This window comes from Phaenicophaeus curvirostris, chromosome 23 (assembly GCF_032191515.1).
Source record: "Phaenicophaeus curvirostris isolate KB17595 chromosome 23, BPBGC_Pcur_1.0, whole genome shotgun sequence".
In the NCBI taxonomy this organism is placed as follows: domain Eukaryota; kingdom Metazoa; phylum Chordata; class Aves; order Cuculiformes; family Cuculidae; genus Phaenicophaeus; species Phaenicophaeus curvirostris.
The window spans coordinates 1,003,447-1,064,394 of NC_091414.1; the positions used below are offsets into that span (position 1 = coordinate 1,003,447).

Consider the following 60,948-nt stretch of genomic DNA (forward strand, 5'->3'; position numbering starts at 1 on the left):
CCACCGACGGGGACAGACCCCGGCAGCAGCGGTTGGGGTGATGCTGCCGGTGGGCACCGTGGGGCTGGGGGTGCAAGCGCTGGCGTTGGAGCTCGGGGCAGGGTCCAGCTGCCCCTGACGCTGTCCCCACAGGCAGGTGTTCCCCCGCGGGCTGCCCCCCGCCTTCACCCTCGTCCTCACCTTGCTGATGAAGAAGAACAGCACCGGGGAGCACTGGTACCTCTTCCAGGTCACCGACCGGCAAGGCTACCCCCAGGTATGGCCCTGGGGTTGCGGGATGTGCCAGCGGCGAGGGCACAGCCAGCAGCCGTCCCCGAGCGCGGTGCCGTCCCCTCTCTGCCCAGCTCTCCCTGGCCGTGCACGGCCCCGAGAAGAGCCTGGAGCTTCAGGCCAGGGCGCCAGGAGCCGCCTTCGTCAGCGCCGTCTTCGCGGGGAAGGCGGTGGCGTCCCTCTTCGACGGGCAGTGGCACAAGGTGGTGGTGGCTGTGCAGAGCCACTCGGTCTCTGTCCACCTGGACTGCGCCTCCATCTCCTCCAAGCCGCTGGCGCCGCGGCGGGCGCTGGTCCCAGAGGGCAATGCCTTCCTGGGGCTGGACGCCGTGCGCGGCAGCCCGGTCCGGGTGAGTCCTGGGGGGCTCGGGGTCACCCAGCCTGCAGGGCAGGATTCATCCCTGCCTGCTCCTGACCCGCTGCCCGGTTCCGCTGCAGTTTGACATCCAGCAGGCTCAGATCTACTGCGACGCCGAGCTGGCCAGGCAGGAGGGGTGCTGTGAGATCTCGGCTGGCGGGGTGAGTCCCCCCGAGCCCCCCACCCCAGTCTCAACCAGGCCCTGGTGTTGCCCTGCAGTCAGAGGGGAAACTGAGGCACAGGGAGGGCAGGTCTTCTCTTGCAAAGCTGCCCTCTCTGTCACCTCCCGCTCGCGGTGGCCGGGATGCAGGGCAGGTCTTTGCCAGCGCTAGGATGCCTCTCGATGCCTGTTCCTATGGGACACGGTGCAGGATGCATCCCTCTCCTGCATCGCCCTGGGTGCTCGGGCAGGGCTGAGGCTCCTTGTTCTCCCTGCATTAACCCCCCCTGTGCCCCCCGCTCTCCTGCAGTGCCTCCCAGAAGCACCCAAGACCCGTCGGCAAGCGGAGCTGATGCAGAGCAGCAACCTGATCGAGATGTCGCCGCAGCCCGAGGGGCGGCTGTACACCCGCTGCTTCTGCCTGGAGGAGCCGCTGGGCGCGGTGAGACCCGGCACCGCAGCCTGGCACGGGCACCCAGCCTGGCACAGGGTGCTTAGGGCACGCTGCCACGCCGGCTGCCCGGGGCTGCCCTGGCCATGTTGATTCAGCCCCTGGAAGAGCCCTGTCTCAGATTTTCCAGCACGCCAGGCTCAGAGCGAGGGGAGGGAGGGAGATGGTGGTGGCCAGGAGCCAGGGAGCGAGGGAAGGGAGGGCTCCTGCAGCCCCACTGCCTGTCTGCACTGCTGAGCCGCCGGCGTGGGGCTCAGCCCGAGGCAGGCAGCACCCAGGGGTGCTCCAGGCAGGATAACCCAGGGGTGGAATCAGCTTGGGGTGCACAGGCAGCATCTATGGATGCTCCAGGCAGGATAACCCAAGGGATGCTTTGCTCTCTCCGCAGGAGCCAGCAAGGGCACCAGGGAGGACCAGCCTGAAGGCAGATCACGAGGAGAAGGTGCGGGGAGGTGGGAAAGGCTGTCCCAGCATGGTTGTACCCGTCCTTGCCCACCCAGCCCCATTCCCCTGCCTCATGCTGGTGCCGGTGCCACACCAGAGCCCGTCTGTGCCCCAGGCTGGGTCCGTCACTGCTCCCTTTGGGGACTTCATGGACGCCTGCGCTGCAGAGACGCCTGCAGAAGCGGCTGCTCCGCTCCCCCGCACAGGAATTGAGGCCCCATTTCTCTCCGCTGCTGCTGGAGCGATCCCAGCCGTGGCCAAGGGCCTCTTTGTTCCTTCCGAGCGTCTCCAAAGCGCTGCCGGATCTGGGAGTGTCTCTCGCACGCCCTGTTCCCCATCCCTGTGCCGTCCTGTGTCCCCAGGACCTTGCTGGGGTGCAGACGGGGTCTGGCACCGTGGGCTGTGCAGCTGCAGGGGTTACGAGCCCACCTGGCTTTTCTTCACACCCTCTGCTCCATGTGGCTGCCCCACAGGGCAATAGCACCCCCCAAGCAGCTGGAACACCCCAGAAGTCAAGGGGGTGAGGTGTGGGGCTGGCTGTGGCTGGGGGTGTTCAGCCCTGCTGGCTCTGGCACCTGGGGTGGAGCTTGGAGCCCCTGATCCAGCGGGAGGTGTCCCTGCCCATGGCAGGGGTTGGAACTGGATGGGCCTCGAGGTCCCTTCCAACCCAAACCGTTCCATGATTCCATGGAATGCTCTGCTTGCTTTTCCCTTCTCCACCCTGGCACCCCCAGCGCGGGGAGAGATGCTGCTGGGGTGCCCCATGGATTTGAGGTGCCCAGGAGCCGTGGCCATGGGTTTGTGGGGGATGTTGGGGTTTGGGTGCTGTGGGCAGCACGTGGAGCTGGTGCAAGCTGCCATCCCCATCTCATCTTGCAGTGCCCACCCTGCTCGCCGCAGACGGCCTCGGCAAACGTGAGTGTGTGCCAAGCAGCTCCAGGCTGTGCTGGGAGAGGAGCGGGGACTCCAGCCCTTCTGCTGGGGCTGGGAGAGGGGGTGGTGAAAGCCACCAGGGCGCCAGCCCAGCTATGTCACCTGCCACTTTGCCATCGCTCTCAGCCCCCTGTGACCCACGGGTCCTGCTGGCCCAGGAACATCTGGCTGTGGGGAAGGTCTCTGATCCCTTCCAGATGTGGCCCCATTCCTATGGAACAGAACCTCTGGCTGGAGGCGTGGGGCTGATGGTGGGGACGGTGGGTGTTTGGGAACCCATGGGGAGGATGGGGGCTGCCAGGGGCTCCAGTCTCTCTCCCACTGCCGTTCGGAGGCTGCGTGCCCTTGGCAGGAGTCTGGCCCTGTGGGACACCTCTCTCCTGTCTCCTAGGTCACCCTCGGTCCCCTGGGTCCAAAGGTAGGTTTGTCATCCCCCAGCTCCAGCAGAGATGTAGCCACGCAGACCCTCGTGTGCCTGGAGCATCCCCCCCAGGAGCCGTGGCTGCAGGCACAGGCGTGGATGTGGGGACCCCATGCCTGTCGCGTCACCCTCCCCTCTTTCGCAGGGTGTGCGGGGCGAGCGTGGGCTGCCTGGCACCAAGGGCGAGAAAGGCGACCGTGTGAGTGTCCCAGGCAGGGACCCCCATGCCCTGGGGATGCTCCCTACGGGGGTCCCTGGCTCCTGGATGTCCCCCTGCCCTGGGGAGCCCCCCGTAGGCCCCCAGCACGGGCAGACCCCCTGATCCACATCCCCCCTCCTGCAGGGCGCTGACTGCGTGCGCACCCACCCTGGTGGCCCCATACAGGTGAGCCCCTTCCCCACCATCCACCTACCCCCCTTCCCCGGCTCTGCCACCACCCCCCCCTCACCCCACTGCCTCCCCCTCCCCAGTGCGCTGAGGGGCCGCGGGGCGAGAAGGGGCAGCGCGGAGAGGTGGTAAGTGATGCTCAGCGGATGGGGCCGTGGCATGGGGACCCCGCGGGGCTCCCCACTGTGACTGGTGCGTACCCGGCGCTGGGGTGTGCGGGGGTCTGGCCCCGAGGAGGCAACTCAGGCCATGGTGGGGGGGTGGAAGGAGCCGCAGCGCAAGTGGGAGGAGGGAAAACCTGTATGAGTCCCCCCTTGGGCACCTGCAGTGCCCTCCCTGGGGCACCTGCACGAGCACCCTTGGGTGCCCTCCCCTGGGCACCCACATCTCCCTGCTGTTCCCATACAGGGGCTCCCGGGGGCAACTGGTGCTGATGGGCAGAAGGTAAGTCCAGCCCCAGCGCGTCCGTGGGTCCTGGCGTGGCTGCCTCGTGGGTGCAAGGATGCTGGGCAACCAACCCAGGTGGCACAGGAGGTGACGTGGGTGACGTCTGTCTGTCCTGCAGGGCCAGAAAGGAGAGAAGGGCGACGGGGGACTGCAGGGCAAGCCAGGGCGCCCGGGGCGTGATGTGAGTATCGTGGGGCACCCCCAGGGTGGCAGGTTCTGGGGACTGGACCAGCCTGCACGGTGTCGTGCACGGTGATGGATGTGTCTGAGCCTTCACACCTTGCTCCCTCCTGGCAGGGACGGCCTGGAGAGATCTGCGTGGTGGGACCCAAGGGCCAGAAGGTAGGTGGGGGCTCTGGAGAAGGAGAACGGGGGCTCTGAGAGAGGAGAATGGGGTTCTGGGGCAGGAGAGTGGGGGCACCCAGCAGCATCCCTGGTGCTGACATCCCACCCTTCCCTTCCAGGGTGACCCAGGCAGCGTGGGACCCGAGGGTCTGGCTGGCGAGCCGGGGCCCCCAGGGAAGCCGGGCTCTCCAGGAATCGGGCTGCCAGGGAAGCCGGTAAGGCCCCCGTGCCGTGCGTGGCGTTCCGGGCTTGGCACACAGCAGCTGCGGGTGGGCATCGCCACGGATTGGGGTCAGCGAGGGTGTCTGGGCAGGGCTGACGCCATCCTCTCTCTCCCTTCAGGGTGACCCTGGTGGCCCCCCGGGCCCAAAAGGAGAAAAGGTGAGTGGGGTGCAAAAAGGGGTCTTGGCTGCCCCCCCATCCTGCCCCAGGACAGCTCGGGATCGTGCTGGGGATCCCCAGCTGGAGCCAGCGTGGAGCTGGCAGTTCCAGCTATCGCTGCTGCCAGCCGGGCAAGCCCCGCTGGGTGCCAGGGCTCGGCCGGGGCCAGGAGACCCCCACGAGAGGGGGGATGGAGACCCCTGCAAGATGGGGAATGGAGCGTGGAGGGGCTGGGGGCCACGGCTTTCTCCCTCGCTGGGCTCAGGCTTTCCCATCTTTGGCTCCAGGGCAGCCCGGGAGCTGCTGGACCCGGAGGATCGCCTGGGACGCCCGTGAGTACCGCGAGCTGGAGCCAAAGCCTGGGGTCAGGGATGGTTTCTTGGCGCAGGGTTGGGGCTGCTTGGCTGGAGTGGGGGTGGAATCCGAGCCCAGGCGTGGAAAGGGGTTCGGGAGAGCCGGCGGCCTCGTTCAGGGCTGGAACCATCCTGTGCTGGGGCTGGTGGCGGGGATTTGGGGCTGCTGGGTGGCATTGCCAGCGCAAACCTTGGTCTCGGGACTCGCTGAAGCAGCCGTGTCCCCTTCCTTCATCCCACAGGGTCCCCCCGGCATCCTAGGGCCGAAAGGAGACAAGGTGGGTGCCGCAGGGTGGGCAGGTGAGGGGCTGTGCCAGTCCTCGCGGTGCCCCCGCCAGCACGGCTCCTCCGCGGTGCCTGGGCTCGGGGCTGCACAGGGCATCTTGGGGGCCACCCCGAGGACCCCCCCAGCCCAGGGCTGCATCTCGTTGTCCCCATGGGCAGGGGGAGCCGTGTGAGGTGTGTCCCACCGTCTCCGAGGGGCTGCTCGGTGCCACCGGGCTGCCTGGCAAGCCGGGACCCAGGGGAGTGCCCGGAGCACCCGGCAAGGACGGGGTCTCGGTGAGTCTGAACAGGGGGCTCACGGGCAGGTGTGTGGGGTGGGGGGCAGAGCGGGGTCCTGTCTCAGCATCCCTAAATCTCCCTCTGTTTCCCCCTCCCCAGGACAGACCCGGCCCTGCAGGACCCAAGGGGGACAGGGTAGGTGGCGTGGGGCGTGGGGGACACGCAGGTGCCATCCAGCCTGCGCTGGCAGCACCCAGCCCAGCGTCTCTCTCTTTCTCATCCGCAGGGAGATCGCGGCATCCAGGGGATGAAAGGAGAGAAGGTGAGTGGGTGTCTGTCCCTCCATCCCACCCGCTGGCTCCCTGGGCAGCCCCCCTGAGCCTTGCTCTCTCCCTGCCCTCGCAGGGCGACTCGTGCCTGTCGTGCGATGCCCGCGTCCTCGCGGCGCTGCTGCGGGCTCCGACCGAGGGGCTGGAGGGTGACCCGGGCGCGCTGGTGAGTAGCTGGGGCTGAGCCCCTTCTCCATGCTGGAGATGCCCCTGCCCCCTAGGGCTGCACGGGTGCCAGCGATGTAACCGCACGGGGCGTTTGGCAGGGCGAAGCGGGGCTCCCCGGGCTGGCAGGCATCAAGGGCGAGAAGGTGAGTGACCCCAACCCCTCCCTGCCTTCTCTGCACCCCCTGAGGGAGCAGGAGCAGCTGCATCGCCCCACGGGGCTGGGGCAGCCTCAGCTCCCTACGGGGCCCGATCCTGACCCTGAAGTCTTACAGGGGGATGGTGGCCAGGAGGGACCCATGGGCAGCCCGGTGAGTCGGGGCGCGGGGCTCGGCGTGGATGCTGGGAGTCCGGGAGGCAGAAGTGGGGGCTCTGGTCTCACCTCTGCTGTGACTTCTTGGTGTAGGGGCTCCCGGGAGAAAAGGGTGATGCGGGCGTGCGGGGGCTCAAAGGAGAGAAGGTGAGCGCTGTGACAGGGACCCTGCTCCCTCTCTGACACCTCCCCAGCTGAGACCCGTGCAATTCGTGGCATGGGACAGGCTGAGATGGGGAGGGCAGCGGGGCTGTGGGTCCCCAAAGCTGCGCTCAGGGATGTCCCTTCTGCAGGGCGAGCCGTGCGGGCAGTGCCCTCCGGTGCCACAGGCCCTCGAAGGGACAGCGACGATGCTGGCCGTGCCGGGGCCACCGGGACAGAAGGGGCAGGACGGGCCCCCGGGCACAGCGGTGAGTCCACCCGCACACCACGGTGCCCAGTTTGGGGGTGCCCTGGCCTGACCCGCTCCTGTTTCCCCAGGGCAGACCCGGGGTGGCTGGCCAGAAGGGACAGAAGGTGAGTGAGGCTGGGGAGGGGGCTCTGGGGGGGCTGGTGGTGGCAGAGGGGGCTGTGAACCCCCACCTGGGGCTGTGCTGTGCGCTCCCAGCCCGTGCCAGCCTTGTCCCCTCTCTTTGCCAGGGCGACGCAGGCAGTCCTGGGGACCCGGGCACCCCGGGCACGGCCGGGCTCCCAGGGCTGGCAGGAGAGCCTGGTGTTATGGGTCCAGCTGGCCCCAAAGGCGAGAAGGTGAGACTCCCATGTGGGTGTGGGAACCTGCACCCCATCACTGTGGTGTCCCTCTCCCATCCCTCCTTCTCTCGTCCCTCTCCCATCCCATCTCTCCTTCTCCCATCCCATCCCTCCTTCTCCCATCCCATCCCTCTCCCATCCCTCCTTCTCCCATCCCATCCCTCTCCCATCCCATCCCTCTCCCATCCCTCCTTCTCCCATCCCATCCCTCTTCCATCCCATCCCTCTTCCATCCCATCCCTCTCCCATCCCATCCCTCTCCCATCCCTCCCTCTCCCATCCCTCCCTCTCCCATCCCATCCCTCTCCCATCCCTCTCCCATCCCTCTCCCATCCCTCTCCTTCTCCCCTCCCTCTCCCCTCCCTCTCCCATCCCTCCTTCTCCCATCCCACCCTCTGTCCCCTCCATCCCTCTCCCCTCCCACCTCCTCTCCTCTGCAGGGCGATGCCTGTGAGCCCAGTCCCACTCCTCATCGGGACTTCTCGGACACGGTCAGCATCCCAGGACCACGCGGGGCCAAAGGGGACCAGGGTCCCCCTGGCATCGGCCAGCCGGGCAGAGCCGTGAGTGCCCCCTCCCCGCGGCGCTGCCGGTGCCCGTGGCCTCGCGCCTGCACGGCTGACCCCGCTCTTTGTAGGGGAAACCGGGACTGCCCGGAGTTCAGGGCCCCCCAGGACCAAAGGGGCTGCAGGTGAGTGGGGCGAGGGGTCTCGGAGCCATGGAGTGATGGGGGTCGGGGCAGGGAGCGAGGGGTTTCAGAGCCATGGGACGATGGGGGTCTCATGGCTGTGGGACAGTGGGTGCTGGGGGACTGTGAGGAGGGGTTTTGGGGGTGTCTTGGGGCTGCAGGGTGATGGGTGCTAGGGGGCTGTGGGGAGGGGGTTTGGAGGGTCTTGGGGCTCTGCAGGGTGATGGATTCGGGGCACTGGGGGTCTCAGGGTTGTGGGTGATGGACACTGGGGGACTCATGGCAGTGAATGCTGTGAGGCAGTGGGTGCTGGGGGGCTGTGAGGAGGAGGCTTGGGGGGTCTCGGGGCTGCAGGGCAATGGGGGATTTGGGGATGCAGGGTGATGGGTGCTGGGGGTCTGTGGGGAGGGGGTTTGGAGGTCTCGGGGCTCTGCAGGGTGATGGATTTGGGGCACTGGGGGTCTCAGGGTTGCAGGCAGTGGGTGCTGGGGGTCTCAGGGCTGTGGGCGATGGGCACTGGGGGACTCGGGGCAGTGAATGCTGGGGGGCAGTGGGCACCGGGGGCTCTCGGAGCTGTGAGGCGATGGGCCATGGGGGGTCTCAGGGCTGCTCACTGCCCCTCTGCCTCCCCAGGGTGAGCCAGGACAGCCAGGGATCGGTCATCCGGGACCGCAGGTGGGTGCGCGGGGTGCCCGTGCCGCGCTGTGCCGGGCAGCTGTACCGGCTCTCACACACCGTGTTTGTTCCAGGGAGAGCCTGGAAGCACTGGCCCACCCGGGACCCCCGTACGTAGCGTCCCGGTCTCCCCAGCCCTGCAGAGGGGGTGACCACCAGCCCCCCGATTCCTGCAAGCCGTGGCCTGACCCCCTGGCAGTGCCAGCTCCCCGGTGCGAGCGGTGGCAATGAGGTCCTGGCCAGACCGCCCTGGGGACAACGCTGCCACCGTGGCTCGCGGGGCGGGCAGGGGGCTGGCTGGGGGGCTGGGGGAAGCTGATGCCCTCTCCTGTCCCCAGGGCCCTCCCGGACCCCAGGGACCCCCCGGGATGACGGCAGAGAAAGGTGCCAAGGTAAGAGAGCGTCCCCCAGCCCTCCTTCTCCCCCCGTTCCCCCCACTCCTGCTGTCCTTCCTCTGCAGGGATCTCCGGGGTCCAAAGGTGCCACGGGACCCCCTGGGCCACCAGGGACCAGCATCACGGGGCCACCGGTGAGTCCAGGGTGGGCATCGCTGTCCTCCTCCTGCTAAAAGCCACCGTGCCGTGGGCTGAGAACAGAGCTCCCTCACCCTCTTCCTCACAGGGCCCCACAGGGCTCCCCGGGGCACCAGGGTCCAGCGGGCAGCCGGTACGTGTGGGGGCATCGCGGTGCCGTGGGTGGGGGGCGCGGGGGGCTGAGGATGATCTAACGCTAATGCGCACGTGTCCTTCCTCCTCGCAGGGGGAGAAGGGCGCGCGGGGAGAGAAGGTGAGTTGGGGTCCAGGTGGAGCCGAGCCCCCGTGCCGCCCCGCTGCCCACCCTGCCCTCACCCCCTCTCTCTGCAGGGAGACCCCGGGGACTGCGCCTGCCCGCTTGGCCCCCGCCAGGACCCCAGCTACACCGGGATGCCGGTAAGCACTGCGGGCACCCCCGGGCACCCCCAGCTCTGCTTCCCCCACCCCGAATGCTCTCCCCATTCTCTCGGCCGCAGGGAGCCCCAGGACTGTGGACCGGGATGTCCTGGCAGCCGCAGCCAGGACCACAGGTGGGTGCTGCCCCTGCCACGTGGTGCCCACCAACCCCCCCCTCACCTCACCCCCTGCCTCTCTCCAATCGTGTTTTGGGGTGTTGCAGGGTCCCCCCGGAGCCCCAGGTCCCCCTGGCCCCCCCGGTGCCCCCGGTCGCCAGGTGAGCGATGGGAGATGGGAGGAGCAGCGGGCAAGCGGGCACCAGTCGTGCCCGGCTTTCAGCCAAGGGTCTTGATATTCAAGCTCTGGCCTCGTCTTTAGGGGATGCCAGGACACAACGGTTTGCCAGGACTGCCAGGACCAGCAGGTGACCTGGTAGGTGGCGGCTGTGCCTGTTGTGCCTGTCCTGCTCCCCTGGCACGGGCACCGTCCCCTTCCCGCTGTCCCTATCCCAATCCCCTGGCACGGGCACCATCCCCTTCCCTCCTGCCTCTCTTCCAGGGCCCGCTGGCCGTCATGGCTGAGAGGAATATTGAGGTGTTGAAGGTGAGAGGGCAGGGACAGGGTGGTGCCTGGGGGATCCCCGAGCATCTCGGGGTGCTCCTGACTCCTCACCTCCTCGCAGAGCCTCTGCGGGGACTGCGTCCAGCTGCAGGCTGCCCTTGAAGCTCCCACAGTGGTCAAGGAGGAGAAAGGGGATGGGGGGATGCCAGGAGCCCCTGGCAACGAGGGCTGCACCCGTGTGAGTATTGCCTGCCTCCTGGTGCCCAAGCACCCCCGGTCCTAGGGGGTCTTCGGGGGAGCAGAGGAGCTCCCAAGCCCCCGGCATGCGTGGCAGTCGTGCTGAGCAGGTGCTTGCAGGGCTGGTTGTGCTCTGGGCACGTGCTGGACATGCTCTGGACATGCTGGTCCTGCCTGGATGGGATCCTCGGGGAGGGCGAAGGGCTTGTCCTGTGCCGGGGTCGGTGCTGAGCACCCTAGGGGTGTGGGATGTGGGGCTCTGTGCCCCACAGCTCCTCCAGTGCCTCCCTGCAGGAGATCCCCCAGTGACTCCTGGGTTTTCTTCCAGTGCTTTGCTCAGTTCCAGAGAGCGGAGGAGGCTCGGGTGAGTGAATCGTGCCCCCAGCCCCTCTTCCTGCCCCTGGGGCTGAGCGGCTGCCCTGGGCTGGCTCCCTGGGCCCCGCTGGGGCAGGACCCAGCACTGTCCCCTCGCTGTGGGAACACCGGGGGCTGTGGGAAGCAGAGGTTGCTCTGGGGGTCACTTTGCGGGGCTTGGCCATGGGCAGAGCTCCTGATGCATCCCCGCTCCCTGCAGGGTGACAGCCCCGACACGGACTGCGTGGGTGACCCCGGGCTGCCGGGCGCCCCGGGCATCCCCGGCGAGAGAGGCGAGCAGGTGGGTGCCCTCTGTCTGCACCTTTTCCCAGCTCCTCCACCCCGTCTCCGCTATCCCAGCCCTTCCCAGTGGGCACGGCTGGTCCTGTGGTGCCCTCGGAGCCCCCACCAGGGCTGCTTCTGACCCAGCCACCTCTCTGCAGGGCTCACCGGGACTGCGGGGACCCCCGGGGCCGCCTGGGCCCATCGTAAGTACCTCTGCAGGCATCGTGTTGGGGGAACTGAGGGGCTTGGAGCCCCCAACCGCAACTCGCCAAGGGAGCCCAGTGCCCTGCCCCGAGGCCCCGGTGATGGGCAGGGGCTGGAGCTGCGGCGAGGCAGCGGTGAGCGTGGCGAGGCTGGAGATGGAGGCGAAGGCGCTGCCAACCCGGAGCTGGAGCAGGAGGCTGGTGTGGTGGGAGCCACTCTGCGGCGCCCCACAGGCTCATTCCAGGCTCCCAGGTGCCATTTCCAGGCTGTGACCTCCCTGTTTCTCCCTTCAGGGCCCCCCAGGCTTTCCTGGAACGCCTGGCGCACCCGGACTGCCCGTAAGGACTCAGCACGGCTCTGCTCTGTGCTCTTTGTTGCTGCCGCTTGGTTTGGCTGTGTCCACTGTCCATGTCCCCCCTGGGAGCAGCCGCAGCCCCCCTCGCCTTCCACTCCATCTCCATCCTCCCATTTCCACCTCCTCCATCCCCACGCAGGGGGTCTCGGCAGACCCAGGGTCTGTAGGCTCAGGAATAATCAATCGATCCTGGGCTTGGGGACGCGGTGCTGACCCTTGCTGGCCCCGGTGCCCCGTGTTGGAGCCCTTCGCCGTGGGACCTGGGGGTGCTGGGGTGGCCGCAGACTCTAGGCTGGCTCGGATCAGCCACTCTCGAGTGTCAGGGAGCTTCTACCCTGGCTTGGTGCCCACGGTTCATCGTGGCTCCCACAGGGTGGGCTGGATGCAGCAGGTGGCACCCAGTGGCTGCCCCCACGGACTCCCCGCGAGGGGGACTGGAGGATTCTCCTGTGCAGCCAGCGCTGCTGCGGCTCATCCTCCTCTTCTCATGGTCCCTGGCTCCTCTGGGGTCAGCCAGCCTCCAACACCATCCCCATCTTGAGTCTTTATCCCCATCTTGAATCTTCATCCCCATCTTGAATCTCCATCCACATCTCGAATCTCCATCCACATCTCGAATCTCCATCCACATCTCGAATCTTCATCCACACCTGGAATCTTCATCCACACCTGGAATCTTCATCCACATCTGGAATCTTCATCCACATCTCGAATCTTCATCCACATCTCGAATCTCCATCCTCCCGCTCCCCCCATGCTCCCTCCTAGCACAAGGTGACGGTGGGGCTGCGCCGGTGATGGTTTTTGGAGGATCCTGCCCTCCCTCGCCCACGCCAGCTGTGTCCTGCTGCTGTCCCCTTGTCTGCTAATGTCACCGTAACCCCATGGTCTGTGTGGGTCAATGTGGGTCTGTGTGGGGCGCTGCTCTGCGGTGTGCCAGCCTGTCCTGTCCCGTCTCCATCGCCTCGACACCGTGTCACCCCACTAACCCATCCCAGCGGTCCTGTGCCACGGAGCCCGGCGTGTCACCTGCGGCAATCCTGGGAGGACGGAGAGGCCGCGGGTGGCACCAGACTGGAGCTGTGGCTGGATGTGTGTCCTGGGTACCGGGACACAGCATGGGGCACAGCCAGCAGTGACCCACGTCTGGATGGGGGCATCCCTGGCCACGCATGGGTTTGGAGCCCGGCGCACGTGGGTGGAGGGAGCCCAGCCGGGTGCCAAGCGGTGCCTGGAGGTGCAGAGCAGGCGGGGGCTGGCGGGGGTTGCAGACCCCATGGTCTGTGCCCGAGTCCTCGGCCCCCGCGCTCTGCCCAGCCATGCTGCCATGTGGGCACAGCCCCGGGCAGGGGCTGCGGGAGATCTCCTGCAACTCCTCTCTTCTCCCTCCAAGGGTCTCCAGGGGGAACGCGGCCCCGCTGGGCTCGCTGGAGCCAAAGGGGAGCCGGTGAGTGGTGTGGGATGAGGGGATGGGGACACACGGGTGCCCCACGGGCTCGGGGCTCCTGGCTGGGGTGCTGCTGGTGGCTTACTGTTGTCCTCGCACGCAGGGACCTCCAGGACAGCCTGGCTACCCCGGAGCGACGGGTCCTCCTGGCCTTCCCGTGAGTACCGTGGGGAGCCAGCAGCACATGGCTCTGGCCACCTCATGTGTCCCCATGTGCTCCCCGAGCCCCCTGTGCTGCCAGGGCAGGCGGCTGAGGGACCCCAGTGGGCACCAAGTGCTGCATCCCTGCAGAGCTCATCCCTGTCCCAACCATCCCATCCCACATTCCCAGTGCCCATCTGCTCAGCCGTGCCCCATCCATCTGTGCCCCATCTGTCCCCCCACCTCCCCTCCACGCCCCATCTTTCTCTATCCATCTCATGCCCCATCCCTGCCCCGTCTGTCCCCCCCGTCTCCCATCTGTGCCCCACAGCCCCCTCTCCTGCGCGGGGCTTTAATCTGCTTCTTCCCCAGGGCATCAAGGGCGAGCGAGGCTACGTGGGCCCCCCTGGGGAGAAAGGGGAGCTGGTGAGTCCCTCGGGGCCCTCGCTCCAGGGCAGAGGGGCTGGGGGCTCTCCCAGGTGCCCCCTCCACCCTGGGCAATGGGGATGGGGACCTCCCAGCTGCTTCCATCTGACCCTGTTCCTCCACTTCCCAGGGTCCCCCCGGTTTGGACGGTCTCCCCGGTCCCACGGGGCCAGCGGTAGGTGCCCACCCCGATGGGCTCCCGGGGGGCTGCGAGGAGGGAGGGAGGGTGGTTTGGGGGGTCAAAGAGCTGCTCCCCACCCACTTCAACCCCTCTTTCTGCAGGGACCGAGGGGCGAGCGTGGGCTCCCGGGCAGTGCTGGCGAGAAGGGCGACCAGGTGAGCGTCCCCGAGGGGCTGGTGGACGTCCCCGGGACCCCCATGGGGCAGGACGTGGCCTCGGGGGTCCGGCTCAGCTCTCATCTCTCCGCAGGGTTTCCAGGGTCAGCCCGGCTTCCCAGGGCCACCGGTGAGTATGTCCCGTCGGGGACCCTCCAGCACAGGGGGTGACCCCAGGAGATGGCTTTAAACTGGGGAGGGGAAGGTTTAGATGAGATGTTAGGAAGAAATTCTTCATGATGAGGGTGGGGAGGCTGCAGGGGTGGCTGCCCCATCCCTGGAGGGGTTCAAGGCCAGGTTGGATGGGGCTTGGAGCCCCTGATCCAGTGGGAGGTGTCCCTGCCCATGGCAGGGGGTGGGACTGGATGGGCTTGGAGGTCCCTTCTGGTCCAAAACTTTCTAAGATGCTATGAGATGATGCCCAGCCCCAACCGTCTGGGCCCAGGTAGCCAGCAGGGGATGGGGACAGGGGGTTCTGCCCAGGGACATGGGCACATCCCATGGGATAAGGCGCAGAGCGAACGCATTAAAATGAGTTTGGAGCCAGTGGGCTCTGTGGGGCTGGTCTCTCGTGCCACAATGCCGCTCTCCCCCTTCACTCAACACCCCTTTTCTCCGTAGGGACCCCCCGGCTTCCCAGGGAAGGTCGGTCCGGCTGGGCCACCGGGGCCCGTAGCTGAGAAGGTGAGTGCCAGCGGGATGTGGCTGCGTGTGGCACTGCTACCCCAGCAGGGTGGCCAAGGGGTGCCAGACACGGCACAATCCCAGCTGCTCCTGTGACCTCCTGTGGCTTTTGCAGGGCAGCGAGGGCATGCGTGGCCCCACGGGGATGCCAGGGCCCCCCGGACCTCCCGGACCCCCAGGCATCCAGGTAAGGGTCCCCTGTGCCACCCTTGGGGGCAGAGGGGATGGGACCAGTGGAGCTCCTGGGGAGCTCTGGCTGGAGCCATTCCTAGGACCTGTTCCCATGCCCAGAGCAGGTCCCTCGGGGAACCCCAAAACCCCTCAGTGCAAACCACCCTTTACCACCCCTACCTTGTTCCCACAGGGTCCTGCTGGCTTGGAGGGACTGGACGGCAAGGATGGCAAACCAGGGCTGCGGGTGAGGCTCTGGGGCATGGCCGGGGGCTGGTGAGGGGCAGCCACCCTGCAACCCCCTGGACACCCCCAATCCACGTCTCTTTCTCTTCAGGGTGACCCCGGCCCCCCCGGGCCACCAGGGATGATGGGTCCTCCGGTGAGTGACCACCCTCCTCCCTGACGCTCGGTGCCTGGCACATCCCAATAGCCAGGACATGGTGTCCCCTGAGCCAGGACTGTCCCACCCTGTGCTCCTGGGGATGCTGAGCCCGAGGGGTGGGCGAGCATCCCCCCGATGGGGTACTCAGCACAGACTGGGGTTGGGGTCGCCTGCTTCGGTCCGCTCGTGGGGACCGGGACCCCCATCCAGCTCTTTTCTCCCTGCAGGGCTTCAAGGGGAAGACGGGGCACCCGGGTCTCCCGGGACCGAAGGTGAGCCATGGTGGTGCTGGGGGGCACTCGGTGGTGACCTCTCCAACGTCTCCTTGTGCTGCGCTGCCCATCATGTCCCTTCCTCCCTTTAGGGTGACTGCGGGAAGCCTGGTCCCCCAGGGAGCACGGGCCGGCCGGGAGCGGAGGTGAGTGAGGGGCTTGGGTGGGCACAAGCTCCCTGAGCTGGATGAACCCCCTGACACCTCCTGTCACGCTGCCTTCTCCAGGGTGACCCCGGACCCATGGGACCCCAAGGCCGGCAAGGACCCCCAGGGCCCATCGTGAGTTGGAGCTGTGCCCCACAGTGCGCCAGCTTGGTGCCCATGATCGGGGAGCACGGTGGGGCCCCCCCGAAGCCGACACCCCTCTTTCTGCCCCCAGGGCCCTCCTGGCACCCCAGGGCAGCCGGGACCCGCTGGCCTCGCCGGAGTGGTGAGTGGTGCAGGGACCCTGCTTCCATCCCAGCCTTGGCTGTGGGGCGCCAGGGCTTGGTGGGTGCCGTGGAGAGGGGGTTTGGGGGTCACCATCCCTATCCCACGCTGACTCTGCTGCTCCCGGCTCCCTCCTGCACCCGGCAGGGGCTGAAAGGTGAGCGGGGCTCCACGGGAGAGCGAGGTCTGCCAGGAATGCCAGGACAGCCGGGACCCCCGGGCCACCCGGGACCGCCGGTGAGTGCAGCGGGGTGCTGGGACCCCTGCATCCCAGAGCGGTGGGTGCCCTGAGACCGGTGCCGTGGCAGCTGCCATCTCACACTGCCTAACTTTGTTTTTGCAGGGGGAGCAGGGACCAGATGGACCTGTTGGTAAAGAGGTAGGAGTTCTGAGGGGCATCTCCTGGGGCCAGAGCGTGGCACCCTCTGTCCTGGCCGTGGTGTCCCCAGGATGCCTGCACAAGGGACATCCCTGCCACCCTGCTCCTCTGTGTCTCCCCAGGGCCCACCAGGAAAACCTGGTTCTGCAGGGCCAGCTGGCCAGAAGGTGAGGACAGAGCCCGGCCGTGCCACCACGGCCATCCCACCCTCCCACAGCCCCACGGGGTGCAGGGGGCACCGGCACTGAGCCCTGTCTCTCCGTGTCTCCACAGGGCGAAGCTGGATCCCCCGGCGAGAGAGGATACCCTGGGGAGAAGGGCAGAGCCGGCATGCCTGGGGGGCCAGGGAAAAGCGGCTCCATGGGGCTCGTGGGGCCACGGGGCCCTGCGGGAGAGAGGGGTCCCCCCGGCTCACCGGGACCCGCGGGCAGCCCCGGGCTGCCGGGACCCCCGGGGATGATGGTAAGGAGAGGCGGCTGGGGCGCGGGACCCCAGCCCCACACAGCGCCTGGTGCCCATGGCCCCTCCTGTGTCCCCCCAGGGAGACGTGGTGAACTACGATGAGATCAAGAGATTCATCAGGCAGGAACTGAGCAAGATGTTCGATGGTAACGAGGCGGTGGGGATGAGGGCTGGTGGCACCCTGGCATCATCTCATCCACACTGGCACTGAGCACGGACACCTCTCCCTGCAGAGCGCATGGCGTACTACACCTCCCGGCTTCAATTCCCAGTGGAGATGGTGGCATCCCCAGGGAGACCTGGTCCCCCGGGGAAGGACGGGCTGCCCGGCCGGCCGGGACCCCCTGGCTCCCCAGGGCTGCCAGGGCAGATCGGCAGAGAGGGGCGGCAGGGTGTGCCGGGCATGCGGGGTAGGTGCTGCTCCCCAGGGTGTCCCTGAGCACCACAGTTGTGCTGAGGCCTCACCTCTCTCCATCTCACTCTTCTCTATCTCACCCCCTCTGTCTTGCCCTTCTCCATCTCTCCCCTCCATCTCATCTCTCTCCATCCCATCCCTCATCATCTTGCCCTTCTCCATCTCATCCCTTCTCCGTTTCGCCCCTCTCCATCTCACCCCCTCTCCATCTCGCCCCTTCTCCATCTCGCCCTCTTCCATCTCATCCCTTCTCCATCTCGTCCCTTCTCCATCTCACCCCCTCTCCATCTCATCCCCTCTCCACCTCATCTCCTCTCCATCTCGCCCCCTCTCCATCTCTCGCTTCTCCATCTCTCGCTTCTCCATCTCTCGCTTCTCCATCTCGCCCCCTCTCCATCTCTCGCTTCTCCATCTCTCGCTTCTCCATCTCTCGCTTCTCCATCTCACCCCTCTTCCAGGTGAGCCAGGTGCCAAAGGAGAGAAAGGCGAGAAAGGTGTGGGGATGATGGGGGACAGCGGCCCCCCAGGCCCCCCAGGTGAGCCCTCTCCCTCCCCATGGCCCCCAGCCCCACGCTGGAGCTCGCTGCCAGCCCCGCACCCTGCTGCCTCCCTTGTTCTCTCCATCTTTTCCAGGTCCCCAAGGGCCACCAGGCTACGGGAAGATGGGTCCCCCGGGCCCTGTGGGGCAGCAAGGCATCCCCGGCGTTCCTGGTCCCCCGGGAGCCACGGGGCAGCCGGGCAAGACGGGGCACTGCAGCCCCGCCGAGTGCCTGGGGGCCGTGCCCCTGGAGCAGCCCCTCTTCCAGCCCAAGAACGTCAAGGGCCCCTTCGGCTGAGGGGTCCTGGTGCCCCTGCGCCCCCGCCTCTGCTGTTGATATCGTTTCCCTGCGGTGCCGGGGCTGTGCCTGGCCTGGGCGTGTGGGTGCTCTGTGGCTCCATCGTGATGGAGCGTGAGGGCAGGTGGATCCTGCCCGGACAAATACACCCGTGCTGGTGCCCTAGTGCCTCCCGCCTCTTCGCTTGGCCGCGGGACAGATCCACGCCTCATCCCCATCCCTGTCCCCATTCCCATTCTCGTCCCTGTCCCCATTCTCATTCACGTCCCTGTCCCCGTTCCCATCCCTGTCCCCATTCTCATCCCTGTCCCTGTTCCCATTCCCATCCCTGTCCCCATTCCCATCCCTGTCCCCATTCCCATTCTCGTCCCTGTCCCCATTCCTATCCCTGTCCCCATTCTCATTCCCGTCCCTGTCCCTGTCCCCGTTCCCATCCCTGTCCCCGTTCCCATCCCTCCCCATTCTCATTCCCGTCCCTGTCCCCATTCTCATCCCTGTCCATGTTCCCATCCCTGTTCCCATCCCTGTCCCCGTCCGCATTCCCGTCCCTGTCCCCGTTCCCATCCCTGTCCCCATTCTCATCCCTGTCCTTGTCCCCATTCCCATCCCTGTCCCCGTTCTCATTCCCGTCCCTGTCCCCATTCCCATCCCTGTCCCCGTTCTCATTCCCGTCCCTGTCCCCATTCCCATCCTTGTCCCCATTCCCATTCCCGTCCCCGTCCCCATTCCCGTCCCTGTCCCCGTTCCCATGCCTGTCCCCGTTCCTATTCCCATTCTCATCCCTGTCCCTGTTCCCATTCCCATCCCTGTCCCCATTCCCATTCTTGTCCCTGTCCCCATTCCTGTCCCTGTCCCCATTCCTATCCCTGTCCCCATTCTCATTCCCGTCCCTGTCCCCATTCCTGTCCCTGTCCCCATTCTCATTCCCGTCCCTGTCCCCATTCTCATTCCCGTCCCTGTCCCCGTTCTCATCCCTGTCCTTGCCCCCGTTCCCATCCCTGTCCCCGTTCCCATCCCTGTCCCCATTCCCATCCTTGTCCCCGTCCCCATTCCCGTCCCTGTCCCCGTTCCCATGCCTGTCCCCGTTCCTATTCCCATTCTCATCCCTGTCCCTGTTCCCATTCCCATCCCTGTCCCCATTCCTGTCCCTGTCCCCATTCCTATCCCTGTCCCCATTCTCATTCCCGTCCCTGTCCCCATTTCTGTCCCTGTCCCCATTCCTATCCCTGTCCCCATTCTCATTCCCGTCCCTGTCCCCATTCTCATCCCTGTCCTTGCCCCCGTTCCCATCCCTGTCCCCGTTCCCATCCCTGTCCATGTTCCCATCCCTGTCCCCATTCCCATCCCTGTCCCCATTCTCATCCCTGTCCTTGTCCCCATTCCCATCCCTGTCCCCATTCTCATTCCCGTCCCTGTCCCCATTCCCATCCCTGTCCCTGTTCCCATCCCCGTCCCTGTCCCCATTCCCATCCTTGTCCCCATTCCCATCCCCGTCCCCGTCCCCATTCCCATCCCCGTCCCCGTTCCCATGCCTGTCCCCGTTCCTATTCCCATTCTCATCCCCATCCCCGTTCCCATTTTTGTCCCCATCTCTGTCTCCATTCCGGTCCCTGTCCCCATTCCCATCCCCATTCCCGTCCTTGTTCCCACCCCTGTCCCAATCCCCACTCTCGTCGCTGTTCCTGTCCCCATCCCCGTCCTTGTCCCTGTCCCCAGGCCCGCAGCCCCAGCTCTGAGCCCCCCACTGCCCCGTGGCCCCGGTGGAGGGTGATCCCGGAGGGATCCCAGCCTTGATCCTGGGGGATGCTGGGAGGATCCCAGCCCTGATCCTGAGGATCCTGGGGAGATCCCGGTCCTGCCTCAGGGAGTCTCCCAGCCCTGGTTCTAGGGAGATCCCAGACCCAGTTCTGGGTGGATCCCTTGGTGGATCCCAGACCAGCTCCAGGGGGATCCCAGCCCTGATCCTGGGGGGCTTCCCAGGACCATGGAATGGTCTGGGTTGGAAGGGACCTCCAAGCCCATCCAGTTGCACTCCTGCCACAAGCAGGGACACCTCCCGGTGGATCAGGAGCTCCAGGTCCCATCCAGCCCGGCCTTGAACCCCTCGAGGGATGGGGACCCCGTGGGCCCCGCCGCGTTACCGTTGCCGCTTTAAGGCCCCTGGGGGCGCGCCTGGCGCTTCCCGCCCACCGGTAGAGGGGGCGGGGCCTATGCGAGCCGCAGCCAATGAGCGTGCGCGCTCGTCATGACGTCACGGGGCGCGCCCAGAGGGGCGGAAGCGGAAGCGCGGCCATGGCGGCGGGGCCTGGGCAGGTGAGGGGAGCCGCGGGGACCGCGACGGGGTAGTAGAAGGGAAAAGGGGATGAGGGATGGGAACGGGGAACGGGGTTGGGAACGGGGAAAATGGAAGGGAAAAGGGGATGAGGGATGGGAACGGGGAACGGGGTTGGGAACGGGGAAAATGGAAGGGAAAAGGGGATGAGGGATGGGAGCGGGGATAGAGACGGTGATAGGAACGGAGAACGAGATAGGGAAACGGGGTTGGGAACGGGGAAAGTGGAAGGGAAAAGGGAATGAGGGATGGGAACGGGGAACAAGATGGGGAAACGGGGTTAGGAACGGGGGCCGAGACTGGGAGCAGGGATGGGGACCGGGAACGGGCATGGGGACCGGAGACGGGAATGGGAACGCGAAACGGAGATAGAAACGGGAGTGGAGGCCGAGACAGGGACAGGGTCGGCACCGGGGGCTGCGAGGGATCCGGGGTTTGGGGATGGGGGCAGGTAGGGAGGGGAGGGGGCAGCACCGGGCGTGAGGCGGCGTTGGGGTGGGGAGGGAGCAGCGCTGGGGTCTGAGGGGGGCTTCGAGTTGGGGAAGGGGTAAGGGGCCAGGGTGAGAGGGTGCGGGGCGGTCCGGTTCCCAGTACTGGCCACACACTAGGTTCTGCTCCCTCCCCAGGGCTTTCCTGGTGCGCCCCCCTTCTCCGGGGGTCCCTACGGACAGCCTGGTGGTGGCCCCCAGTCCAGGCCTTACGGAGGTGAGTGGAGGCAGGGGGTCCGAGGGGCAGGATCTGGGGGTGTGGGGGGGGGGTTTAGCCTGGTCCCAGCCCTGCTCTGTATCCCAGGGGATACATCATCACTCCCTGCCCAGCTCAGTGCAATTAGCAAAGCTTCAGCTTATTGTTAGTTAATAATTACTTAATGGGAAGGAGAAGGAGGAGGAGGAAAAGAGAGAAGAAGGTGCTATAGAAGCTACAGCTGTAAGCACTAGCAATAAAACCCTACAGCCACCCATGCATTTCATCATGCTGGCAGGTTTATGGGGTGGGAGCCATGGGAGGGCTCTGATTTACCCTCCTCTCTCTGCCCCAGAAGCTTCTTGCCATGCCCCGGGCCTTCCTAACCTGTTTTCCCAGGATTACGTAGCTGTAAAAAGTGCTGACTGGTCTCTGGGTGTTGGCTGCGTCCCCATGCTCCATCCCCAGGCACAGAGCAGCCCGTGGCCTCTCTGAGGGGAGGCGAGAGGCGCTGATGTCCTCTCCCCACACAGGCAATGCACCCCCGGGTGTGGACCCCGAGACACTCTCCTGGTTCCAGGCGGTGGATGCTGATCGCAGTGGGTACATCTCCGTGAAGGAGCTAAAGCAGGCGCTGGTCAACTCCAACTGGTCGACGTTCAACGATGAGACCTGCCTGCTGATGATAAGTGAGTCTGAGCCCTCCCTGCCCTCCTCCTGCTTTTTATTCTGCTTTATTTGAGCCCAGCCCAGCCTGCATTCCCCTCTTACCTGAGCATTGCTCAACTGAGCACCTCACGAGTTCTCTCTTGAGCAAGAGCTGGGAAAATTGAGCAGCTCCTAGTGCTGTTTTGGTGGAGGAATGAGTCAGGGGCTCAAAGCCTTGCTTGGGAAAATGAGCTCAGCTCTGCACAAGACTGAGTGAGCCCCTGCTTCTGGGGAGCAAATGAAAGCAGAGCTCTGAGCCAGAGTCACAGCATTCCCCTGCTTGCCCCAGTACTGTGGTTTGGGGCTGTTTCCTACCAGCCTATTAGGAATTTAATCATCCGGGTTGATTGCAGTCCTGGTGAGGGAGGGGTTTTTGCACCAGAGCAAGGTGCCAGGGAGTTGCTGCGCAGATCCTGAGCTCTGGGGATTTCTGCAGCACAGCCTTTCACCACTCCTCTCTCCTTTCTCCCCAGATATGTTCGATAACACCAGGTCGGGACGCATAGACGTGTACGGCTTCTCAGCCTTGCTACGCTTTATCCAGCAGTGGAGGAACCTCTTCCAGCAGTACGACCGGGACCAGTCGGGCTCTATCAGCTTCAATGAGCTCCAGCAAGGTGGGTGAGGGGCAGAGCAACCCAGGGAATGCTGTCTGGTTCTGCTTGGTGTATATTTTCAGCCTGGCTCAGTGACTCCTCCTGGTGCCATCCCTGCAGCAGGGCTGGGTGTGTCTGAGCTCCTGGTGTTCCTGCTGAGCAGCTGTGGTTGCAGAATGTGCCTGTCACAGGGCTGGGGCGCACTGGTCTGGCCAAACCGACTGTGCCAGAGCTGGCACAGAGCTATCCAGTGGGGCAGGAGGTGAGGAGCCACAGCAAGGCTGTGGCACGAACATCCTTCCTTAAGGAAACCCACAATGCCCTCATGAAAGGCACGTGATTAATGTTTGGTTTTTAGTGAGTCTGATGGAGGAGAGAAATGATAGAATCATAGAATAACCAGGTTGGAAGAGACCCACTGGATCATCGAGTCCAACCATTCCTATCAAACACTAAACCATGCCCCTTAGCACCTCGTCCGCCCGTGCCTTAAACCCCTCCAGGGAAGGTGACTCAACTTCCTCCCTCAGCAGCCTCTGCCACTGCCCAGTGACCTTTTCTGTGAAAAATTTTTTCCTAATGTCCAGCCTCAATCTCCCCTGGCGGAGCTTGAGGCCATTACCTCTCGTCCTGTCCCTTGGGAGAAGAGGCCAGCACCCTCTCTACAACCTCCTTTCAGGTAGTTATAGAGAGCAATGAGGTCTAATGTGTGGAATTTGCGCCTTGGCTTGGTTCCTCCCTCTGAGGGGCCCTGCCCGCGTGCACCCACTGTCAGTGGGAGCACCAGCATAGGGGAGGGAGGGCTCGGTCGCTCTTTCTCCTGTCAGGAAAGTTTAATCTGAGTGTTTCTTGCTTCCAGCTTTCGCGCAGATGGGCTACAACCTGAGCCCCCAGTTCAGCCAGCTGCTGCTCGCCCGCTACGCCCAGCGATCCGCCAACCCCAGCATCCAGCTCGACCGCTTCATTCACATCTGCATGCAGCTCCAGAGCACGACTGATGCCTTCCGCGAGAAAGACACGGCGCTGGTGGGCAACGTGCGGCTGAGCTACGAGGACTTCCTCACGATGGTCGTGACTCGCATGTTGTGATGCCAGTTTTCAAGCCCCAAGCCCTGCTGGGACCCTCCTGGCTTCTGTTCCTTGTCCCACACGAGGCAGCAGGTGCCTCCACACCAAACAAAAGCCTGATTCGGGGGCTGTGCCATGGAGTAGCAGCCAAACCAGTAGTGAGCCTGTGCTGTGCTCCCATGGGGGCTTAGATCTTCCGTTGCCAGACACTAAATCCTATTTAAATGCCATGTGTGCTGTCCCTCTGCTTGGCGGGATGGCTGCCGGGGAGCATCGCTGTCTTGACACACGTTTGAGGACTCTCTGGTGAGCAAGAGCTGAGCCTTCTTCTGAGAAGCAGCAGGAAGGGCACGAGCGGTGGCAGAGCTCATCCTTCTTCGCCAGGAGCACATCCTGAGCTGGAGATGCTCAGGTTTCGTGGGGCTCTGAGCCCAGTTTCTCCCCGTACTGCTGGAATGGGTGATGTCACTGCAGTCACCCGCAGGATCATCGACTCCCCTTGTTGCCAATGTCCATTGTGATTTGTCTTTCCCTGACGAAGCCAAATTCAAACAGTTTAGAGCTTACTTTTACAGCTTTTGAATAAAAGGCAGCATGCACTGATCATTGTGTGGTTTGTGTTTCCAGGGTGGTTGGTGTTTCCCTCCCCAGCTCTCTAGTAGCCCCTTCAGGTACTGGAAGGTTCCTAATTAGTAGCCAACGTACATCCCATTTCCCCCAAAACATCCCTTCCCATTAAATTCATAGGAAGGGGGCAATGTATGGCCTGATTTGACAGATAAACCCATTCTCTGGGTTAAATATTTACTTTGCATAGTTTCTGATACACTCCCAACTCCCATTAGGCCTCCGTGGGGGTTAGTCACTTCCCATGTCTATTCTATTCTATTCTATTCTATTCTATTCTATTCTATTCTATTCTATTCTATTCTATTCTATTCTATTCTATTCCTGGTTTTTTTCTGGTATTTTATTTTTCCTATTCTGTTCTGTTCTGTTCTATTCTATTCTATTCTATTCTATTCTATTCTATTCTATTCTATTCTATTCTATTCCATTCCTGATTATTTTTCGGTCTTTTATTTTTTCTATTCTATTCTATTCTATTCTATTCTATTCTATTCTATTCTATTCTATTCTATTCTATTCTATTCTATTCCTGGTTTTTTTCTGGTATTTTATTTTTCCATTTCTATTCTATTCTATTCTATTCATGTTTTTTTCTGGTCTTTTATTTTTCTATTTCTAATCAATTCAATTCAATTCATGTTTCTTTTCTATTTCTATTCTGTTCTATTCATGTTTCTTTTCTGGTCTTTTATTTTTCTATTTCTATTCAATTCAATTCATGTTTCTTTTCTTATTCTATTCTATTCTATTCTATTCTATTCTATTCTATTCTATTCTATTCTATTCTATTCTATTCTATTCTCTCTAGACATACATATGTATAATTTTACAGGTATCTGTCTGTACAGCCGGGGTGGCTGCAGTTTCACGGCTTCGCCGCCAGGTGGCGCCCGCTGCACGCGGGGGTCCCTGGGCTGGGCTGGGGACACACACACACACACACACACGAAAAAAGAACAATAAAAGAACAATTACAGCTTAAAAAGCAACCACCGCGCCTGCCCGGCTTGCCGACCAGATATTTTTTTCTCATTAAGCCCATATCTGCCATATCTGTGTAATGGCTACACTTCAAACTCGTGTTAAGAAAAAAAAAAGCACATACCAAACTGTTTCAAATCTGATGCCTTTTTCCCCTATTACAAATGTAGTCGTGTCGGTCACATGCTTGCAGTGTGGGGAATGAAAGACTCGAAAACATCCTTAACAACTGAATGTTTACAAATCAAGTACATACATGCAGATGAGCTGGCAGTGGGGGCACGCTTGGTGTCAGTGGCACACCTGGCTGGGGTGGCTGCAGCAGCATCCTCAGGTGCATGGGCACACCTGGCTGGGGTGGCTGCAGCAGCATCCTCAGGTGCATGGGCACACCTGGCTGGGGTGGCTGCAGCAGCATCCTCAGGTGCATGGGCACACCTGGCTGGGGTGGCTGCAGCAGCATCCTCAGGTGCATGGGCACACCTGGCTGGGGTGGCTGCAGCAGCATCCTCAGGTGCATGGGCACACCTGGCTGGGGTGGCTGCAGCAGCATCCTCAGGTGCATGGGCACACCTGGCTGGGGTGGCTGCAGCAGCATCCTCAGGTGCATGGGCACACCTGGCTGGGGTGGCTGCAGCAGCATACCTGGATGCATGGGCACACCTGGCTGCAGCGGCATCCTCAGGTGCATGGGCACACCTGGCTGCACTGGCACACCTGGTTGCATGGGCACACGTGGTTGCGGTGGCTGCAGCAGCATACCTGGCTGCACTGGCCCACCTGGTCCTGGTGGCCACACGTGCCCGTGGCCAGCGCAGCGCTGGCCGCTGCTGCTGGCCAAGCTCCTCAGGCGCTGGCGCAGCCGGAAAGCAGACAATGAGCGGGACCTTATCTCGCCCCACAGCCCTTCCCGAGGCCCTGGCCAGACCCCCCCGTCACGGGGCAAGCGGGGGGCAGCAGGGCCACACACCCCCCTCCGACACAGAATGGGAAAGGAGCAGCCCCTCCGAACCAGGAGGCATCAATAACTTTATTTACAAATAATAAAAAGCAAAATAAATACAAAAAGTCATAAAAGGACAGCCCTTGGGGGGCATAGAGGGGGGGGAACGGGCTGTGCCGCTGCGGGGTCCCCCTCTGTGGCCCCAACGGGACAGGGGGCAGCATGAGGCTGAGCCCCCCCCCGTCCTTAGCACCATAGGGAGGGGCAGGGGGGACACCCCATCCTCATCACCGGGGGGGGGCAAAGACAAACCCAGCGGGGTGTTTTACACCCCCCCCCCCCACTCCAGGGTTGCCTGGGGCGAGAGGAGCTGGGGGGAGGCAGATATGGGGGTGCAGGAGCCTGGGGGGACACGCAGCAGGGCGTCCCCAGCCCCCTGGCTCTGGGCAGGGTGGGGGGCAGCTGCCTTTGAAGCCCCCGCAGCCCAGCGGAGCGCGGGGCGAGGGGATTAGCGGGTAAATCCCCCAACACCCCTGGGCACACGCGTGGCTGCACCCCAGCCGCTGCGTCAGCACTGCAAGGGGCTCAGCCCCAGCCCCCTGCCCGGGGGGTCCCACCACCCCAGGGTGGCCCCCGGAGGGGGACGAGGAGCCCTGGGGAGGGGGGGTGATGGGGGTGCTCACTTGTGGGGCATGTCCTCCACGCTGACGCGGCCCCAGACCCCCACCACGAAGGTCTCCACCTCGCACTCGTTGACGCCGCGGGCGATGCGGAAGTGGCCGCCCTCGCCCCACGCCGTGCCCCACGAGTTGGCCGCGGTCTGCGGAGGGGAGCAGGGCACGGCTCAGAGATGGGGTACCCAGCCCAGAGACCCCCACCTCAGCCCCCAGCTAGAGCCCAGCTGAGCCCCAGCAAACTCGTGACACTCACCCAGTACTTCTGGGTCTGGCCGTCGGGCAGCTGCTCCTCTCCCCACCTGCGGTGGAAGGGCAGAGGGGTGAGGGGGGTCAAAACTCTTCCCCCTCATCCCATCCCTGCCCTCCCTGATCCAGAGCCCCTCCCCAGCTCTCCTGGAGCCCCTTTCAGCACTGGAAGCTGCACTAAGGTCTCCCTGCAGCCTTCTCTTCTCCAGGCTGAACAACACCAACTCTCTCAGCCTGTCAATGCTGAGGGATTTAAATCCACACTGAAATCCAGGCAGGGATCTTTACCCTGCTCCCCTCTCCCCTCCTCGTGCTCTGCACCCCCCTGGGGCTGAGCACCGCGCACTCGTGTCACTTGTGGCCACAGCCCTGGGTCGAGCACCAGCCACCAGCAAGGCTCGTGCTCATCACACGCGGCACTTTCCCTGCCTGGAGGATGGAGAGACTTTTTCCTCCCCAAAAAGAAAGTTTTCTCCCACCTAGAAGGGCTCCCCGAGCCCCCCACGCCACCCCTCACCTACCCAGTGATTTTGACAGAGTGGGTCCCGTGTCTCTGGTGCTTCGGCCCCTTCCCCTCGGCCACAGGCGTGTGCCGATAGATCCCGCTCTTGTACATGAAGAAATCCTCGTGCACCTCCAGGATGGCTGCGGGTGGAGGGACAGGGTCAGGGATGCTGGCCATGCGCCCTGGGGAAGGCGCACGCAGCTCCCCACATCCCCCTGAGCGGAGAACGTGGGCGCGGGGACACAGGGCACTGCCCAGGAGGAGGGAAGGCAGCAGCCAGATCCTCCTCGGGCGATGGGAGAGGAGGCGGAGGTGGATTAAAAACCAGAAAGTCAAAACAGAACCAACCGCTGAGCCGGAGATTAAATCTCAGGAGTTAATGAGCAACCAGTGCCCGCTGGGGTGGGCAGCGTGACGGGCACCCCGGGGCTGGCGAGGGCACGCGGTGAAACGTTAACCAGGGAAAGCAGCCGCTGCCGGGGCCCCGATTCCAGGCTTCCCCCACCCACCACATCCCCCAGCATCGAGGCGTGAAGGTGGCGCCCGTGCCAGCTCCTCACCTTGCACGGGGCCGTTCTCCAGCAGCTCCTTCATGATCTCCTTCTCCTGCAAGCACAGAGCTGGATGGGGCTGGGACCCCCATCACTGCCCTCCCCAGCCCCGGGGATGCCGCAGAGATGATTTTGGTACCCATGGGTGGGTGCTGTGGAGATGCTGGGTGGTAATGGGGCTGGGACCCCCATCACTGCCCTCCCGGGGATGCCACAGAGATGATTTTGGCACCCATGGGTGGGTGCTGTGGAGATGCTAGGTGGCTGGGAACCCCCATCACTGCCCTTCCTGCCCTCAAGAACGCAGCAGTGATGATTTCCGCGCCCATAGCGTGAGGATGCTGGGTGGAGGAGCTGCTCCCTCACAGGCTCCACGGTGGGTTTTTCTCCAAGTTCGTTTCTAAACTTGGCTTTCCCAGGCATCCCACCCCGAGCCAAGCGCCTTCCCGCTCCCCACACCAAGCGGCTCCCGCGCCACCCACACCGCTCCGCGCGGGCACTCACGCTGGAGGCGAGGCGGTAGGCGGGGGTGGACTGGTAGATGTCGTTGGCGTGGGTCTGGGGGTTGGGGCAGCGCGCGGTCGCCTGCCGCTTGCCGCGGCCCGTGGAGCGACTGTGCATCATGCAGGGCTGCGCCGCCGGCTGGCTCTCCCGGCTGGTGAACGGGTAGCACTCGTCCGTCACCACCCTGAGCCAAGGGACGAGGAGGTGAGGACCAGAAGGACCCATCCTGCACCATCCCCAAACCTTTCCTCTTCAAACTCTCCATCCCAGCCTGTGGTCCCCGCTCATCGTGGTCCCACGATCCCTGATCCCACGCTCTCCGCATGCAGCCAGAGCCTGGGACCCCTTTGTCCCCACCCAGCACCAGGGCAGGGTCTGTGCCCCCCGTGCCACCCCGTCCCCACTCACCCTCGCCTGCGCAGGTACCACCAGGCACCGTCCAGGCGGCCGCCGCCGCAGCCCTGCTGGTTGCGGGTGTCGCACGACAGGAGGTTTTGGGGGGACAGGGCGGGCGTCATGTGCCCCATGGAGTGGATGGAGATGCGGTCTGAGGCGACGGCTGGGAGAGAGCAGGGGGTCAGGGAGCGGTGATGCCCCCTGAATCCTGCCCCGGTCCCCAGCCCCGCAGCAGCAGGTTGGGTCCGTGTCCCCGCTGGCCACCCCATCCTGTCTGCCCCATCTCACCCGCCGTGGAGAAAGCCCAGGAGCCGGCGCAGTTGCCCTGGTCCAGCGGCTCGTGGATCATCCCGGGCCACTTGGCGGCTGCGTCGAAGTGGCGAGGCAGCACCTCGTTGGAGTCCATGTTCATCTGTGGAGAGCCGGGGCGTGAGGGGCACCCATCACACACAATCATAGAATCACCAAGTTGGAAAAAACCCACCGGATCATCGAGTCCAACCATTCCCATCAATCACTAACCCGTGTCCCTCAGCACCTCGTCCACTCGTCCCCTAAACCCCTCCAGGGAAGGGGACTCAACCCCCTCCCTGGGCAGCCTCGGACAGGGACCAATGACCCTTTCTGTGAAAAATTTTTTCCTGATGTCCAGCCTGACCCTCCCCTGGCAGAGCTTGAGGCCATTCCCTCTCGTCCTGTCCCCTGTCCCTTGGGAGCAGAGCCCAGCTCCCTCCTCTCCACAACCTCCTCTCAGGTAGTTGTAGAGAGCAATGAGGTCTCCCCTCAGCCTCCTCTTCTCCAGGCTAAACACCCCCAGCTCTCTCTGACTTGTTCTCCAGCCCCCTCGCCAGCCTCGTTGCTCTTCTCTAGACTCGCTCCAGAGCCTCAACATCCTTCAGGGACCCCTCGCTCCTGTCCCCAACCCCAGCAGCTCCCGGGGCACCCTCGGAGCTGTGACCCTCACCCGGTGTTCACACCCCTAGACCCACTGCAGGGCCCCTCGGGATGGGGACACCCATAGCCCTCACCAGGCACAAGAAGCATTCCCAGAGGAGCCGGAGCCCTCAACTTTCCCTAAATTTCAGCTCTGCAGCCCCAGGGGCTCCTTAGGCAACAGCAGCACCCGAGTGTCCACTCTGGGACCCCGGCAAGGGTGGCAAGCGCGCGGCTCTGGGTGCCTCAAGCCCCTCATGGTGGCCTCTGTCCAGCTCTTTCTTGGCCACTGGCTCCCACCCAGCCTTTCCGCTGCTGGGGGAGGACGGTGCCCACAATCGGCTCAACCTTCCTGAGGAGGACGCGGCCACGACACCCAGCGCAGGAAGCGCCTCTAAAATTAAACCTCTCCGCGAGTCAAGGCCACGGCCCTGGGCGTGCACCGCGCTCGACGCCTGCTCCCCAGCGGCTCCCAGGGACCCCCGGGCGCTGCCCACCCCGACTCGGGGCTGGTTTGGGGGGCAGCCGGGGGGCGAGTGGGGGCACCTCGCTGGCCAAGCGCTGGCGCGGGCGGCTCTGCCGACTCAGCACTGCGGGGCCGGCTTTCCGATGGGAAATCGGCTCGGAGGAGCGGGGGAAAAAACAACACTGGCAGCCCGGGGATTGTCAGGGGGAATGTGCTGAGCTGCTGTCTCCAAACACAAGGGCTGCCTGCGGCACCCACCCTGCCTCCCCGCCCCGGGCACAGAGCCCCTTCCCGGGATCGGGGACCCCGCGGGGACATCGCTCGCCAAGGGGATGGTGATGGCAGGATCAGCCCTTGGCGTGCCTCAGTTTCCCCTTGCACCCGAGAGGCTTGGGGTGCTGGGGAGGGGGTGACTCACGTGCATCTCGTTCATGTTCATGACGGTGGGAGAGGGTCGGAAGGTGCCCAGGCGGTATCGGATCCCGTCCTCCAGCGTCATGCCCCAAAACTGACTGTAGTTGTCGGCTCTCCAGCTGCACAGCAGGAGGGGGAACAGGTCAGGGGTGCCCCAAAACACACCGAGGGGTGACGCATCCCTTCCCCATCCTCCAGTGCCCAATCCTTACCCATAATTGCCCCGGTTGATGGCATCGATCAGGTCCCCGTCCATCAGGCAGGCGTGGTCCTCGCATTGCCACTGCCCGCTGGGGCCGCAGGTGCTGCAGGGGATGGACACGGGGGGGACAGTCAGTGGGGAGCGTCCCTGGGGGGACCCCAGGCAGGTGCTGTCCCCCCCAGGCCAGGGACCCGCTGGCATCGTGGGCAGCCAGCAAGGGACCAGGGATGCTCCTGCACTAGGGGTGCAGCTCAGCACCTCGGGATGGGGTGAAATCAGGCCAGGGGCCCTCTCCATGGCCCTGGGGGCTGTTCCCCCCGCCCCGCTCCCTGCAGAAACCCGGAGGGCAGACAGAGCATGGGACAAAAAAAAAATCAGCTGAAAAGCAGCCAGGCCTGCAGAGTGCAGAGCAAGGCTTGGCCGCCAGCCCGGGGAGGGGACTCGGGGTGGCTGTATGGGGGGATACGGGGCGAGCGCTCTGGCCGGGTTAACCAGGAGCCCCCCAACACCCACAGGGAGCCCCAGGGCAGGGGGTGGCTGGGGGGCTGTGCCAGGTATGGGTATCCCTGGGAAGCCCTGGGCTGTGCCCCACCAGCGCAGAGAAGTGCTTGGCATGCCCCCTCCTGCCCACTCTTCCCTTTTAAGGAGCCGAGCGAGGCCAGAGCGTGTCCCCCAGCCAGCGGCACCTGCACCCCTGGCACATGCCCCGTCCCCATCCCCAAGCGCTCCCGGAGATGCCACGTCTGGCTGTCTGCTCCGCAGGGGCTTCTGCGGGTATTCTTTGGGGTACAGCTGGCTAGGAGCCCACCCAGGCATCACATTCCACCCCCCGACAGCCCCACAGCCCCCAGGGGAGCCTGGTCTGGGGCGAAAAACTGCAAGAATCGCTGCTCTCTCGCTGCCAAGTGCCGGGGGAGAGGATTTTGGCAGAAGAGCCTCATCCCCGCAGCACCAGTGCAGTTGGGGAGCGGATGCTTTCCCAGCAACGGGGACCAACCAAGAGTACAGCTAGAGCTCGGGGAAATCCACAGGAGAAATGCTGAGCAGCATCAGGGCTTCAGGGAGGGGTCGGGCTGGCTTTAGACCTCAGGCTCCAGCACGTACGCCCGCACGCACACGTGCTCGTGCCCCCACACGCACCCCAGACGCAGCCTTTGATTTCCCTTATCTGCACATCGAGCCTGCCGGGCTCGCTCCTTGTCTACGGGCAGATCTGCACCTCCAGGTCTCCTTCTCCCCCACCTCCGCGATGCCATCGATACCAGCGCGGCCCTTTCCGGATAAACCCCGTGCCGCTCGCTAACGAGCCCCTGGCGCGCGGCACCAACGGGCTGCGGTTACCTGGCACGGAGCTGCCAGCGGCGGGCGCATCCCGGCAGGCTCGGGCAAGCTGGGCTTGGACTAGCGAGCCACAAACAGCCTGGCAGCACCAGGATCGCGCCGGCAGCGCGGAGCAAAAGCACGTGCTGAGACTTGGGAGCAGCTCAAGGCCTCGGGCTCTGCTCCGAATGTGCCAGAGCGAAGGCATTTCGCACCGGCTCCCACCCCACCACCCAGCTCGGGCCCCGTGCTCCCGCCGAGCCGCGCTTCACAGGCTCCTGACGTCTCCTCCAGGCAGGCAGCGTGCCAGCCCCGTGCCAGGGCACTCACCACAGGTTGCAGTTCTCCCGGTACGTGGCTCCGGTGGGGTAGTTGCGGCCGGCGCGGGCACAGCCTGCGTGAAAGAAAAGAAAGAGCCCTGGTGAGCGCCCGGCTGTGCCCACCAGCACCCCAAGGGGAAAATAAACGCGGTCCTTAAAGCCAGGTAGGTGCCCGGCTGCAGCTTGGCACCCCCGGAGCTGCTGTGGGGACCAGCTTGTGCTGCACAGGGCAGGGTGGGCGCGAGGCTCGCTCGGTGCCGGGAGGGTTAACCATGGAGCTGAGCAGAGCACAGCCTGGCGGGACGGGGATAAAGGGGCTGGTTGTGCCCAGGGAGCTGGCTCTGCTCTGCAGATGCTTCTTAGAGAGCCTTGTGCTGCATGGCGGGGGCTGCCCATGCCCCCCGCTCACCCCGCTCACCCAGCTGCAGGGCGGGTTACGCCGGGGCCAGCATCTGCCTGCCCCAGACGTGACCGGGCAGGCGGGACGGAGCCCCAACCACCCCTGCTCTGCCCCACAGGCACCTCGAGCCGCCTCTCTGCCCCACAGAGCCCTGAACCCAGCCCCAGCTTGGCCACTTGGCACGAGTTACCCCATCTCCAAGTGATCCCAAGTGGCTCTGCAGCAAGGACAGGGCTAGGGGGTGCCCCCAGCCCCATTTCTGGGGTCCCAACTCCAGCTTGGCCACTTGGCACGAGTTACCCCATCTCCAAGTGGTCCAGAGCAGCTCTGCAGCAAGGACAAGGATAGGGGGTGCTCCCAGCCCCATTTCTGGGGTCCCAACCCTCGCCTGGCCACTTGACACGAGTTCCCCCACCTCCGAGGGGTCCAGAACGGCTCTGCACCCCTCTCCATCCACCCCGCACGGGGCACCAGCGGTGGCACCGGCGCTGGGCACCCACAAACCCCCTCTTGGCTGGGTTTGAGGTGGGGGCTGCCTCACCTGGGACCCTGGGGAAGGGGGACGGGATGCCCAGGCAATAGTCCCAGAAGTCAGGGCAGCAGTCGGAGACGGTGCGGTTGCAGAAGAGGTCGCAGTAGCAGAGGGTGTCGTGGTAGGGCACGGTGCAGCCGTCGTTGCGGCCGCGGCAGCACACGTCCCCCCGTTGGCAGTAGGACCCCCCGGCATCGTAGACGCCGTGCTCATACAAGCCGGGGCCCAGCTCGCGGCGGGCACGGACGCGGGACGCCAGGGCCACCGGGGCCACCAGGCAGAGGCACAGCAGGGCCCGCAGCAGGAGCATCTCGCTGCGATCCCCCCAGAGCTGCAGCCGCTGCGGGCACGGGGTGGTGAGGCCATGGGGGGGTCCAGCCCCGTCACCCACCCTGCCAGCTCCCAGGGGTCCCTCCCTGCCCTCCCCTGGCCACTCGGAACCATGGAATCACCAGGTTGGGAAAGACCTATCGGATCATCGAGTCAATCTTCAGGATTCTCAGCTCTGGGGACCCTCGCCCACCATGCGATGCCCCCAAGCACCGGCTCCCATGCGCCCACCCACACCTTAACCCCCGCTCCAGAAGCGAGACCCCAGCAGGATGGGGCACCCCTGGGAACTGGGGGGGCTGCCGGGACCCCCTGCTCCAGCCCCAACCCCAGCCCCTCCGCCCCAGAGGTGTGGGAGGTGCAATGAATTCCCAGTTCTCAGCCCATGGGGCAGCCTGGAGGCCCCAGGAATGGGGTGGGGGGGGGCTGGGGAACCCCTGGGGACCCCACAGGACACGGTCCCTCCCCCCCCCCCCCACCTCTGCCCCAGGTGGTGCAATGAGCTGCCAGGTCTCAGCCCTGCGGGGCCAGGGGGATCCTCTGCGGGCACCAGGAATGGGGGTGAAGTGGGGGGGCTGGTGTGAGGAAGCCCCGGAGAACCAAGAGGACACGACCCCCACCCCCCCCACTGCCCCGAGGTGCGATGAGCTGCCAGTTCTCAGCCCCCCGGGGCTGCCGGGGGGGGACCCCGGGAATGGGGTGGGGGCTAAGTGGAGGGTGGGGGGCACCGGGGGCGCCTGGAACGGGGCGGGGAGGTGCTGCGGAGACCCCGAGACCCACCTCCCCGCTGCCCCGAGGTGCGATGAGCTGCCCGTTCTCAGCCCTCGGGGCTGGAGGGACCCCGGGAATGGGGTGGGGGGGCGGGACTGGGGGCCCTGGGAACGGGGTGGGGGTGCCGTGGGGACCCCCTGGACGGGACCCGACCCCCTCCTCCTACCCACCGCCCCGTACCTGCCACCGCTCGCTCCGCGCAGCCCCCGCCGCTCCCTCGGGCTTTATAGCCGCGCCCGGCGGGCGGGGCCAGCGGGGGGGTCGGGCCGGGGGTGGGGGGTGGGAGAGACCCACAGCCCCCCTGGCCCTGCCCGGGGTCCCTCCTGCTGCTCCCCGTGCCCCCCACCCTGTGTCTGTGCAAACTGGGGGGGTCCCTCCTGCTCCCCGTGCCCCCCACACTGTGTCTGTGCAAACTGGGGGCTCCTTCCAGCTCCCTGTGCCCCCCACCCTGTGTCTGTGCAAACTGGGGGGTCCCTTCTGCTCCCCATGCCCCTCACCCTGCGTCTGTGCAAACTGGGGGGCTCCTTCCAGCTCCCCGTGTCCCCCACCCTGTGTCTGTGCAAACTGGGGGGGTCCCTTCTGCTCCCCATGTCCCCCACCCTGTGTCTGTGCAAACTGGGGGACCCCTCCTGCTCCCCATGTCCTCATCCCGTGCCCCACACCAACTGGGGGGCCCTGCCAGCACCCCCTGCTGCACCCAGGGGCTTCGCTTCGCAGCGTGGGCAGCTGGATGGGAGATGGGGACCCCCCACCCCAGCCCAGCCCCGTGTCCTGGTGCTCAGGACCTGAGTGGGGGGAGTCCTGGCCGCCCCTGGGCTCTGGTCCCCCCCAGCACCCGCACTCGCTCAGGGTTTGGGTGCCGGGGCTCCCACCGGCCTCTGGCCCTCGAGGAGCATCTCCAGCTGCTGCTAAAGGATTCCTCGAAGATGCCCCACGGCAGCCAGGACGGAGGCGCCGTGGGCAGTGGGGGGTGCCCCGGGTGGCCAGGGGAGCTGGGGCAGAAGCTGGGGGGCTGCTGAGTCCCCACTGCAGCCCCAGCGGGGACACGCGTCCGGTCAGGGCGTGCTTGCACCCCAGAAATAGGAATCACTGCATCCCACAGGGCACGAGGGCTGCCTGGGTGCTCTGGGCACCCCAAGAAGGCTCCTGCCAGAGCCCCATCCCCTGGGAGCCCCTCTGGCTGCTCGGAAGGGCCTTTTCCTGCAGGAGCGAGGAGCTGGAGCGCTGCTGAGCTCCTCAGGAAGGAACTGGGTCCGGCCCGGAGTCCGAGTGTCTCCAAACACGCGTATTTGCTCCATGACGGGACTGACAGGAATTCAGAGTGAGTCACAAATTCCTCAGAGGACCCTCAGAGGACAAAGCAAGGCCACTGGCGGAAAGGACATCCCCAAATTCTGCTCCCGGTCCCCATGCTCCTGTCGGGGGTCTGAGGATGGCGTGGGGCGCCGGGCTGGCCCCTTCCCGCTCCCGCTGCACCCCCAGTCGACGATCACCCGCGTGCGGAGGCGGGAGAGGCAACAACCCGAGCGGTTCCCCCTCACCCAGTTCCTCGGCGTGCCAAGCGCCGCTCCCGCCCGGACGCAGTGAGCTGGCACCGCGGTCACAGCTGGCTGCGTCCCTCCGACGCTCCCAGTGCCCCCTCCGTGCCCCCTCCGGCCAGCCTTGTCCCCTCTCCGGGGCGCAGCCGCCTCTCGCACACGTGGGGAGCCCAGGGTGGAGGGGAACAAAGTCCTGCCCGGGCACCTTGAGCCCACGTGGCTTTAGGAAGCAGAAGGGAGCCCTGCGCGATGGCTCCTGCTGCCCTGCCCTCACCCCGCCACGGGGAGGGAGAAGGTCCCAGCGCCCACGTCCTGCTGCACGGAGTCGTGCGAGGAGCCCGGGCCCTGGTGAGACCCCCGCGATGCCCTCGGCTGTGCCGAGATGCCCCAGTGCCCCTGCTGTGATGCACAGCCCCGTGGCGGGGTGAAGACCTCGCCGTTGCAGGTTGCGTCCCTCCAAACCCACGCTGGAAAGCCACCAGGGTGCTGAGCCAAGGCCAGCGCGGTGCCGTCCCGGCACAGCTCGCTCACACCAGGCTTTCCGGGTGCTGCTGCATCCTAGCTCCCTCTTCACAGCTGCTGCTTCAAAGCAGCCCCAGAGCTGCACATGAACCAGGCCTGCGCTTCTCCAGAGGTGGCCAAGGCGCCCCAGGGGTCGCATCCCACACGCCAGGTGCTCAGGGTGGGGCTGGGGGACCAGAGTCACCCCCGTCCTAGCGTCACCCCCATCCCAGCAGGCTGGGGCAGCTCTGGGGCAGCAGGGCTGCTGCAGGGAGGCGCTGGGTCCCTGCTGCTCAGCTCCGCCGAACGCTCTGGAATCTGCCAGGAGTGGATTTCTTGGCAAGAAGCATCCAGGAAAGGCAGGGACAGACCTGCAGCGAGCCCCGGCTTCCTCCCCAGCCAGCGCTGGGGCAGGGCTGCACAGAATGCCTTGGCCCCCCGACATCTCCAGGCTGGGGCACACGCTGTCCCCACGAGGTGCCAGCATGCGGCGATGGGGTGAGGGCTTTGCCACCCCTCGAGGGGCTGTGGTCTCCTGGAGAAGGGGGCTCAAACCTTCGCCTCCTTTGGGATGGCCCCAGGGCCAACACAGCACCATCCCCACGCGGGGACACTTCTTGACGCTTTGAAGGAGGCAGAAGGGGCAGTGACCTCTCCGTCCAGGCTCCAAACACAGGACACGGGCCCCTCTGTGGTGGCATCAGGTCTGCAGCCCCCAGGCACATGGAACCAGGGAGCTGAGGAGAGCGAGTGAGCTGAGACCCTCCCTGCTCTTCGGTCAGGAGGGTGACTTTGAAGGGACCTTGGGGCAGTAGGAAAGTGGCCGGACACCTGGATCCACTGGGCGGCAGGGCTGGAGTGCCACCTCTCGGGAGAGCCGGGAGAGAGACAGCAGCAGGCAGGCAGCCTCTACTCCAAATTTTAATGAAACACAATAAGTTAATAAGTTAGTCAAGTGAGGTAACTACCGCTGGCTGGGGAGGTCTGCGGGGGACCAGCCAGCCCCGGGGAGGGTCCTACGGGTTCGTACCTGTGGGCAAAGCTCTCGCATGCGCCCTCGCCCTGCAGCCGGGCGCCCGCAAACCCGCCGACCCACGGCACCCGGCCGTCCCCTTGTGCCACCGCTGCCCAGCGGAGGGGACGGGCATCCTGGGGGCAAGGGGAAGGGGCAGTGGGGAGCCTACAAGCAGCTCTGGCACAGCTTGCGCTGGCCACATGCACTAAGGAGGCAAGAAAAGTGAGCTGGGTCGGGGGTCGCCGCTGCCAGGAGCGGAGGCACAGGGGGGGCTTGGGAAGGGGGTGCAAATCCCGCGGTCCGAAGCCCAGCGAGGGGCTCGGTGGGTCTCCACCAGCCCAGGTCAGATCCTGGCACCACCACTGTCATGCAGGAATCCCTGCCGAGCCCCACGGAGCACCGCGACCCCCCGGGATCCCCGGCCGCACAGGAGCAGGCACCAGCCCCAGCCTGGCAAACTTTGGCACAACCACGATCGCTGCCAGCGCTGCAGGACTGGAAATCGGCCCCAGGGCTGGGGTGGAGGCAGCAAAGGGCAGTGGGGCAGCGCGGGAGCTGACGCGGCTCTGCCGCAAGTGGCATGCAAGGGAGCACAGCCCCTCTCTATCCTCACCACCAGTCACCCCCCAAACCCAGCCCGTGCCCCCCAGGCCACGGAGAGGACGGGGACGCGGGAAAGGACAAACTGAGCACCACAAGATCTGGCAGGGAAGGAATCCTCTAAGCAGGAGCAGGGGCTGGGATGCAAGAGGGAAGGATGCTCCTTGGGGACCGCTGTCACCATTGCCTGTGCCTGCATCCCTCCCGCCTCCGCAGCCCCTGCCAGCCCCAGGGACCCCTCTGGGAGAGGTTTGTCACTCAGCTCCAAGCTCCCAGGGCACCCAGGCGGGTCCCCCCAGGCAGCAGGATCCAGCCTTGTGTGCTGGTAGGGGAATTTGCTTATTGCCTACGTCCCCACGGGTTGCTCTTCCCGGGGGTGTTGCATATTAAGACATTATTGCATAAATATATATATATATCTCCTATATATATATCGCCCTGGGAGCATGCACGGGCAGGCAAAGGCTCTGCTGTGCTTCTAGAGGTGCAGCTGCAGCCCTGCGAGCAGGGAAACGACCCAAGCAGAGGAGAGTGAGGGGGCACAGACCCCCGCTCCCCTACCCAGGGGGGTCCTGGCTGCCGCCCTGAGCCCAAGCGGTGCAGGGAAAACCGTGCTGGGTGATGCCCCAACGCCCTAGCTCCGCGCTGCAGCGGGAGGGAGAGGAGCCTTGCATAGCTGGCGGTGGCCTTGGCTCAGGGCAGGACACGTGCTGAGGGCTGGGGCGTCCCTGCCATGGCTAAGGAGCACTCGAAGCCCCAGGAGCACGGTCTGGGCACACCACGGTACCCCCTCGTCCCCAGAGCGGGGACCCCATTGCAGCCATGCCCTCGCCAAGGAAGGCTTGGTTCAAGTAATACGGCAAGGGACGCGTGATGCTAACGTGGCTCCCGCATCGCAGCATCCCCCATCCCACCAGCTGCACGTGAGCAGGATGCATCCTATGTCGTCCCTGCTCAGTCTATGTTGGCACTGGCCGACCTGGAGATGTTGAGGGTCTGGGCAGAGACCGAGATGTCCTCGTGGTCCACGGGGCTGTGGTAGTCGGAGGTGATGTCGGGCTCGCCGCGGGGCAGCTGCACGGCGGCCAGGCTGAAGGAGTTGATGGAGCCCTTGCGGAGGCACTGGGAGTAGAGGCCGAGCAGCAGGTCCAGCTTGTGCTCGATGGATTGCACCTGCGGGGCGAGCGGGGCTCAGCCGGACCCTCCCTGCAGGAGGGGACGTGGGGGTCTCGGCCCCCTGTGCCCTGCAGGCGATGAAGGGACAGGGACGTGCTCCCCACTGGCTCCTGACCTGCCTCTCCACCTTGACCACACGACCCATCATGCTGAGCTCGTCCACCAGCTCTGTCTCCAGCGCTGGCTTCTCCCCTTTCTCCCGGGACTTCTTGTCCGCAGCGAGGGCTCCCCTGCCCATGATCTGGTCCACGCTGGTGGCCGGCACGGAGGGAGAGGACATGGTCCATCAATCCCATCACACCAGAGGGAATGTGGGACCAGCAGGGACGGGCTCCCACTCGTCGCGGTGGGTCAGCATCCCTCCCAGCGGGTGTGGGTTGTGTTGGGAGACCCGGGGGAGCCCAGACCCCCTGGCACCTCGGGGGCAGCTCACCGCATCTGCAGGCTCTTGATCCGGCCCAGCATGTCCAGGTGGCCGGCCGAGTACTGCTCGATGACATCCTTGACGTCGTAAGGACGCAAGGTCTCCTTGAACTTCCTCTTGGCCACCAGGAACTTCAGGATCCTGCAGGGACACCCGGGCTGGTTGCTGGGGAGGACACCTGGAGGCTCCAGGATGGGGAATGGGGTGCAAGGGGGAGGGTGCATGCAAAGCACTGAGGTCCCGATCACTGTCCCCAGGTGGGAGCTGAGCCAGGAGCCGTCCCTGCTCCTTGCTCCGTCACCACCATGGGCTGGACGGGGGGATCTCTGGACACGGCTGCTCATCCCTGAGGGCTGCAGAGGAGATGGGGGTGGGTGTGCGTAAGCTGGGGGACGCGAGAGGGGACAATCTCACCTGACAGCTCGGATGAGGGTCTTCACCGCTGGCATGATGTCCTCAAAGGTCAGGTCACAGTTGGAGCTCTGCTCCTCGCCGCTGTCCTCCGCCGGGCAGTCGGCTGCAGGGGCCGGAGTGGGTTGGGTGGCAGAGACCCAGGACTGCGCCCCCCAAACCACCTGCAGCCCCCTAGCCTGACCCAGGACTGGATCCCACCCATCCCTAGGACCTACCCTCGACCGAGGTCCGCGGCTTCAGCCTCAGGGATGCACGGAAGCGTGTCCGGTCATTGAAGCTCCAGCTCTTCTGCACCTTGGTGGGGCTGGAGGCGTCGGGGCTGTCCTCGGGGCTGGGGGAGCGGTGCAGGGCGGGGGGCAGGTGCTGCCTGCCCCGGCTGCTCTGCCGCTGCAGGTTGCTCAGCCGAATGCGCTCCTTGATGCCCATCTTGTTGCTGCACGGGAGAGCGAGGAGGGCAGCGTCAGAGGCGAGGGGACGCCGGGGGGACCAGGACGGGGACACAGATCCCTGCTGTGGGTGCACATGGTGCCCGCCCTGCTGGGGGGAGGATGGGGCTGGTGGTGCTGAGCTCACAGAGAGCCTCACGTGCAGGAGCAGGCAGTTCCGCATGCCCGTGTGGGACCAGCTCTGGGGTTACTCCTTTGGAACACCCATTATTTTTCCCCTCAGGAACAGAGAAAGGAGGAGACAGATGGACAGGGAGAGCAGAGAGACAGGTAGAGCGGTGGGAGGACACGCAGCAGAGCTGCTGGCTGAGCAGCCGGTCCTGGCCTCGCTGGCACAGGGGATCCCGGGGCATCTGCCCCCTTCATCCTCCTCCTCCACGCTGCGTCACCTCATCCACGCTGTCCCCTCCTGCCCTAACACAAGCACCACTCCTCAAAGCAGCTGCTCCACTGGCTTTGGAGGGGAGGAACTACCGGCATCATTTATGTAGGACCTACACAAAAAAAAACCCCACCTGGTGCTGCCTCTTGCACGATGTGGGACCACACGCACACCCTGGGACATGCCAGAGGTCAAGCGCATGCGCAGCCCTGCGAGCAGAGGAAGCTGAAGCAGCAGAGGACATGGAGCAAACCCCACACGATGCGCTCTGTGAACTCTGAGCGCTTGGGGAGCCTCCTGGGTGTCGTGGGGCAGAGCAGGGCAAGGCAGGGGAGCAGGCAGGGTGCTGGGCTCCCAGCCCCTCCGCATGCGAGCTGGTCCCGGGCAGGCAGGGATGCGCCCCAGGAGGGTACCAGGCTGCTGGCAGAGATGGGATGGGGCTTGGGCACCTCATTAGCTGTTGGTGGACTTGGCAAGCCCGGCAGCGCCAACGGATGGGGCTCATCCGTGCTGCACAGAGGGGGAAACTGAGGCAGGGCCAGCCGTGGGAGCCGGTGGGACAGCCAGCTCAGCCTAGGCCATGCACAGACCACTCTCCCCCGCAGAATGAAGACCCTTCGGCCTCTACCCCCTCTTCCTCGCCCCGCTGACCCCCTCTGCCCCGCAACCAGCCCGGCCCGGAGCACCATGCGGCCGCCCCGCGCAGGCAGCCGGGACGCTTGTACCTCCATCTCCACGTGCCCCATGTCCGCAAGAGCCTCCTCTTACCACTAAACACCGGGCTGGAGGGGCAGGCAGAGACACAGGAGAAAACCACAGTTAGCAGCTGGCCAGAACGGGGCACCCAGGACCACCCAGCATCTCCGCAGCCCTGGGGCACGGGCACAGGGTCTCTGCCCGCTGCGAGCATCTCCCGCTGCTCCGGACCCTCCGCAGACCCTCCCGGTGCTGTGGAGGCGAGAAGCACGAGCAAAAGTTGTTTGCGTAGGTCCTGCATAAACGCTAACGCCTGCCCCGCAGAGGGAAGGTGGGTTTCTTGGCGATGGAGCTCTGCACAAAAGGGACCTGGTGACCCTGAAGGGCTCTGGGACCCCCGGCCCTGCGACGATGGGAGGGGGTGGGTGGCAAGCGGCAGCCAGGGGGGGAAATGTTACCTGAGGCGTAAGCACTTGTGGGGCTGCACATCCTCCTCCTTCCAGCTTGGGGGGGAGTGGGGGGCACAAAAGGTTTGGGGGGAGGCAGGGGAGATGGAGGGGAGGAGGGTGAAGAGGAGAGAGGAAGAGAGAGAGAAGATGAGATGTTATGAGAGGTGATGCTCGTGGAGGAGATGGGGAGGCTCGGACCCCCAGGTGGGAGGGCTGGGGGCTGCAGTCCATGCCGTCAGCCCCCAGCTGTTTTCCAGGCGATCAGGTGAGCACGGGAGGTGCTGCCGTGGGTTGAAGCCCCCCAAGCCCATACTCACCTTGGGGCTGGCAGGGAGAGCAGGACCACTCCGTCTCCACGCCGCACCAGCCCTCCTGCAGCCCTGTCACCCGCATCACAGGGGAAACTGAGGCACGACGCCTCTCCCCACCTAACCCTGGTGTGGGGCCCTGCACCATGCTGATGCCCCACAGACCAGCAGCCGTGCCGGCACGCCGGGGTCTCCAGGATGCTCTTCAGCCAGAGGGGACTGGGGACACAGCGCAGATCGGCCACCACGAGCAGCATGGTGGCCCTGAACCCCCTTGTCTCTTCTTGTGGGCACAGGGGCAGCTCGGCATCGCTGCTCCCACTGCTGTGGGCACGAGAAGCCCATCTCAGGCTGCAGAAACTGGGTTTTGCTCCTCGCCCAGCTCCTCCGCAGGGCCACTCAGCTCCAGCCCCACCAGGCTTGCAGCGCTGCCTTTGCAGGGTGGTTTTCAGCCACACTCGGTCACCCTGTGCAAGTTCCCGGTGCTGTGGCCACCTCAGAAAGCGCAGCGAGGTGGAACTCAACAGTGCAAGAAGATTCATGATGGTTCAACACCCAGAGTCCCTCCGTGGGGACCTGGGAGCAGGAGGGGGAGAGCAGGATGGGTGCTGGGTGAGGAGCGCGGCCGGGGGCTGCAGTGACCACGGTGGCATCACAGGTGGAGAGACGAGCAGAGAAGAGAGGGCAGAGAGGAGGGAGAACGCGGGGCCGTGGGGCTGCACCCTCCTACCTTTCCCCTGGACAAGCAGCAGGGCTGATGCTTTTCAGGCCAGGGGTGAAGGGGTGATAAGGCGGTGGGGCTCCATCGGGAAATTTTTTCACCTCTGAATTCCTAAATCCTCCGTTGCGGACTCGGTGCAAATGCTCAAAGATTAGGAGCATCTCTCTGAGGTTGGGGTTGAATAAAAACATGGAGAAATTAAACTTTCCAATGCAAATGAGACGAACAAACCAAGGCTGAGGAGAGCCAGGTCCTCTGTGCAAACCAAAGCAAACCATGAAGCAAAACCCAGCACTTTCCTTCAAAAGACAGTTTCTTAGCAGCTCCAACCGGCACTGCTGGAGGGTTGAGGGACCTGCAGGTGCTGCGGCACCTGGGGGAGATGGTGCTGGGGAGACAGGTGATGGGAAAGGGCCCCACAGGGGCTGGACACCAGCAGAGAGGCTGGACCTGAGCTGCAAGGGATGGGGCAGGCAAGACAAGCCCCTGTGCCATGGGCTGGGGACAGGGGGACCTGCCACCTGCAGACCTGGGGGGTCTGGAAATGCTGGGAGAGCTCAGACCCTGCAGGGATCGAGCGTGGCCCTATCGCATCTCCCCACTTCAGGAGAATTGGCTCTGGGAAGAGCTGGAGGAGCCCCACGATGCCCACGCTTGGTGGAGACAATCGGGGAGCTGGATCTCCCCGGTCAGGGAGCCGAGGGCCTCGCTGCTGCGGCTATTAAGAGCTCTGTCCTTGGGAAAATAAAGAGTGAAATGCAACAGTGGATCCGTCGCCGCTAAGGAACACACGGCCAGGCTCGGGCACGGAGCAAACCCTGTTGCGCTCAGGGCGATGGGATGACACAGGGTGCCTGGAAAAGCTTTGGAGAGTTTTCAATCATTGAGCATCCCAGGGGCAACAGAGAGCACAGCAGGGACAGGGCATGGGGCTCCCTGCTGGATTCCCCAGCTCCATCTGCTCGGCCACCACGCTCAGACCCAGCTCCGGGCTAGTTGTGGCACCACCGACCCCGCCACGAGGTCCCTGCAGCCGGCAGGACCATCCTGCTCCCCGCGGCGGGCGGGAGGAAGGCTGTGGATGGATGGATGGATGGATGGATGGATGGATGGATGGATGGATGGATGGATGGATGGATGGATGGATGGATGGGTGCCTATGGAGGGATGGGTGCTGGGAGCTGGCGGGATGATGAGGATGGAGGCGGGTGCTGGTCGGTTCAGCAGACCCTGTGCTGGGGCTGCGGCGCCCGTGCTGCTCGGCTCCACCGTGGCCCCTCGTGGCAGCGGCTGCCCACGCTGCTCCTCATCCCGGGACCTCACGGGGACCCCTGGAAGCCCCCCAGCCCTCGCCCCCCACCCTGCCTACCTGAGCGAGGGCAGGAGGCTGTCGTAGTAGGACCATGTGGCCGTCAGGTACGTCCGGCTGGCGTCAGTCGAGTACAGGCGCCAGGCAGCCTGGAGGAGAGCGAGAGCCCGTGGGTATCGGGGTCAGCAGGGAGACCCCCACCCGCATCGGCTCCTCCAGCCACCTCGGCCACCACGGGCAGGGTCTGTCCCAAAGGAGCCAGTGGCAGAGGGAGGGTGATGTGCTTGGGTCGTGCCTGCAGCAGGCAGAGACGGGCAGGGCAGATGGAGGGACAGGAGAGCATCTCTGGGGGGGACAGGGCAGACAGAGGGACAGGAGAGCATCCCTGGGAGGGGACAGAGCAGATAGAGGGACAGGAGAGCATCCCTGGGAGGGGACAGAGCAGATAGAGGGACAGGAGAGAATCCCTGGGAGGGGACAGAGCAGGACCAGGGACAGGAGAGCATCCCTGGGGGGGGCAGAGCAGACAGAGGGACAGGAGAGCATCCCTGGGAGGGGACAGGGAAGGACCATGCTACCTGGATCAGGTTTGCCGCCGGAGTCCGCCTCTTCTCAAAATGCTTCTGCCGATGCTGCTCCTGCACTTTGAGTGCAAAGCCAGAGCCCAGGATCCCCTGGAGATGAGAGGGGATGGGGTCTGTGGGTGCCAGCCACGCCACCACCAGCCAGGAGAGACGAAGACCCTCTCCCCGGTCCTACTCACGGCTGGCAGAGCAAAGAAGGAGATGCCGAGCAGGGCGAAGCCGGCTGCCAGCATCCGTCCCAGCCACGTCTGCGGCGTCTTGTCCCCGTAGCCGATGGTGGTGAGGGTGACCTGCGCCGGGGCAGAGCAGGAGGGGGCCTGGAGGGAGCTCCCCCGCCTCGGCCCCATCCCACCCTCCTCTTCCCCTCCCGGGGCCGGGGGGCCGCGGCGGCCGAGCTTACCGTGCCCCACCACAGAGAGTCGGCGTAGGTGGCAAACTGGGCGTTGGCGTCCTTCTCGGCCAGGTAGACGAGGAAGGAGGAGAAGATGAGCACCAAGAAGCCGATGTACCAGGCGGTGATGAGCTCCTGCGAGGACAGGGGGGTGAGAGGGGCTCAGGGAGGGGTCTGGGGTCGGTTGTGCTCTCTCCAACTACCTAAAAGGAGGTTGTGGAGAGGAGGGAGCTGGGCTCTTCTCCCAAGGGACAGGGGACAGGACGAGAGGGAATGGCCTCAAGCTGCGCCAGGCTGAACATTAGGATGAAATATTTCTTGGAAAGGGTCATTGGTCCCTGTCTGAGGCTGCCCAGGGAGGGGGTTGAGTCACCTTCCCTGGAGGGGTTTAAGGGACGGGTGGACGAGGTGCTGAGGGACATGGGTTAGTGATTGATGGGAATGGTTGGACTCGATGATCCGGTGGGTCTCTTCCAACCTGGTTATTCTATGATTCTACGATTCTATGACCCTGCAGCCTCACCTTGCTGTGGGCGTAGACGACGGAGCCCAGCAGCTTCCAGGTGCCGCCGCGCCGGTCCATGCGCACCATGCGCAGGATCTGCAGGAACCGCATGCTGCGCAGCGCCGAGGTGGCGAAGATGTTGCCCTGGGTGCCGGCGGCGATGACGGCCACCGAGGCGACGAAGACGATGAAATCTAGGGAACAGCACGAGTCAGGGGCGCGGGCTTTTCTCCAACACCCGTGGCACGGGTGGCACTGCAGGTCCCCGATCCCTGCGCCCCCTCGGTACCGATCACACAGAAGGGTTTCCTGGCGAAGCGGAAGCGTCCCCGCCAGCCCCGGTAGCGGCAGCAGCAGCCGGCAGCCCAGACGCGGACGATGTACTCCATGCCGAACACCACGATCATGACAAACTCCTACCAGGGAGAGAGAGAGGGGACAGGAGGGTGAGGTGAGAAGAGCAAAGGCGTGGGGCTCAGTTGAATTCGTGGCTTAGAGCGGAGACCAAACGCAACGCAGAGGAGGGTGCGTGGTGTCCCTTCCAAGGCCACCAACCCTGCCAGGGCCATCCCAGGGGAACCAGGGCAGTGAGACGGGAGCTGTGGCCATCGAGCCTGTGCGAGCAGCCTGGCTCTCCTACCTGTGCCAAGCTCGCTCCGAGCTGGGTCCTTTTCCTCCGCCGTCAGCATTGTCCTACCTCTCACCCAAACACGGCCCCCGTTCTGCTTACTCGTGGGAAAGTCACAAGGACCTTCCCGATTTAGTCTCCATCACTCGGAAGAACTCCAGTGTCAGCCGTTTCTGACAGTTTGGGGGAAAGTTGCCTTTTTTAGCCCTTCCTGCCCTGCCTTTTCCAGCGGTTCGTGTCTCCTGGCACCACCGAGGTCCGGCTACGGTGGCGGGTCACTCCGAGCCGTGGGGACACTTGTGACAACAAGGCCACCCTGCAGCTTCTCCCCATGGGATGGAGACCCTGTCATGGTTAACACCGTGGACTGAGAGTGAAACCCAGGCTTGGGCAAGGGATGGAGGAGTTTTGTCTGTGATCTTGTCTGGGTTTCTTAGGGCATAACGTGGGGACCCCGAGGGACAGCCCCGCTCCCCTCTTACCAGGATGAAGAGGCACTCGTTGGCCAATTTCTGGTGCTCCTGGATGGTGGAGAAGACGGAGAGCACCAGGCAGCTGAAGACGAGGAGGAATCTGGAACGAGAGCGTGTCAGAGCGGGCGCTGGCCCCGCTCGCAGCCTGACCCCCCAGCCAAGACCTCAGTGTCCGCAGCTGAGCCATGGGGACACGGTTTGCCCCTAGATGGTGGCATGGAGCAGCTCTGGAGCAGCTGGGATGCCCAGCACAGGCAGCACCTCTCTGGGCCAGGGACCCTCGTGGCCCCCGAGCATCCCTCCAGCACACATGGGGTGATCGCTCTGCCCAGCCCGGGGCTTAGCGTGGTGCCCCCCGAGTCGTGTGGTGCCCCCCAAGCCCTGTGCCCGGAGGGAACGTCGCTCCCACTGGTGTCCCCGGTGATGTGGAGCAGCTCTGCGTGGCACCCGTGTGCCAGCCTGGGCAGGTGGCACAGCACGTCCCTGGGCACCAAGGAGGAGGTCCAGGCTCCAGTGGCCACGGGGCTTCGTTCCAGGCTCTGCTGCAGCCTCTGCCTGGAAAAAACAACCGCTAACACAGGGCAGGGAGGGAGAGACGGGTCCCACAGGGCGGCTGGGTGCACAGGCATGACCAGAGCTTCTCCTGGCTGTCCCCAGCATCACTGCCACCGCAGGGACCTGTCGCTGTGCTGGGGAGATGATGCCACCCAGGATCAGCCGACACAGGGAGAAGAGATAACAGGGAGCTGCTGGTTGTCCCCAAGAGCTGGGTTGGGACACAAGGGGTTTTGGCCCATTTAAAATAAGGAGGGGGAAAAAGATAATGGACTCTGAGGCTGAAGCAAGTGAAACTCCCAAAATACATTTTTTTCCCCTGATCCAGCGATTCTAAAAATGGAAAGCGGAGGGCTTGTGCCACCAGCTCACGTGATGGCGTGCAAAAGGCCACGGCTCTGCCTGAGCCAGCGCCGTAATGGGGCTCCAGCCACCCCCAGGGCACCCCCAGGGCACCCCCAGGGCACACGGCAGCGCCGGGACGGCCAGGCTGAGCCCAGGAGGGCAAGCGAGGTGGCCCTGGAACCCTGTCCCCGAGCTGGTGGGCACCCACCTCACCCCCAGCACCATCTCCCACAACAAGCAATGTCTGTAGGACCCATCGATGCTGCTCTGGAGAGCGCGGGGGCTCAGCTCACGGAGATCCTGCCTGGCACCCACTCGGAAACACTTTTGCATCTCCCCTTGTTGTTGATGTGGAGCTTTCGAACCAAACCGAGGGGTGAAACCAGACCCAACGCCTGCCCCAGCGCCAGAGGCAGCGGGCGAGGACGGGGAGAGGGGATGATGCTCTGCACCCTCTGCGGGGACACTCAGCACTGGGATGGGGAGCTGAGGGTGTCCCCCTCCAACGCTGAGCATGGCCTGGGGCTGCACGCACCCCCCGAACCCACAGTTTGTGCCGTGCGGGGCTGGGGGCTCTGCAAACCCTGGCTAGAGGGGGGATGCTGAGTGCCCCGCGCTGGGGCAGCGCCCAGCTCAGCCAAAGAGGACAGAAAGGATCCCTCATCCGAAAACACCACGAGGGGAAACTGCAGATGGAAGCGAAGGTGGGGAAAAGTCAGGGAAGGGGAGAAAAGCTGGATCCAGAGAGAGCCTGAGGGACACACCATGTGCTGGCTACAGGAACGAAGGGTCTGGGGTGTCGCAGCCCCCGCTGCAGAGGACAGTGTTCCTCTGCCGGGCACTCCCCAGCTGCAAGGCAGAAGGATGGAGTCAGATCCTGCTCCCTCTGAGTTATTAATAGAGCCCTTTTCCTCCAGCACAGCAGTTCTGCTACTAACTCCTCTGGCAGCTGATGGCACAGCCGGGAGCACCGGGACCCCCCTCCCGCCCCTGCCAGCAGGGAGAGCAGCGGTGCCGCGGGTACCGAGCATCCAGCAGGTCGTTCTGCCCCAACACAAGAACCTGGCTGAGGGCAGAGCCCTTCTGCTTTGTGCATCATCAGCAATAAAGATTATACAATCAGGACTTAGCAGGCAATTACACAGGCAGCGGAGCACAAAGCAGAAGAGAAGGAAGAAACCTCCCAGCCTGCAAAGATTTGTGCCTCTCAGCCTGGATGGGGAGTGGGAAAGGGGGGACTCTGGTGCTCGGGCACGAGCTCTGGCCAAGGGGATGTGCTGCGGGTGGCCCAAGTCCTGCTCGTCACCATCCCCGAGTGGCACTGGAACCAGTCCCAGTGGTGATAGGAACCCACAGCCACCCCAGGGTGCCCCGTGCCCAGCTGTGGAGGTGAAGGACAAGGGGCCACGAGGTGCTGCCTGGGAAAGAAACTCCCTGGGAACACATCACCTGCTAGGAATTAACTCGTAAAGCCTGGGCAGGCGCCCCATCCCGGCTGCGCCTAAGCCGCTTAGGGAAGGGGTCAGGTGCCCGAAGGCGACTCGGGGAGCCAGGAACCGGCCGTGCCCCCCGTCCCCGCTCCGGGGCAGAAGGGCTGCTCTCAGCACCCCATCCCTGCGCCAGGGCTCCAACAGCCTCTCCATCAAACACCGCACGGTGCTGGCACTGCCAGGCTCCTCGCTGGTGCACTCCCCCTCCTCAATTCACTGTTTTTCCCACCCACAAAGAAAGACCAAAAAAAAAAAACAAGGAATGCCACCAGGGAAAGCAGGACTGGGGCCTCTCTGCTCGCCTTCGCCGGGGTCAGAGGGAGCAGATGCTGTTGCTGAGCGGAGGCATCAGCTCTCACATAAACTTCCCATCACCAGCCCTCCAGCTGGCAGCCCCATCCCCAAGGAGCTCTGGCTGCTTCCCCAACACCTCCCTGCTGGCACAGATCCCTGCGAGGGATGGGACCCTCCTGGCTGCTCTCCACCCTCCACAGGAGCAAAGCCTGTCCGCAGGAACACTCCTCGAAATCATAATTAAAACCCGACGGGGCACCGGCTTGGAGGAGGCGAATCTCCCCACATTAATCTTCATTAGCACAGACTCTGCTGTATGCTCTGCCCGCACCGGCAGCGGAGCAGGGGAGCTGGGAAAGATGCTGAGCTCAGGGGAAGCGGGGCCAGGGCAGCCCAGGAGGGTGAGGAGCTGCGCTAGGGAAGGTGCCGGCACCCAGCACCTGCCCCAGCACCTCCAGGCAAACAGGCTGCACCCCAGAATAGTCTGGGCTGAGCTGTGCTGTGGCACCCCGGTGCGGCCAGCGCCGATGGGACCGCGATGCTCAGCGCCCGTGCAGTGGGACAGTGCAGCCCAGCAAGGCAGTGACCAGGCTCAGAGCTGGGGCTGATGCTGGGCACCCCAGTGCCCCAGCAGAGCTGGCACAGACCCCTCTTCCCACTCGCCCTGCGAGGATGCTCCAAGCCAGGAGCGCAGGAGGGATCAGGGAGGCTTGAGCTGACAGCCCAGCAATAACTCAGTGGAAAGAAAATACCACGTGCTGTAGGATAAACAGCTCAGAGCGAGCAAACAGGCTCTACCCGAGAGCAAGGCTCCCTTCCCTGGCCAGAGCTGGCCCCCTCGCGGCGCTGCCAGGTCCCCATGGGGCTGGGCGACAGCGCTGGGTGCCCAGCTGGGCTGTTCCCACGGTTGTGCCACCCTGGGACATGGCTCTTTGGGCCATAAGTGCATGACCCCGAGCTCCAGTGGCGATGGGGACAGGGATGGGGACAGCACATCGCTCCCCAGCTTCCCCCGCGTGAGGTCCAGCTCCCCTGCCCTGCCTGCAGCTGCACAAACAGCGTGAATTATGAACCCCCATCCCTCGCCCCAGCAGCCCTCGAGGAGAGGTGGAGCAGGCAGCCCGTCTGCTCCGGAGAATATAAATAACCAGGGTGTAGCGGGGCTGTTTGTGCCCGTAACCATGGCAGGGTCCATCCCACCACGTTCTCCTGCCTGCGCCGCCGAGAAGAGACACAGACAAACACTGAGTGTTTCACCCAGTTGAGCTGGAGCTGGAGCCAGCGCAGAGCCTGGACAGCCCCACTGCGCAGGGACCCCAAGCCCCAGCAGACATTCCGAGCCCAGAGCTGATCCAGTTCTCAGTGCTGGGAGAGAAAAGTACCGCTCCAAGGGCCCCTAGACCAGAGAGGTGAGGATGGATGGGGTGTTTCCAGCCCTAAATGACATCCCACACTGCCTCTGTGCCCCAGCGCGTGGGATTTAAACCCCACAGCCAGCCTCGTCTATCGCCTTTGCCTCTCACGCCTGCTCCCCGCATCACGCATCGCCCCCCGGCTCCGCCGTCCCCATGGGGAGCGCGGTCACAAGGCTCCTGCAGACCATGCCAAGAGGCTCACATGGAGCTGCCGAGATACTTTTGCTCTTGAATCATCTGGCAGGGAGCTGCCTGAAGGGGGAAGGAAAGAAAAACCAGAGCGTTTGCAACGCACCTCCTGTGCCCCATGAGCCTGGCACCCTGGGAGAGGGATCAGGGCTGCTCCCACCTTCCAGCACCTGGAGGATCCCTGGGAGCCTTGAGGCACAGAGCCACGAGTGTCCCTGAGAAAGCAAGGCAGGTGGAGGCCCCCCAGATACCCCAGGAACAGCAGCATCCTCAGGCACGGGGGGCAGGTCTGGGTGCTCACTGAGCCCCACTCTGACCCTCACCCCAAGGGCTAAACCACCAAAGGTTCTCTGAGCATCCCCCCTGCCATGGGGCTGCCCCGTCCCCCTGCCACCAGCACCCAAACTGGCCCCTCCTGCTCGCGCTCTGGGCTCTGATGGGAAGGAAAAAAAAAGAAAAAAAGGAAGAAAAATCAATGCAGAGTTTCACGTTGCGCCGAAGTCGCTTAATTTTATGCCCCGGTGACACCGCATCGGGACAGGGAAACTGCTGTGCCGGCTTCTCTTCCCCCTGGCTTTTCCCCCCAAACGCAGCTCCCGTTTCAAGTCTGGACAAGGTGAGTGGGGCCGGCGGGGGCAGAGCTCGAAGGGCACCGGGTGGGCAGCCTCCCCTTTTATTTTGTCCATGCAAGTGCAGCAACTGGATAGGAAACCATCCCAGCAGCCCCGTGGAGACACCAGTGACTGCAAGTGAAAACCCAGAGCTTAACGCAAGAGGCTTTTACCAAGCAGGCAGCAGGGACCCAGCACCGAGAGGGGATGAAGCAATTTCCCTGCAAACCCTCCTGGGCTCCAGCCCATCAAACATCCCCTGAGAGGCTGGCAAGGGCTTGGGCTGGAGCTGCTGTGGGCACCGAAAGGGGCGATGGTAAAATCACAGAACAGCTTGGGTTGGAAAGAACCTCAAAGCCCATCCAGTGCCACCCCTGCCATGGGCAGGGACACCTCCCGCTGGACCAGGGGCTCCAAGCCCCATCCAACCTGGCCTTGAACCCCTCCAGGGATGGGTTCCCCAGAGCAGTGCTGTCAGCAGCTTGGGTCCTGGCCAGGAGCTGGCTGGAGCACGGCAGGACCCGCCAGCAGCTGCCCTGTGCCCATCGCACCCCCATCATCCCTCTGTCCCGAGCCAGCAGGGATTTCCCACGGCTCCGAAGCTCCTGGCCAGCCCCGAGCCAAGGAGAGCCCATGCCTGGCATTGCTCCCCCAGTGCCAGGATCACTCCGGAGCTCTGCCAGGGGGGCCCCGATGGCACTAAAACGCATGGCAAGAGCGAGGGTGGAGGTGCCATGGGACACCTGCACCCTCCGAGCTCTGCGCTCCCATCTCCTCCTCACCCTGGCCAGCACTCGCTCAAGGTGAATAAAACCCCTGCTCGCTCCTAATTTGCTCCAGGTCAAACTATTCTTTGTTAAATCGTTCCTCTAGGAAACAGAAAAAGTGCTGAGCTGAGATTCTGGTGCACTCAGCGGTTTCATAAATATTGATACCAACTCCCAGACCACCAGCTCCTTCTGGGCAGCAGCACCGAGAGCCACTGGTGGGGCTGGCAGATGGGGAGGAACAGCTTGAACTGGAAACCTTCCCAGTTCGGCTCTGGGCTGCAGGAGACCCCTGGGGGAGGCCCCCAGGCAGCGGTGCCCGTGCCAAGGGCAGAACCAGCAGCAGCTCTGCCCAGGGCAGTTGCCACCAGCCAGAGCTGCGTGTGAGAACAGCTTTCTCGTTTGCTTAAGAGGTGGGGAGGGAAATAGGAAGTTTCTGGCTGTAAAGCCTTTAGGTTAACACCTAAAGTCACACCGTTAAGTTGGCTCTGTGAGCTGCAGGGCTAGAAACTCGCACGAGAGAGCTTTGTGAGCCTGGAGACGGGGATGAGCCCAAGCACGTGCCCTGTCTGGCCGTGCCACGGTCAGCACAGGGTTAGAGAGGACGGGGCTGGCCAACGCCGCACACCTCAGCCCCAGTTTTGCACCCACACGAGCACCCACTTTCACACCAAACCCTCCGTGTGGATGCTGGAGCACGGCAGCTCGAGGGAACACCGGCACGGGGGGCTGCGAGGGGCTGTGAAGCCGTGTCAGAGCCCAACGGTGGCTCTGAGCTCCCCCAGCCCATCAGGCGGGCGCCCAGCACAGCTCAGAGATGGTGCAGCCACCAAACCATCCTGCGAGGCGGAACGGCACCAGTCCAACCCGGAGCGGGCGCTGGGAGCTGGAAGCTATTTGGGATCAATTCGCCGACAGAAAGAGACTGAACTTGTCCAATAAACAGTATCAGCTCAGCCCTGCTACGTGCTCCCAGGCACTAAACGGCTCAGGGGAGGGAAGTGCTTCACTTCTTAGTGGGTATTTCCATTTTAGCCGTTTCCAGCCCTGTCTGGGAGCCAGGCTGCGCGGGGGGAGGCAGCGCACACGCCTGGCTCGGGACGGGTCCTGTGACCACTGCTGCCCCGACCTTGGGCGACCTTGGCCCGCGGGCTCCATCGCCCCCACGCCTCCATCCTCCCCAGAGCACGGAATCACAGAACCATCCAGGTAACACCATCCTCCTCTTTCTAAAAGTCAACCCTCAGCTATCGAGGCGCACAGATCATCTCCGCGAACTCCAGTCCCCAGCACTGCAACAGCTTAGCAGCTGCGGGAGGGAATAAACCCACCAAAACTAACTTTGAGGAAGGTAGAACGGAGCAACTTTTATAGGGAAGGTTGCACAAAACAGACCTCCACTCCTTGCACGCGCTGCAGCGTCTTCCCCAGGGTCCCCAGCCAGACTGATGTGTAAAACTAAGTGAGTAAATGAACACAAACCCTCCTGTCCTGCTGAAAGCTTAAAATATTTTGGTTCTGCTGTCATCCTGCCTGCACAGGGCAAAGCCCTGAGTGCAGGAGCTGGGTGGCAGAGGAGGGACCAGGGCTCGGTGGGCTCTGCTTGCTCCTATGTGGTTATTCCTGGGGTAAAACGCACTCAGGACAGGAGCAAGAATTGACGGGAGGCGTGAGATGAGCAGAGGCATCTTTCTTCCAGAGCCCAGCGAGTGCCTATGCGAGAGAGTCCACTTCCCTAGCAGGAGGGTTTGGCTGGCAGCATTAATTCCTTGCAGGAAAGGCTCTTTCGAGGGTGGTATTTGCAGCGTAGGTGTTCTCTGCGACGCGCACTGCGGTGTCGGCAGGCGTTACAAATAGGCCCTGGGCTCCTCTCCCCGGGGAGCTCAGGTGCCCTCTCCTCCCGTGACAAATTCATCCTGCCAGCTCAATGTGCTAACTTAGGCGAGACCCACTTTCCTGCCTCTTAACCAGCTCGGGCGCCCCGTTAACGCCTCAGCACTGTGTTATTGCTCCCGAAAGCGGGGGGAGAGGCGGCTTTGCAGCGCCCGCTCTCCGAGAGGGTCTGTGCACACGCCTGCACACACCGAGCACACACGGAGCACACGTGGAACAGGGAAACCCTCTCCTCCCCAACCTGTGGCCACAAGCAGTGGTTTCCCAGCAGCGTCCCAGCTGGAGCAGAGTGGGATCCTGAGCTAGAACAGCCCCCCAGCACGGAGTCTCGCTCCCCCGCAGCCGCTGGGTGTTTTACGGGCACCCCAGCCCTGCAGCCCCGTTACAGCCCAAGCCCAAGGGGCTCCACCTGCTTCTCGGCCCCCTGCACGTCTCTGAGAAGATTCTGCTTGGTGAAAGCCACGGGATGCCAGAGGAAAGCCAGAGCAGCACCATACAGCCTGGGAGACTAGAGTGAGCCAGGGCAGGGAGCAGAGCGGCGGCTGGGAGCATCCCAGGCTCCATCTGTGGAGAGAGATGTCCCAGCGCTGGGGATCAACGAGAGCCGTGACCCCAGAACGGGCACAGCAGCCGCTGCCACTTGCAGCCGTTACCCAGAGACAAGAACATCATAGAATCATAGAACCACCAGGTTGGAAAAGACCCATCAGGTCATCGAGTCCAACCATCTCCTCCCTGCTTTCCCCCATCCCACCTGATCACAGGTTCTGGAGTTGCTGCTCGGTCCCAACGCCGCTACAGGTACCCAAGGGGACCTGCCCTGTCCCACTCCGGCTTTTGGGGCTCCTGGGGTCTCCGGGACCCCAGTCAGGACACGCAGCGAGGGGACGGTGGCAGAGTGGGACAGTGGCCCAGGCTCCGTGGGGGTGCCCACCTCCTCACTCCAGAGTCACTGCTGGGGACCCAGCACTGGAATTAGCCCCGCTGCTCGCCCCATGACCCCATTCACCATCCTGGCCCTGCTGCTCGCCCATTCGGGCTCCCTGCTCGCCCCAGCTCTCAGTTGGCACCGCACGGGCTCTGCTACCGAGCCGGTGCCGGCAGCAGGAACGGGTCCTGGGGTGTCCTCCCCCCATGCCAAACGCTCACAAAGAAAGTTCTCTGGAGCTGGTGCGTCCTGCGCTCCCAGCCCGGGCACCAGGACCCCCGGGGGGATGCTTGGAGGGCACCCACCCTGTTTCCCGGGGATCAGCCCCGATGGAAGCGGACGGGGGGATGCAGAAGGGGGTACCGAGGGGGGGATGGAGAGGGGGATGCTGCGAGGGGGATGCAGAAGGGGATGGAGAAGAGGGCATGCAGAGGGGGATGGAGAGGGGGATGCAGAAGGGAGGATGCAGAAGGGGATGGAGAAGGGGGGATGCAGAGGGGGATGCGGAAGGGGGATGGAGAGGGGGGCACCGGTCCCGCTCTCCCCAAGATCAGCCCCGATGGAAGCGGGATGCTATGGGGGGGATGCAGAAGGGGGGTACCGCGGGGGGGGATGCAGAGGGGGATGCTGCCGGGGGGATGGAGAGGGGGATGCAGAGGGGGGCACCGGTCCCGGTCCCCCCGGGATCAGCCCCGATGGGGATGGGATGCTGCCAGGGTGGGTGCAGAAGGGGATGCCGCGTGGGGGATGGAGAGGGGGGGATGCTGCCGGGGGGTACCCCCCGCGGGAACTCACATGAAGACGTGGTAGACGAACGCCCACCCCCGGGGCCGCTCCAGCGCGTTGTAGAGGCAGCTCTGCAGGCGGCGGCGGCAGCGGGGGGGCCCGGCGGGGCGGGGGGCGGCCCCGGGCCGGGGTGCAGCCAGCAGCCCCCGGCGGGGGGGGGTGCTCGGGGGGGTCCCCTCGGTGCGCACGGCGCTCAGCGCCGCTCCCCGCCGCGCCCCGGCCATGGCGCTGTCAGCTCGCCCGCCGCATCCCCCCGGACCACCCCCCCACCCCCACAAAACCCCCCGAGCCCCGCTCCGCCGCTCCCGGCCCCGGGGCACCTGCCTTTAGCTGCCCGCCGGGCCCTCCCCCGCCGCCGCCGCGCCGCCCCGCAGCACCTGCAGCCCGCCCCGCAGCCCCGACGGCGCGGGGAGGGGCGGCCGCACCGGGGAGCAGGGGGGCGCGGGGCTGCGAGCGCCCCACGAGCCACAATCCCGGACCCTGGAGTAGCCCACGAGCCAGAATCCCGGACCCTGGAGTGTGGAGCATCCCACGAGCCAGAGTCCCGAACCATGGAGCAGCCCACGAGCCACAATCCCGGACCCTGGAGCATCCCACGAGCCACAATCCTGAACCATGGAGTGTGGAGCATCCCACGAGCCACAATCCCGAACCATGGAGTGTGGAGCATCCCACGAGCCACAGTCCCGAACCATGGAGTGTGGAGCATCCCACGAGCCACAATCCCGAACCATGGAGCCACAATCCCAAACCATGGAGTGTGGAGCATCCCACGAGCCACAATCGCAAACCGTGGAGTGTGGAGCATCCCACGAGCCAGAATCCCGGACCCTGGAGTGTGGAGCATCCCACGAGCCAGAGTCCCGAACCATGGAGCATCCCACGAGCCACAATCCCAAACCATGGAGTGTGGAGCATCCCACGAGCCACAATCCCAAACCATGGAGCGTGGAGCATCCCACGAGCCACAATCCCGAACCATGGAGCAGCCCACGAGCCACAATCCCGAACCATGGAGTGTGGAGCATCCCACGAGCCACAATCCCGAACCATGGAGTGTGGAGCATCCCACGAGCCACAATCCCAAACCATGGAGCGTGGAGCATCCCACGAGCCACAATCCCGAACCATGGAGCAGCCCACGAGCCACAATCCCGAACCATGGAGTGTGGAGCATCCCATGAGCCACAATCCCGAACCATGGAGCAGCCCACGAGCCACAATCCTAAAACATGGAGTGTGGAGCAGCCCACGAGCCCGAATCCCGGACCCGGGAGCAGCCCATGAGCCAGAATCCCGAACCATGGAGCAGCCCACGAGCCACAATCCCAAAACATGGAGTGTGGAGCAGCCCACGAGCCAGAGTCCCAAACCCTGGAGTGTGGAGCATCCCACGAGCCAGAATCCCGAACCCTGGAATGTGGAGCATCCCATGAGCCAGAATCCAAAACCCTGGAATGTGGAGCATCCCACGAGCCAGAGTCCCAAACTGTGGAGCATCCCACAAGCCAGAATCCCAAACCGTGGAGCCTGGAGCATTCCATGAGCCGTCATCGCAAACTGTGGGCCATGGGGCATCCCACAAGCCAGCATCACAAAACTCGGGTTGTGGAGCATCCCATGAGCCAGCATCAGAAACCACAGAGCATCCCACAAGCCAACATCATGAACTATGGGCCATGAGGCATCCCATGAACCAGCATTGCAAACCATGGGTTGTGGAGCATCCCACAAGCCAGCATCGCAAACCATGGAGTGCAGAGCATCCCACGAGCCAGCATCCCACGAGCCAGCATCCCACACGACACGGCATGGAGCATCCCATGAGCCAGCATTGCAAACCACAGCATGTGGAGCATCCCACGAGTCAGCATCCCAGTCCACTTGGTGTGGAGCACCCTGGGAATGAGCCTCCCAAGGCACGTGGTGTCGAGCATCTCTGGAGCGAGCATCCCTGGCCACCAGGCATGGAGCAGCCCAGGCCGAGTTCCCCAAGCCAGCCAGCATCAAACCCCATCCATCTTCCTCTCCTTTGCTCTACCTCTGGGAATTGCTGGAGGCACGAGGTTCCGAGGGGCACCAAACACCTGGTTTTCCCAGCCAGCATCCCCAGCTGTTTGCTTTTCCACCTTATTCCCCTCAGCTCCACCAAGCCTCCCACTAACAGGTGGGAAACTGAGCCACGCTGCTGGGAATGCCCTTTCCCAGGCAAGCTGGGGTCAGGGATGCCCCGTCCCGGCTGTACCCACGCGCTCTCCACACTCTGCAGAATCCAGGTCCCACGCGGGTGCCCAGGGCTGGCGCTCCAGGAGAGGAGAGCAAGTTACAGCTTTGGCCAGTGAATTATTTAACGCGTCGGTTGGAGATCCTGGCACGGGCCCGGGTGAGCACTGCGGTATTCTGGGTCTAGGGAAAGCACGCACAATAAATAAATAGGTGAATTTATTTACCCGGACACAGGGGAGATGGTGCTGGTCAACCCCACCCAGGAACCAGCCTGCAACCCCGCTCTCCCTCCCGCTGTCACACAAACCCCACGGGATGGAGACGGGGATAGAGCCATGCCCGGAGGTTGAAATCCCCTAAATGCCATAAATCACCCCAGCAAATCCCCTTGGTGCCTCCTCCGTGCTCCCCAAGTGGATGCAGCCCCTCGCGTGACCCAGACCCCCAGCGCATCCCCTCCAGACGCTCCTCGAGCCGCAGTGGGAGCATCCTGACCTTCATCCGGCTGCTGTTCGGCGTGTTCCCCTCGGCACAAGGTTTAGGTTTCACCTGGCGATTGATTCAACAGCGTTAAGGTGACCTGGAAAGGACTTTGGCCGAGGTGGGTGCCCACGCGAGAGGAGTCGGGGAGGTGGGAGCGGGTTTATTCCTGCTGCTGCTTCCCAGTTGGATGGGGAATATCCAGGCTGACGGCCCGGGCTTGCTTGTAAGTGAAGAACTGCTGGGTTTTCTTAAACAAAGACATCACTTGTTTGCTGGAATCAGCGAGCTGGTAATAAATTAGGGGGGAAGGCTGCTACCCCCACCCACCGCCTTCTCCGTTACCATCACTTCCCAACCTCCGAGAGTTTTCCTGCAGCAGATCAGACCCCGAGCAGCTCTGGATAGGGAAGGAAACTTTTGTGAGGTTGCAGGTGCAGCTCCCGGGAGCAGCGATGCCGGCGGCTCCTGGCTGCACCGAGCACCCAGGGGGGGATTAATGGGACACGGTGCGGGTGCTGAGGAGAGGGGGCTGCTCCCATCCACACTTGGTCACCTGCCTGGACCCTGGGAACCTCCCTCCACTCTGGAGCTTGGAATTTTGAGCCAGGGAGTCTGAATTAACTGGTACTGACCCATCCATCGGAACCAGTGGGTTTTGGGAGGCTTTTCCTCCTCTTGCCTGGTCCCGCAGAGCTGGCTGCGTCCTCTGGACCTGATGAAGCTTTAAAGAGGATTTTGGAGGCTGGGCAATGGCAAGGCTTGCGTGCTTGGAGCCTGCTGCCCTCTTGGGATTGCAGCTCAAGTTCCTGGCATGGACGGGAGGCCAAGATTTGCTTCTACGGGATTTCCAGTAAGTTTTGCAGCCCTGGTTTGCAGCTGCAGGGCTGCAGGCTGGGCAGAAGGGCAGGTGGGACGGGGGGAGCCGGGAATCCTCGCCTGGACACGGCAACAGGAGCAAAATCCCAGCCTGGCTGTGTGAACGGGGGATGCTGGGGAGCCTGGGGGGTGGCATCACTGAGGGGAAGACACAACCTGGCATTGGTGCTTGCTCACACTCCAAAAAACAAGCGGCTGGGGTGCTCTGGCTTCACTGGGATCCCCTGGTCCCGCTGCCCAAGCTTGGAGCGACCCCAGCATCACCGGGAGCCGGGATGCATCCCAGAGCAGCCTCCTGGGAGGAACAGGGACACCTTCACCCCACTGCCTCGGTAACACTCACACCTGGAATGGGACGTGCCAGGGACTCAGCTCCTTTTCCCAGCTCAGAAGGGCAAGGAAAGAAGAACAGACAGACACTCAAGAGAGCATTGAACCCTCAGGCTCTCCAGTGCAGCCTCAGGGGAGTTCACAACCGCATCCCTCCAACAGCTCTGGGTTCCTGTGAAGATGGAGCAGACCCCACGGCGCTGGCAGTGGAGAAGAGCCAGCTTGGCTCCTGCGGGAACAGCGTTTGCTGGCGCTCGCTGCGTGTGTTGAACCCAAAACCTGCATTGGGAGAGGTTGCATCTCCACCCAAGCACTTTTCCCTCTTGCAACCAGTGACCCCCAGAGCTCCCCGGTCCCCATGGTGGCAGCGTGACCCTCCCCACGGGGGATTGTTCCTTGGCAGAGGGTGGCGAGTGGTGGGGAAGAGCAGCCGTCAGCAGCAAACCCGCAGATCCCGAGCGTCAGCGGCCGGCGCTCGCCCGCATGGTGCATCGTGCTGAGCTCATCACCCCATGGGGAAACAGAAGCTCTAACGGGTCCCTGGGGGAAAGCGCTGATTTATCATCTGATTTCAACCCCTGAGGCCCTCGAGCCGTGATGCCCTCCACCCCCAGCGCCCATCGGCACCCACAGAGGGGCTGCCGTCCCGCCCCGGCGGTGCCGCGGCTCACCCAGCTCCTCGGGCATCACCGTGCGATCGGGCTCCCTCAAGCAAAAATCTCCCCTGGGCTCTTACCTGCGACAAGCGATGTCAGCTCGCTTCAGAACACCTTTCCTGTTCAAGTCAGCTGGGTTCTCCTCTAGGAGCGCAGACAAAATCTTACCTTTGCTAATCTTTAGCTAATAACACCATGAGTTATTAGGAAGAAATTCTTCCCGATGAGGGTGGGGAGGCCCAGGTTGCCCAGAGCAGGGGTGGCTGCCCCATCCCTGGAGGGGTTCAAGGCCAGGTTGGATGGGGCTTGGAGCCCCTGATCCAGTGGGAGGTGTCCCTGCCCATGGCAGG

At 64.1% G+C, this 60,948-nt stretch overlaps 4 protein-coding genes across 4 annotated transcripts in view; 2 read left to right on the forward strand and 2 right to left on the reverse strand.

Moving 5' to 3' along the window:
• Positions 1–17,862, forward strand: part of COL16A1 (collagen type XVI alpha 1 chain) — a 22,981-nt gene extending 5,119 nt beyond the window's left edge. The window contains exons 5-71 of the mRNA XM_069875480.1: positions 133–256; positions 345–620; positions 709–789; positions 1,099–1,230; positions 1,628–1,681; positions 2,563–2,598; positions 3,008–3,034; positions 3,183–3,236; positions 3,381–3,422; positions 3,509–3,553; positions 3,834–3,869; positions 3,991–4,053; positions 4,170–4,214; positions 4,337–4,432; positions 4,560–4,598; positions 4,886–4,930; positions 5,194–5,229; positions 5,396–5,512; positions 5,615–5,650; positions 5,742–5,777; positions 5,861–5,950; positions 6,051–6,095; positions 6,225–6,260; positions 6,356–6,409; positions 6,556–6,672; positions 6,743–6,778; positions 6,902–7,009; positions 7,453–7,575; positions 7,650–7,703; positions 8,334–8,375; positions 8,450–8,485; positions 8,714–8,767; positions 8,836–8,904; positions 8,997–9,041; positions 9,135–9,161; positions 9,239–9,304; positions 9,385–9,438; positions 9,528–9,581; positions 9,683–9,736; positions 9,863–9,907; positions 9,987–10,103; positions 10,431–10,466; positions 10,677–10,757; positions 10,900–10,944; positions 11,239–11,283; positions 12,694–12,747; positions 12,851–12,904; positions 13,261–13,314; positions 13,445–13,489; positions 13,597–13,650; positions 13,745–13,780; positions 14,272–14,334; positions 14,450–14,521; positions 14,699–14,752; positions 14,843–14,887; positions 15,118–15,162; positions 15,255–15,308; positions 15,390–15,443; positions 15,544–15,594; positions 15,741–15,830; positions 15,937–15,972; positions 16,095–16,139; positions 16,246–16,434; positions 16,514–16,580; positions 16,668–16,844; positions 17,308–17,385; positions 17,483–17,862. Coding sequence (XP_069731581.1) covers positions 133–256; positions 345–620; positions 709–789; positions 1,099–1,230; positions 1,628–1,681; positions 2,563–2,598; positions 3,008–3,034; positions 3,183–3,236; positions 3,381–3,422; positions 3,509–3,553; positions 3,834–3,869; positions 3,991–4,053; positions 4,170–4,214; positions 4,337–4,432; positions 4,560–4,598; positions 4,886–4,930; positions 5,194–5,229; positions 5,396–5,512; positions 5,615–5,650; positions 5,742–5,777; positions 5,861–5,950; positions 6,051–6,095; positions 6,225–6,260; positions 6,356–6,409; positions 6,556–6,672; positions 6,743–6,778; positions 6,902–7,009; positions 7,453–7,575; positions 7,650–7,703; positions 8,334–8,375; positions 8,450–8,485; positions 8,714–8,767; positions 8,836–8,904; positions 8,997–9,041; positions 9,135–9,161; positions 9,239–9,304; positions 9,385–9,438; positions 9,528–9,581; positions 9,683–9,736; positions 9,863–9,907; positions 9,987–10,103; positions 10,431–10,466; positions 10,677–10,757; positions 10,900–10,944; positions 11,239–11,283; positions 12,694–12,747; positions 12,851–12,904; positions 13,261–13,314; positions 13,445–13,489; positions 13,597–13,650; positions 13,745–13,780; positions 14,272–14,334; positions 14,450–14,521; positions 14,699–14,752; positions 14,843–14,887; positions 15,118–15,162; positions 15,255–15,308; positions 15,390–15,443; positions 15,544–15,594; positions 15,741–15,830; positions 15,937–15,972; positions 16,095–16,139; positions 16,246–16,434; positions 16,514–16,580; positions 16,668–16,844; positions 17,308–17,385; positions 17,483–17,685 — 4,573 coding nt within the window. The 3' untranslated portion in view covers positions 17,686–17,862. The remainder of the gene's footprint in view (positions 1–132; positions 257–344; positions 621–708; positions 790–1,098; positions 1,231–1,627; positions 1,682–2,562; positions 2,599–3,007; positions 3,035–3,182; positions 3,237–3,380; positions 3,423–3,508; positions 3,554–3,833; positions 3,870–3,990; positions 4,054–4,169; positions 4,215–4,336; positions 4,433–4,559; positions 4,599–4,885; positions 4,931–5,193; positions 5,230–5,395; positions 5,513–5,614; positions 5,651–5,741; positions 5,778–5,860; positions 5,951–6,050; positions 6,096–6,224; positions 6,261–6,355; positions 6,410–6,555; positions 6,673–6,742; positions 6,779–6,901; positions 7,010–7,452; positions 7,576–7,649; positions 7,704–8,333; positions 8,376–8,449; positions 8,486–8,713; positions 8,768–8,835; positions 8,905–8,996; positions 9,042–9,134; positions 9,162–9,238; positions 9,305–9,384; positions 9,439–9,527; positions 9,582–9,682; positions 9,737–9,862; positions 9,908–9,986; positions 10,104–10,430; positions 10,467–10,676; positions 10,758–10,899; positions 10,945–11,238; positions 11,284–12,693; positions 12,748–12,850; positions 12,905–13,260; positions 13,315–13,444; positions 13,490–13,596; positions 13,651–13,744; positions 13,781–14,271; positions 14,335–14,449; positions 14,522–14,698; positions 14,753–14,842; positions 14,888–15,117; positions 15,163–15,254; positions 15,309–15,389; positions 15,444–15,543; positions 15,595–15,740; positions 15,831–15,936; positions 15,973–16,094; positions 16,140–16,245; positions 16,435–16,513; positions 16,581–16,667; positions 16,845–17,307; positions 17,386–17,482) is intronic.
• Positions 17,863–19,936: 2,074 nt separating this feature from the next.
• PEF1 (penta-EF-hand domain containing 1) lies at positions 19,937–23,676 on the forward strand. The gene is made up of 5 exons (XM_069875088.1): positions 19,937–19,998; positions 20,644–20,722; positions 21,235–21,390; positions 21,883–22,026; positions 22,865–23,676. The coding sequence occupies exons 1-5, from the start codon at positions 19,978–19,980 to the stop codon at positions 23,092–23,094; spliced, it is 630 nt and encodes a 209-aa protein (XP_069731189.1). The 5' UTR covers positions 19,937–19,977; the 3' UTR covers positions 23,095–23,676.
• A 2,540-nt stretch (positions 23,677–26,216) lies between these two features.
• Positions 26,217–33,629, reverse strand: TINAGL1 (tubulointerstitial nephritis antigen like 1). The gene is made up of 11 exons (XM_069875496.1): positions 33,103–33,629; positions 32,172–32,235; positions 30,532–30,624; positions 30,324–30,438; positions 28,795–28,918; positions 28,519–28,669; positions 28,111–28,294; positions 27,616–27,661; positions 27,072–27,195; positions 26,558–26,603; positions 26,217–26,447 (listed from the first exon to the last, which is right to left on the reverse strand). Exons 1-11 carry the CDS (start codon positions 33,401–33,403, stop codon positions 26,307–26,309), a joined length of 1,389 nt encoding a protein of 462 aa, XP_069731597.1. The 5' UTR covers positions 33,404–33,629; the 3' UTR covers positions 26,217–26,306.
• A 5,111-nt stretch (positions 33,630–38,740) lies between these two features.
• Positions 38,741–56,251, reverse strand: KCNQ4 (potassium voltage-gated channel subfamily Q member 4). Its single transcript, XM_069875576.1, has 14 exons — positions 56,037–56,251; positions 46,764–46,854; positions 45,943–46,069; positions 45,672–45,847; positions 45,158–45,283; positions 44,937–45,047; positions 44,752–44,847; positions 44,234–44,322; positions 42,874–43,029; positions 40,078–40,295; positions 39,863–39,965; positions 39,458–39,589; positions 39,140–39,275; positions 38,741–39,021 (listed from the first exon to the last, which is right to left on the reverse strand). Exons 1-14 carry the CDS (start codon positions 56,249–56,251, stop codon positions 38,803–38,805), a joined length of 1,995 nt encoding a protein of 664 aa, XP_069731677.1. The 3' UTR covers positions 38,741–38,802.
• Positions 56,252–60,948: the final 4,697 nt, after the last annotated feature.

Excerpts from the sequence above, each read along its gene's own strand:
- PEF1 (XM_069875088.1), top strand. The coding sequence starts at position 19,978 with ATGGCGGCGGGGCCTGGGCAG. Across the intron at positions 19,999-20,643 it reads TGGCGGCGGGGCCTGGGCAG|GGCTTTCCTGGTGCGCCCCC; the intron begins GTGAGGGGAGCC and ends CTCCCTCCCCAG. Across the intron at positions 20,723-21,234 it reads CCAGTCCAGGCCTTACGGAG|GCAATGCACCCCCGGGTGTG; the intron begins GTGAGTGGAGGC and ends CTCCCCACACAG.
- TINAGL1 (XM_069875496.1), bottom strand. The coding sequence starts at position 33,403 with ATGCTCCTGCTGCGGGCCCTGCTGTGCCTCTGCCTGGTGGCCCCGGTG. Across the intron at positions 30,439-30,531 it reads ATCAACCGGGGCAATTATGG|CTGGAGAGCCGACAACTACA; the intron begins GTAAGGATTGGG and ends CCTGCTGTGCAG. Across the intron at positions 28,295-28,518 it reads TGGTACCTGCGCAGGCGAGG|GGTGGTGACGGACGAGTGCT; the intron begins GTGAGTGGGGAC and ends CCCTTGGCTCAG.
- KCNQ4 (XM_069875576.1), bottom strand. The coding sequence starts at position 56,251 with ATGGCCGGGGCGCGGCGGGGAGCGGCGCTGAGCGCCGTGCGCACCGAG. Across the intron at positions 44,323-44,751 it reads CGGCGGCAAACCTGATCCAG|GCTGCCTGGCGCCTGTACTC; the intron begins GTAGCATGGTCC and ends GCTCTCCTCCAG. Across the intron at positions 39,022-39,139 it reads TGGTCAAGGTGGAGAGGCAG|GTGCAATCCATCGAGCACAA; the intron begins GTCAGGAGCCAG and ends CTCGCCCCGCAG.